This window comes from Haliotis cracherodii, unplaced genomic scaffold, assembly GCF_022045235.1.
Source record: "Haliotis cracherodii isolate W230 unplaced genomic scaffold, xgHalCrac1.p SCAF_14, whole genome shotgun sequence".
Classification (NCBI taxonomy): Eukaryota; Metazoa; Mollusca; class Gastropoda; order Lepetellida; family Haliotidae; genus Haliotis; species Haliotis cracherodii.
Genome location: NW_027266269.1, coordinates 24,631,672 through 24,699,471, shown reverse-complemented (window position 1 = coordinate 24,699,471; position 67,800 = coordinate 24,631,672). Strand labels below are relative to the sequence as shown.

The 67,800-nt window shown below is 43.0% G+C and overlaps 3 protein-coding genes across 3 annotated transcripts; 1 reads left to right on the top strand and 2 right to left on the bottom strand.

Moving 5' to 3' along the window:
- Nucleotides 1-10,317: 10,317 nt before the first annotated feature.
- Nucleotides 10,318-26,157, bottom strand: LOC139461141 (uncharacterized). The gene is made up of 7 exons (XM_071242687.1): nucleotides 25,996-26,157; nucleotides 24,646-24,742; nucleotides 21,637-21,706; nucleotides 19,859-19,952; nucleotides 19,658-19,687; nucleotides 12,799-12,924; nucleotides 10,318-10,735 (listed from the first exon to the last, which is right to left on the bottom strand). The coding sequence occupies exons 1-7, from the start codon at nucleotides 26,057-26,059 to the stop codon at nucleotides 10,554-10,556; spliced, it is 663 nt and encodes a 220-aa protein (XP_071098788.1). The 5' UTR covers nucleotides 26,060-26,157; the 3' UTR covers nucleotides 10,318-10,553.
- Nucleotides 26,158-38,645: 12,488 nt separating this feature from the next.
- LOC139460321 (uncharacterized) lies at nucleotides 38,646-41,384 on the bottom strand. The gene has a single exon (XM_071241813.1). The coding sequence runs from the start codon at nucleotides 41,382-41,384 to the stop codon at nucleotides 38,646-38,648; it is 2,739 nt and encodes a 912-aa protein (XP_071097914.1).
- A 7,216-nt stretch (nucleotides 41,385-48,600) lies between these two features.
- LOC139460320 (uncharacterized) lies at nucleotides 48,601-62,761 on the top strand. Its single transcript, XM_071241812.1, has 8 exons — nucleotides 48,601-48,628; nucleotides 49,824-50,003; nucleotides 51,220-51,426; nucleotides 53,564-53,714; nucleotides 59,471-59,598; nucleotides 61,647-61,709; nucleotides 61,740-61,833; nucleotides 62,671-62,761. Exons 1-8 carry the CDS (start codon nucleotides 48,601-48,603, stop codon nucleotides 62,759-62,761), a joined length of 942 nt encoding a protein of 313 aa, XP_071097913.1.
- The last annotated feature ends 5,039 nt before the right edge of the window (nucleotides 62,762-67,800 follow it).

Sequence of the window (67,800 nt, the reverse complement as noted above, 5' to 3'; positions counted from 1 at the left end):
TTTTCAAAAAAATTAGTCCGCGGGTCTATAATCATGATAATCCGAAAAATATGAAACGCCTGGCCTTAGATTCCCAATCAAAGTTAATTTACTAAAATCTCAGGTCTCTGATGTCTCTTGATTTTACATAAACTTAATGAAATTTTGCTGTTAAACGAAAAAGGAACGTGCACATAATCTTGGAAGTACACACAGTGGGAAGTCAAGCCCATGAAAGCATGACAAATTACTCGTAAAATGGATCAGTGATGTACGAAAAGAGTTCATGTCGGCAATAATATTAGGTTGCACTTTGCAATAATAGAGCCCTGTGAAACTATCATAAAATGTTTGACACCAAAGGTAGTGTATTCACCGTGGCCTTCCCTTGTGAGGCCTGCCAGACTAGAGAGGTTTGCTTGGGTTCATGTGGGGATCGGGTGGTCAGACTCGGTTGATGTATGTCATCGATCTCAATTTTCGTGGATCGATGCTCATGATGTCAATCACTGAACTGTCTGGTCCAGACTTGATTATTTACAGACAGCCGTCATATAGCTGGAATGTTGCTGAGTGCGGTGTTAACAACAAACAAATCGTGGGCTGGTTGAACAATAGCAACACTTTAAGAAAATACCGTTCTATGAAAACAGAACTGAGGAATTGTCAGTTTTATGTTAAGCTATGCACAGTAAATGTGATCTGTGTCTTTAAAGCACCTGCTTGTGCAATGGTCCTTTTTCAGTTTTAAGAGCTATAAGAGTTACTTCCCTTGGGATATTCTTCCATTTGCAGAGTGGGATGGTCTGTACTTCAGGCAGACGATATAAACCAAGATACTTCGACAGGTATTAATAGCCCAGAAATGCCTTTGAGCTTAAACAAGCAGTGTATCTTATTGCTCACAAATATTTTGTACATTGCAGGGGTAGAAACTAACATTTTTCGTCCACTTGTCCTTATAATGATAAGTTGCAAAAGCCTTATAAATGGCAAATTTCTACTAGTCCTTATAATACCTAACCATTGGGCAGTTTGACGAGGACTATAGGACTAGTGCCAATTTCTAACGCTGTATTGAGGGTTAAGTTCAAATATCAACATATTCCCCATCACTGGAACACAGAATGGTAGACTTGTCTTCTCCTACTTAAGCCACACCCACCACATCCCTGTGTCCTCCCAGACGCCCATCACATTCCTGTCTCGAGTCTCATGACACTACTGGCTATATCCCCAGAGCTGGTAAATAAGCTCGAGGTGTAGACAAGTATGCTGTAGCCTGAAGTCATTCCAACATTTTGGTGGGTATAAATTAGGGTTGGTCATGACTGCGTTAAAATTTGTCACCGTCTCCACCACATGAACCACTGATAATAACTCCAGATTGGAATAGGTCCAAGCAATATTTGCTGGTCGGAAGATACGACTAATGGATCAGGTGGTCTGGTTGGTAAAAACTAACAGTTTCAGTCCACTTTTCCTTGTAATAACATTGCAAAACCCTTAAGAATGGCAAATTTCTACTAGTCCTTATGATACCCTAACTATTGGGTAGTTTGGCAAGGACCAGTGCCAATTTTTAATGCTCGCTGGTTGTGCGTCATCATACCTGACTATGTTGCTCATACTTTCAATCGACCCATGAAGATTCCGGGGTAGAATAGGCTTTCAGCAACCCATACTTGACGTAAGAGGCGACTAACGGGATCAGGTGGTCAGACTCGCTGGCTTGCGTTAAACAACAAACAATCATACTGTCAATCACTGGATTGTCTGGTTCAGACAATTATTACAGCTGCCATTGCAGAGAAGGAATATTGCTGAATCTTGAGTCGACAAACAACAACACCCACTATGTTGGTATGGTTTATTTCATGCTATGTACAATTACACCCAGCCTCTCCACTGGTATTTACAAAAATAAAAACATTATTCCGAAAACATATCAACTATTCACATGTATCACATTGTTTAAGGCAGCTCTGAAAACATTGCAAGTTCTACTCTCTACCATGTCTACACCGACTCCACAACCTGGGGAACAACATATTGTACAGGATCATGTCCATGCAACCGCTGTAATATACTAAACTGGCACTGTAACCACTGCACACTCCAAGGAACTGCAGGTATTTGTTCTTCATTTCCGTGGCTCATTACTTGCAAAAATAATCTGGAATGACCCCCCACCCCTCTCCCAATTCATAATAAATCACCTGTCCCTTATTTACAATAAACAGCGAGCTTGCGTAACTTTGTTTAGGAGCAGATTGTTTCAGTTTCAAGGTTTTTTAAAGGGTCATTTGTTGAATTACCTTCAGTAGAATGGGGAGTGTGTGTGTCAATTTCACAAAACCTTTTTTTCTGCTTAAAAAAATAAAAGAATTGGCTCTTAGGCAAAGGCTTTTAAAATTTTTGTGCGGGCGGGTTGTGTTTTTTGTACTTGTTATGTAACCAAATTTTGTTTACAATAATTTCGGCGAAATCATGTTGTTCTTAAGTATTGTAGCATTTCACAGCAGGAGTCATGTGTTCGAGTCGCGGAAAATTTAAAGATTAAATATTTTTTTTGAAGAATGGAACTAAAACGGGATGACTTTATGATGATGCGGGCAGTGCCCGAGAACCAAAACTATTATTTTCTTTAGCCTAAGGTTAAATAACCACCTGTAACCCAGCAGTCAACATTTTGCCTGATGTATTCTTGACAAAATTCAGCACAGAAAATCCTAAAAGAAGTCCAGAAACTTTGTTTGGCCTGACAGGGATCAACTCAGGCTGTTCTATATCTTTACAACACGTACAACATTGTTACAGTTAATGTAGACTAACATCTAGTCTCTAAAATGTACATATCGTACATAAAAAAAACCCAGTTGTTCAGTTATCTTAATAAAAATATAATAAAAAGGAGCCCGGTGACTCTCTTCGCAGTGATCTAGACTTGCCAAACATTATAGACTTGCATGGGCTGTATTTGATATATATTTGAATCAGGGTCTGTAGGACTGACTACAGTTAATGGAACATGACTCCAACTGATATACAACATGGGGCGGAATACCAAGCAGTGTTGCAGTCAGTCCTAGTTGTTCAAAGGCCGGCACACAATACACTGAATACAAAGGCAAATTGTGAGAACCTGTTTGTGGACACTGATATAAATCCTGAACCAATGTTTGAAAATTGAAGTGCCAGGCTGCCACCAGGACCCACAGACTTCAGAAGCTGCAGGCCCTGACTGAACTCTCAGTCAAGAAGCTGCAGCTTATTGTGACAAATGGATCAACATGTAAATTTACTGGAGGCCATTAGGGCAACAGTTGAAGCTATGGATCTAACACAAGATCTACCGGTCACGGCAGGGTTATTTCAAACACTGGCCTGTAGGAATGTGACTACAGCATGCAGGGATGCCTCAAGATATGAATGAGTTGCTGATATGTTCTTAATTTCCTGTACATTACGAAATCCAAGTCCAAGTTTTCGAATAAATAGTAAACGTATCACATAGGTATAACATAAAAATAACAGGTAAAGTTCCGCCCGTAACCCCTGCCTGGAAACTTTAAAAAATCATAAATAATTAAAAAAATTACCGATTTATACCACGTGGACCATGAATGATAGAAACTGTGAACTGAGGCTCGATTCCTGCTCGTCCAAATGGAATCGGCCAGCCTTGGTGTGTAAGCCCTGCCTGGATACTTCTAAAAACCACAACACCTCGGCAGAAGTAATAAAAAAATCATCGATTTATACCTTGTGGACCATGAATGACTGAAACCGTGAACCGAGGCTTGATTCCTGCTCGTCCAAATTGGATCGGCCAGCCTTGGTGTGTTGCACGTGCTGGGGCCGCGCCAACTTATACCACGTGGCCATGAACACAATGCTGTTTTCGCAAGACACAAACTGTGAACCAAGACTCGCGCCCAGCTTGTCTGAATTGAATTGGCCAACTTTGGTGTTGCGTGTGCTGAGGCCGTTACGAAGAATAACGACCTGCCAAAACAATGAAGATCATGCATCCTCGCGGTATAAATAGGATTATGGTTAACGTTCCAGATAGGTTGTCCTAACCTAGGTAAAATTTGATGCAAGGCTTACGGGCAGAAATCTTTCCATGTAACATAAGAGGAACATAAGGGAAACATAGGCGGAACAAATTTCCGTGTGGTGGATCTTGCATCTTCGACAAAATCATTGTGGTCATATCAAATAAACATATAAAATCAAAAGATTACATTAATTCTCTTTGCACACAATGAAACCCAACTACAACTGAGTAAGAACAATAAAACTTCTAACCTTGTTCCATCCACGGTGATCCAGGGTATTATGTATACATGCAAACTACTAAATACCCTGGCCTGTTACATCTTTTAGTTATGTCTGATTCAAATGTCTCTGAACTAGGGCTGGGACAGGTAACTCAGGTACTCTGGTTGGGTGGGTCCTGAGTAGGACCTGGCTACCCACAGGACTACCTGGACCCGTGGATAGTCACGTGATATATTGTTTAATGACAAAAACTCACTATAGCTCAGTGGCTACACTACAAGTCACCTCTGTTTACAATTCTTTCTGATGAAGCACATTTCTTCTGACTTGTATAGTTTCAGTAAAGATGAAGCTTCAGTCAACTTCAGTGTATGCATGATCTGACTGTTTGATACATGTATCTAAACAGTTTTTGCTAGTGCTGCGGTAAAAAAATTCCCAATGAGACATCTTGTTCCCCACTATTGAGACCTTCAGTGGGTACCTGGGTAGGGTCGGGTACCCGGGTAGTAAATTTGGACTCGTCCCAGCCCTACTCAGAAAAAACATTAATTCAAGTTGCTTGAGTTTGAGACCTCACTGCACAAATGAAGGCATGGCAGGGAATGGGTCCAGGGTGTTTATCCTACCATGGCAATATTATACCCTACATCACCGAGGATGACACTGCTCCACTACAAGCGTAACTGTCACTACTTTTACTAACTACTGTCAGAGCCCCAGATATTGATGCACATAAGGCTTAATAAAATAAAAGACTTGGTTCTCAGGCAATGGCTTTTGAAAATATTGTAAGAGCAGGCAGTGTTTTTTGCTGTTGTTCAAACTAGTATGTAACCAAATAAACAGTTGTGTACAATCAACATGGGAAATGGCCTCCCTACAGAAATGTATTCATTGATGAGTAGCATACTGGAATACAGTATTTGAGTACTGTTGGATTTGGAATATTTAAGGACTTTTTTGGTTGTTTTTAGTGAGTGAGATTTACATCTCTTTTAGCAATATTCCAGCAATATCAGGGCGAAGGACACCAGAAATTGGCTTCACACTTTGTACCCATGACGGGAATCGAACCCGGGTCCTCCAGGTGACAATCAACCGTCCAAACCATTAGGCTACCAGACTGCCCTTGTTTTTTTGTTTTTTTTGTTGTTTTTTTTAAATGGGAAATAAAAATGAAACTGCAGCGAATCTTATGATGATGCGGGCGGTGCCTGAGGATCTAGACTATTTTTTTTTAATGTACTCAAATAGTTTTTGTCAGTATACTTCTTGTTTTACCCAATCCAGACTTCAGCTACTGGAGCAGTTTCAGCAGTTTCAACTAAAATCATTCAAAGTTATTAAAATGGGGTTGAAATATCAATTTCATATTTGCAAATATATATTTTATCACGAGATATAAAATAAAAACCTAAATTCAGGCAAGCATGTGGATGCCAGACACAGTCTATACCATAAAGTGAAGGGTACTAGTCGAACTAGCTCTTCATCTTGCCATCATTTTCAGTAGCCTTTTGTGCCATCGTATGGACTGAGCTTACTAGACCAGAAAAGAAGAGTACTTGACTCTGGCTTCGGAATTGTGGCTAGAGTCGCAAGTGTACACATATCCATCACTGAGGGGAATACAGGAAGTTACACTGAAATCATTCATTGAATACAGAAGACTTTTAGGGCTTTTTTTTATATATATTTTTTCTTAAAATTTCAAGATACTAACTTGATACTACAAGATACTAACTTGAAATTTCAAGATGATATCTTGAAATTTCAACTTATTATCTTGAAATTTCAACTAAGTATCTCGAAATTTCAAGTAAAAATCTTAAAGTTTCAACTTATAATCTTGAACTTTCGACTTAAAATGTTGAATCTTGAAATTTCTAGAAGAAAAGAAAAAACTCAAATGGTCCTAGAAGGAGAATTGAGTTTCTGGAATTATGAGGGCTGGTGGTTTTAATTTTGCATTCTAGCAATATTCCAGCAATATTCCAGCAGACCACACCAGAAATGGCCTCATTGTACCCATGTGGACAATCGACCCCGGGGAAATAGATCTACCACTTGGCTGCCACGGCCCGGAAATTATGAGACATAATTGTTGAAATGTTACACACTGTCTTGCTGGACGTTTGAACTTGGAACACTTTTTAAAACAGAAAAAGGATGAGTGGATTGCCAGCCACATGAAGGCCGTAACACTTCAACTATTTTGTTTCTGTGTCAGCATGTCTGGAGCTCTGTAAAAATATATTTAGCATGAAGGATATGTCAATGAACAGTAAAACCATGGAATGTATCAAATATACACAGATTTACATCACACGTGTGACATTATCACAGCAGTCACAAGCTAACCTAGTATTTGTTTATTGCATCCTACACAAATCATTTCATTATCTGTTGTCAAGGGTGGTTCTTCCCTATCTCATTGTAAGTAACTACAAAATAGCACCAGCAAGAGTGACGAGGCTAACTAGCCATGTTATCAGTTGTTAGTAACAGTCATTAGCAAAGAATCAGTGCCTTATCTCCCAACTGTTCATCTTCCCCAGGCAAGTGAGTTAACTGACTATTAAAGTCCAGTTTCCTTCCTTGCCGAACTAGGCTGGTATTATGGAGTTACATTTTGGCTGGACTAACGAGTCTATGCATAGTCCAATCACCATCGCGCACCGAAATCGAAAACCGGTTCGTAAACTGTCGTTCAGATTTCGGTCAATTACTGGATTGGTCCATACGAGAGGTTTAGAATGGACATAACTTGAAATAACCACTGGTGGAATTGCAGCCTAAAGTACTCACGGAAATGAAAAAACCCTGTTTTTTCGACCTCAGATCTTAAATAAATGCAGTTAATATACAAAATATGAAAATATTCAAACAACTAAATTAGTACTAATTGGGACGTGGCACAAATACAGCGTATCAAATGTTTTTTTGCCTTTTTACACGTAAAAGTGTGTAAAAATGTGAATAAAACAGACTATTGTGAAACAAGGCATAACCAGGTGTAAGTTGATCAAGGTGACCTATGACACCTTGACGACAGGTGAGAACAGGTGCATAATGCCTATAGTCTGTTTCTGCTATGTCAATTTGGACTTAGTTTTATTTTTGAATGTTGAAAGTGCCGACAAATTACCTCCAGTAAAGTACATTTTGTATTGTTCACTGAGATCAAACTAGCAAATCCAGACTAGTACTTTTCGAGTTGTTTTGTTATTTCGTATTTACAGCTACGTAACACTTTGTGTTTATTTTTAAATTGAGAAAAACAGTTTTTTTTCATTTCTGTGAGTACATTAGTTCGGCAAGGACTGGACTTTTAAAGTCAGTTAACTCTCTTGTCTTGGAAAGATGCCCACTGTTACACTGTTGTGAACATTCTTGTACAACGCCCAAGCTCCTTTCCAGCGTGTGACACCTTCGTTACACTCTCAGTAACATCGCTGCTACCAGTGTGGGAGTGGCCATTACAAGGATCTTGAAATTTGCCCTCTAACCCCAAATGTACGTTTGTACTTTTGTTTATGTCTTTGGGAATGCCACCATGTTTCATTTTGAAAAAGTTTACGACTGACCATGTTTTCCAGATGAATTTACGTTTTTGTTTGCTTAATCAGATTGGTTTGAGATTGCAGACTAACGGAAAATCAATCACTGGATTGTCTGGTCCAGACTAAATTACTTACAGACCGCGTCATATAGCTGTAATATTGCTGAGTGCGGCGTTAAACGACAAACCAAACCAAACCAAAGCCGTTCGTCTGCAATCTCGAACCAATCTGATGAAATAAACAAAAAGGTAAAATTCATCTGGAACATAATGTCAGATGTAAAAAAAATTAACTGTTATAGCATTCCCAAGACTTAACAAAAGTATAACGTTAGTACTTTCAGGGTTAGAGGGCAAATTTCAAGATTCTTGTATAGTCTATGCCCAGACTGGTGGCAGCGATGTTACCGAGAGTGTAACGAAGGTGTCACGCGCTGGGAAGGAGCTTGTTTACTACCAAGCACAAAAAAAATTATTTAAAAAAAAATTGTTTTGAAACAGGCTATTCCTCATCTTGTATGGTACAGTATATAACTGTCACTGATGCATAAAACAATAAATGAATGTGACATATTAGCCTGATCGCGTATCCGTGACATAACATATAAACATGTGAAAAGATGCCTTTTCTATACGTTTAAACCAAAGATGAGTATTATATTAACATCAAAAGGAATAAATCCAACATCAGCATCACGTTTGTTTCATATTGATGTTAGTTGGTGTTAAAGACCTTGCATAAACTCATTAACATATATGATGAAAATCTGAATCTAGTCTAAATCTGAAATAAAAGGCTTGGCGACCATTGCATACAAATTGTACCATATAAGGATTTACAGGAGCTTTACTCAGACTAGGCCATTTTATAAGCTGACAGATACCAACGGCAAGGATGTCTGTTCATTAATTGAGCACTAACTTTTTCTTAGGTAATTCTAAAAGCTAAGAAATCATACAACTTTATGAATAGTAGGAGTGACTATTGGTCTGGAAATCACTATTGCGATAACTATTTTTATTGAAAGAAACTATTGCGATAACTATTGATATTGCAAGCAACTATTGTGATAAATATCGATAGTTTTCAGTGTATCATTTTAGATGAATTTTAGAGTTGAATTAAACCTTGGAACTGAAGTGTCCTTTGAATGTGATAACCATAACAACAAATAAAAAGTAAAGTTTGAGATATGACTGATTTGTTTTTTCTTTACCCTGATAATTTAAGAAAAAGAAACTTCCATATTACCATGTGTAAATTACTTGACTGTCAACCTCCCCCAAGACCGGTTGCTAAGCATCAAGGGCAGTTAACTATAATCCTCACTCCACTGCATTCGCGAGCGTGTTTCGGTGAATCTATTGCATGATATGGTAAATACAATCAAAACTATTGATATTCCTAACTGAAATTGATACTATTGATCAGAAACTGATTTAACAATTTATTGAATTTAAGTGGTTACCAATAGCAATATATCAATATTTTTGTTTTATCGTGACACCCCTAATGGATAGCAACTTCTGGTTTAATGCATACAGCAACGTTTTGATGTAGATTCTTACTGTTAATCTATTTATCATAAACTATCATGCCTATCATCAGTTGGTTGTTGTCACTCCAGCTTGATAACGGTAAAGAGTGAGTGAGTGAATATGGTTTTACGCTGCTTTTAGCAATATTCCAGCAATATCACGGCGGGGGACACCGGAAATGGTCTTCACACATTGTGTCCATGTCGGGAATCGAACCCGGGTCTTCGGCGTGACAATCGAAACCACTAGGCTACCCGACCGCCCTCCATGCACAATGAAGATATAGCACATTTCAGCCAAGTTAAAGAGGCATGTGGATTGCTATTTTTTTGTAATGAAGAATCATAATAATAGTTTTTAATTTTTTTTAAGTTTATACCCTATTAGCAGGCCATTTATCAAAGGGGTGGCGTGGCCTGACGTTTTTGATGCACTAATGTACTGAAAATAATAACCGTTATGGTTTTGGATGACCCACCCTGAAAAGACAAAATGCACAAAGTATTTTCTTTTTTAATATAAAAATGTCCATTTTTTCATGAACCTCATCCAATAACATGTATATATTATTTTTTAGGATGCTCATCTTGAAGTTTGTCAGCCCCATACCCGTGCTCGTGGGTTTCACCGAAGTGGTAAACGTCTGAGACCTGCATCACTTTGGGCTTTCCTCCCACATTAAGCTGACACGCCGTGATATAACTGGAATACTGTTAAAAGCGGCGTAAAACCCAACTCACTCACTCACTCATCTTGAAACTCATATTTTTTGCTGACCCTCCCGATTCCCTCTGACCCCCTCCCTGAATAAGAATGACCCGTGCCAAACAACCCTAGATCTGCCACTGCATATCATGAACACTAAATTGATATACTACTCAAAAGAAGTTAAGGATCACCTGATACTTTCATATTACAATAGTTAATCTCTCATGCCATGACAGATTAACATTACCAATACAAAATAATCTGGTGATCCTTAACTTCTTTTGAGTAGTATATTTAAGTAAAGATTTAACGTCACTAATCATTAAACCTAGGAATACCAGGAGTGACAATGCCGTGCCATGATCCTGTAACTGGAACCATTGCCACTCCTCTTGTTCGCTGGAAGTGTTCATCATCCTCGTGGACCCTCCCTTGAAGATGCAAGCGATATGGAGCAAGACCTTTGTGGCTTGTGTCAGCAACCGCAGCCATCGTTCTCTTGATGTTTTGACACTGGTTTCTCTGTGAGTTTGACGGCATCGGTGCTGAAGAGGTCTGGGTTTGGAGCAGGCTCAGCGTTGCCGAGTCCGGAGTTGGGGTAAGTCTCGTACACCCGAATCAGCTGCTTGGCCACCTGGAGGAACGCCTCCTCGATGCCTGGAACAAGGGCGGGTAATTAAAGGTCACGAGAACTACGGTAATGGATCCAGGGGTTGGTGTAGGTTTACCAAAAAGTGAGACTTGGAGACATAGATGATGACTGTAAACCGACATGAGGCATACAATGTCATGTGAGTGAGTGAGTGTGTTGGGTTTAACGCCGCTTTAAACAGTATTCCAGTTATATCACGGCGTGTCAGCTTCATGTGATGCAGGTGTCAGACGTTTACCATTTTAGTGAAACCCACGAGCACAGGTATGGTGCTGACAAACCTAGAAACATAATCTGGGCGAACCAGGATTTGAACCCACAATCATAGATTTCTGACACGACCAAGGGACGCAAATCTGCACAGCGAATCGCGGCGCTTTAGACGACTGGGCCACCCCTGCCCTCCAATGTCTTGTGAGAAATTATGTTTCTCACACGACACTGTATGCAACAGAGGCAAGAGCGTCCACTAGTCTTTTTATCAAAGTCTTGTTTCCACCCTTGCCACATCAAGCCCACTTTCCTGTGCTAAATATGATGGAACATATCGATAGTCTAATAAGAGAACAAATTGTTTGATAGGCATTACTGTAAAAAGCGACGTTTCGGTATAGATCCTTGTACCGTTGTCAAGCAAGATTCGGATCTAAACAGAAACGTTGCTTTTTACAGTATTAAAGAAGTTGTTATCCATAAAATTGAGTCTACCTTGCAATCAGAGAACGTTTCACAAAACAACATCCACGACTGGTACACCTTCGAATGAAAGTGATTTGCCGCTGCCTGTCTTTGTTGACACGAATATGTCTTTTTCAACTTTTAACACCCCACAATGATTGCCTATGTTTTTGTGTCAGGGATGAAATCGCGAATGTTTTCGTTATCTAATTGACTAGGTCGTCGCCTATCTTTATAAAGCTATACGAGATAAGGACAGTGATATGATTGGACGTCTATTGTTATGGCGTGGCCGGGGAATGCCGGCTCTTCCGCTCTCTGGGCGGACGCTCTACGACTTGACCACGGAGGCAGTCCTGAATAAGAAGGCTGTGTTTTGAACACTGTTGTAGAATATTGGCTGGTCCGTATTTAGAGTATTTAACCTAACTGGAGACATATTTCCAAAATCAAAAATTGTTTTATTAATATGTCCAAATGATGTAAGAGGGTAACAGTGCATCTTATCCCGCAAGACAAACTTGTTAACTAATCTCTTTACTGGACACACGTATTCAGTGTTTGGAGCTAAGAATGAAAGTCAATGCGTCCTTTCAGAGCACTGATGTTGAAAGTTACAGATGTCGGGGGTGGGTCACCACATTCTAATCCTATAGGAACAAACATAGAGGACTCCACCCCACCTAATCACTAACTTTGTTAACTTTATACAGTCCTGGTGAGCTAGAAGACAAATATTTACATGGACTTATCTAGGCCTGATCATTGGCTGATATTCATCCCCTCTCAGCAAATGTCAGTAAAAATCCCACCGTAATTCCCTACTCATGTTGATCATGTTGATACAGCTATAACTGATGTCATGGCTTCGTTGAGGGGACTCTCAGGACCAACCAAAAAGTAGTGTTGGATGCATATTGTAAAAACTGAATTTAAGACAAGAGTTTGCCACTAACGTGGCTATATCCCCCGCCCCTGTTGCAGAATTTATGACGTAATTAAATCTAAACAAACCCTTATCTTTTTTAACCGAGGTGGAACTTGTCATTGAAATTGTAAAAAAAAGAAGAGTTTTGAACCTAAGTCCATCTTGTTGCCATTGAAACTTAAAAAATATAAATTTATAAAATTTCTAAATACCCGGTAGCAAAAGGCACCAGTTCAGCATGTACTTGACAGACCTGCAAAGTTTCATGAAAAAATATTGAACGGTTTCTGAGTTATGCTCCAAAAACGAAACGTGACGGACGGAAATAAGGATTTTCTCCTAATTTGCCTGCCAAGGGAGGTTTGCAATCCTAGGTAAAACCCTTATCATGCTCATTTGGACATGTATTTATCATATTTTCATTCCAGAATCTCTCATCACAATAAGAAATGAAAATCTTACCAATGTTTTTTAGAGCCGATGTTTCAGCGAAGAGGGCATCAATGGAGTCGGCATACTCCTGGGCATCCGCCACGCTGACCTTCCTGCCACTGTCAAGGTCGGCCTTGTTTCCAATCAGACACATCACTGAAACAGTCATGGTTTCTCATCTGATTGCGTCATACATCATAGTGAGAGAGTGAGTAGGGTTTAACGCCGCTTTTAACAGTATTCCAGTTATATCATGGCGTGTCAGCTTAATGTGGGAGGAAAGCCCCAAGTGATGCAGGTCTCAGACGTTTATCACTTCGGTGAAACCCACGAGCACGGGTATGGTGCTGACAAACCTAGAAACATAATCGGGGCGAACCAGGATTCCAACCTACAATCATAGGTTTCTGGCGTGCCCAAGGGACGCAACTCTGCACAGAGAATCGTGGCGCCTTAGACGACTGGGCCACTCGTGCCCCAAAACAAATCATAACATTAGGCTTAAAAAAATATAAGAGTTGGTTCTCAGGCAATGACTTTTGAAAAATATAGTGCTTGTTCAAGCTAGTATGTAACCAAATAAACAGTTCCATCAACCTGGGATAGGGCCAAGCTACATAAACAAGCATACAAACTCCCATTGCCGCAATTATCATACCACGAGATGTGCAGTAGAGGGAGGCAACTGCATGCTATATTGGATCGCATTGTTTTAAGTATTAGGATTTTTATGGGTTTTTTAAAAATGGAAATAAAAACAAAACATGTTATTAGCTTCCAAAACAATCATATTTATGGGCGTGGCTTAAAGGTATCGGCACGGCAGTGCAGCAGTACGAGACAAAGGTTTTCATTGGCTGATGTGCGATTCTTAGCAGCTATACATGTTCTTTTTCGGCTATTTCTGTTAATCCCACAAAAATATCAATATTGTGTACACTGAAATGTTGAATTTGTGAAACATTACCTTTGTTCTTGATATTGTGAGTGATTAAAATAACAATAAACAATCTGTAACCATGGTAACTAGAAATTTATTATTTACCCTGTTCATTACCATAAACTGTCACTTCTTACTTGTCCAGTGTGTGTATGCTTGAGTTTGCAGAGCTCCAGATAACTTTTTGAGCAATTGAGTTTTTACTCTAGGGTTTCTATTTTGATTGGGTTATTACATTTTTCATTGGGTAAGCAATATTTTTTCACTCATCTATTCATCACTTTGTTATGTTTTTCCCCAAATTAGTGAACATTTTAAGATTTAAAAAAAAAGATGAAATAATGTTTTAGATATATATAATTGTTCTAAATATATAGGCTTGGCTCCGAAAGTATATTAGCTCGTAATTGTGTTTCGGAAATTAGCTCCTTTGTACGCATGCTGAAAAAGCTTCATTGGGTATTTATGCATGCTGTTTTTATACATTTGAGTTTTTCATTTAATGTATGCGTTTCCCTACGCAAGTTAATTGAAAGTAATTGGGTTTTGAATATTTTTCGGGGGGTATTTTACGCAAATACGCAGCTTATCTGTAGCTCTGTGTTTGAGTGTGTGTTTGAGTGTGTGTGTGTCTGTGCTTGTGTCTGCGTTTTGTGTGTCTGTTGTTGTGTGTTGTGTGTGTTTGTGTGTTGTGCGTTGTGCGTGCGTGTGTACATGCATACGTGATCGTGCGTCATATCAAACACTGTAAGGGGATGGCGGATGCTTGTAACACATAGATTACGATTTGCGACAAAAAAATACAACAGATGCATTTTTCATTGACCTCTCAAATTTACATAATTCACAGTCCAACTAAATGTGAAACAGCACTGTGATAATCGTTAACAGGTTTCTGGTTGTTAAGACATTGTCTCTTTGCCCTCTCATGGGAATGGTCTAGGTTTTGAAACTTCTTCTTTCTGAGTGGCATCAACTAACTGATTGGGATGGCAGTATTATCCAATTCAACCTGCTGTATCTCAATAAATATTTGTACAGATTTAGGTACCAGCCCTCGAGATGATTTCTTGGCGTCAACCTACTGCTAAGTGAGACACCTTGTGCTTTGTGACAAAGTCTTTGGTGATAATGCTGATCTGGCATCCTCTTTGGAAACATTTCCAAAGAATGGAAGTTTGACGTCTGGTCTTAACCATAAACTTGAATTCAGAATAAAAAGTGCCGACCCCTCTCAGAATTGAAAAAAACCCTGTAACTCAACCTGCGCATTTGCCACAGTGAAATACTTTTTCTTGTCCCCACAGTGGGCGAAATGTTTCGGGAGATGATTTCGTCTGTCGATTTTTATTGTCTGTTTTACGTTATGTCCGTTTGATAAATTTAATTTTGGTAATGCATTTGTGATTAAGTATGTCCTAAAGTATTAAAATCTGCAAAGTTGCAACGTTGACATTTCTTGCCCTTTAAGCATTCCCCCTGACCAACTTCTAGACCAATATGTAATTAATTAATAGAAGCACTACCCCCAAGACTTCTGCTACTCCTACAGTCACATGAGAGTCCCGAGACTCTGGCTACTCCTACACAGTCACATGAAAGTCCCGAGACTCCAGCTACTCCCACACAGTCACATGAAAGTCCCGAGACTCCAGCTACTCCTACACAGTCACATGAAAGTCGCAAGACTCCAGCTACTCCCACACGTCACATGAAAGTCCCGAGACTCCAGCTACTCCTACACAGTCACATGAAAGTCCTGAGACTCCAGCTACTCCCACACAGTCACATGAAAGTCCCGAGACTCCAGCTACTCCCACAGTCACATGAAAGTCCCGAGACTCCAGCTAATCCTACAGTCACGTGAAAGTCCTGAGACTCCGGCTACTCCTACAGTCACATGAAAGTCCCGAGACTCCAGCTACTCCAACACAGTCACATGAAAGTCCCGAGACGCCAGCTACTCCTACACAGTCACATGAAAGTCCCGAGACTCCAGCTACTCCTACACAGTCACATGAAAGTCCCAAGACTCCAGCTACTCCTACACAGTCACATGAAAGTCCTGAGACTCCAGCTACTCCCACACAGTCACATGAAAGTCTCGAGACTCCAGCTACTCCAACACAGTCACATAAAAGTCTCGAGACTCCAGCTACTCCTACAGTCACATGAAAGTCTCGAGACTCCAGCTACTCCCACACAGTCACATGAAAGTCCTGAGACTCCAGCTACTCCCACACAGCCACATGAAAGTCCCGAGACTCCAGCTACTCCTACACAGTCACATGAAAGTCCCAAGACTCCAGCTACTCCCACACAGTCACATGAAAGTCCCGAGACTCCAGCTACTCCTACAGTCACATGAAAGTCCCGAGACTCTGGCTACTCCCACACAGTCACATGAAAGTCCCGAGACTCCAGCTACTCCTACACAGTCACATGAAAGTCCTGAGACTCCAGCTACTCCTACACAGTCACATGAAAGTCCCAAGACTCTGGCTACTCCTACACAGTCACATGAAAGTCCCAAGACTCCAGCTACTCCTACACAGTCACATGAAAGTCCCGAGACTCCAGCGACTCCTACACAGTCACATGAAAGTCTCGAGACTCCAGCTACTCCCACACAGTCACATGAAAGTCTCGAGACTCCAGCTACTCCCACACAGTCACATGAAAGTCCCGAGACTCCAGCTACTCCTACACAGTCACATGAAAGTCCCAAGACTCCAGCTACTCCCACACAGTCACATGAAAGTCCCGAGACTCTGGCTACTCCCACACAGTCACATGAAAGTCCCGAGACTCCAGCTAATCCTACAGTCACATGAAAGTCTCGAGACTCCAGCTAATCCTACAGTCACATGAAAGTCTCGAGACTCCGGCTACTCCAACACAGTCACATGAAAGTCCTGAGACACCAGCTACTCCTACACAGTCACATGAAAAGTCCCGAGACTCCAGCTACTCCTACACAGTCACATGAAAGTCCTGAGACACCAACTACTCCTACACAGTCACATGAAAGTCCCGAGACTCCAGCTACTCCTACACAGTCACATGAAAGTCACGAGACTCCAGCTACTCCTACAGTCACGTGAAAGTTCCAAGACTCCAGCTACTCCTACACAGTCACATGAAAGTCCTGAGACTCCAGCTACTCCCACACAGTCACATGAAAGTCTCGAGACTCCAGCTACTCCAACACAGTCACATGAAAGTCTCGAGACTCCAGCTACTCCTACAGTCACATGAAAGTCTCGAGACTCCAGCTACTCCCACACAGTCACATGAAAGTCCTGAGACTCCAGCTACTCCCACACAGCCACATGAAAGTCCCGAGACTCCAGCTACTCCTACACAGTCACATGAAAGTCCCAAGACTCCAGCTACTCCCACACAGTCACATGAAAGTCCCGAGACTCCAGCTACTCCTACAGTCACATGAAAGTCCCGAGACTCTGGCTACTCCCACACAGTCACATGAAAGTCCCGAGACTCCAGCTACTCCTACACAGTCACATGAAAGTCCTGAGACTCCAGCTACTCCTACACAGTCACATGAAAGTCCCAAGACTCCAGCTACTCCTACACAGTCACATGAAAGTCCCAAGACTCCAGCTACTCCTACACAGTCACATGAAAGTCCCGAGACTCCAGCGACTCCTACACAGTCACATGAAAGTCTCGAGACTCCAGCTACTCCCACACAGTCACATGAAAGTCTCGAGACTCCAGCTACTCCCACACAGTCACATGAAAGTCCCGAGACTCCAGCTACTCCTACACAGTCACATGAAAGTCCCGAGACTCCAGCTACTCCCACACAGTCACATGAAAGTCCCGAGACTCTGGCTACTCCCACACAGTCACATGAAAGTCCCGAGACTCCAGCTAATCCTACAGTCACATGAAAGTCTCGAGACTCCAGCTAATCCTACAGTCACATGAAAGTCTCGAGACTCCGGCTACTCCAACACAGTCACATGAAAGTCCTGAGACACCAGCTACTCCTACACAGTCACATGAAAAGTCCCGAGACTCCAGCTACTCCTACACAGTCACATGAAAGTCCTGAGACACCAACTACTCCTACACAGTCACATGAAAGTCCCGAGACTCCAGCTACTCCTACACAGTCACATGAAAGTCACGAGACTCCAGCTACTCCTACAGTCACATGAAAGTCCCAAGACTCCAGCTACTCCTACACAGTCACATGAAAGTCCCGATACTCCAGCTACTCCTACACAGTCACATGAAAGTCCCAAGACTCCAGCTACTCCTACACAGTCACATGAAAAGTCCCAAGACTCCAGCTACTCCTACACAGTCACATGAAAAGTCCCGAGACTCCAGCTACTCCTACAGTCACATGAAAAGTCCCGAGACTCCAGCTACTCCTACACAGTCACATGAAAGTCCCAAGACTCCAGCTACTCCTACACAGTCACATGAAAAGTCCCGAGACTCCAGCTACTCCTACACAGTCACATGAAAGTCCCAAGACTCCAGCTACTCCTACACAGTCACATGAAAGTCCCGAGACTCCAGCTACTCCTACACAGTCACATGAAAGTCCCAAGACTCCAGCTACTCCTACACAGTCACATGAAAAGTCCCGAGACTCCAGCTACTCCTACACAGTCACATGAAAGTCCCAAGACTCCAGCTACTCCTACACAGTCACATGAAAGTCTCGAGACTCCGGCTACTCCTACAGTCACATGAAAGTCCTGAGACTCCAGCTACTCCTACAGTCACATGAAAGTCCCGACCTCCGCCTACTCCTACAGTCACATGAAAGTCCTGAGACTCCAGCTACTCCCACAGTCACATGAAAGTCCCAAGACTCTGGCTACTCCCACACAGTCACACGAAAGCCCCGAGACTCTAGCTACTCCTACAGTCACATGAAAGTCCCAAGACTCTGGCTACTCCTACAGTCACATGAAAGTCCCGAGACTCTGGCTACTCCTACAGTCACATGAAAGCCCCGAGACTCTAGCTACTCCTACAGTCACATGAAAGTCCCGAGACTCCAGCTACTCCTACAGTCACATGAAAGTCCCGAGACTCTAGCTACTCCTACAGTCACATAAAAGTCCCGAGACTCTGGCTACTCCCACACAGTCACATGAAAGTCTCGAGACTCTGGCTACTCCTACACAGTCACACGAAAGCCCCGAGACTCTAGCTACTCCTACAGTCACATGAAAGCCCCGAGACTCTGGCTACTCCTACACAGTCACATGAAAGTCCCGAGACTCTGGCTACTCCCACACAGTCACATGAAAGTCTCGAGACTCTGGCTACTCCCACACAGTCACATGAAAGTCCCGAGACTCCAGCTACTCCTACAGTCACATGAAAGTCTCGAGACTCCAGCTACTCCCACACAGTCACATGAAAGTCCCAAGACTCTGGCTACTCCTACACAGTCACATGAAAGTCCCAAGACTCCAGCTACTCCTACACAGTCACATGAAAGTCTCGAGACTCTGGCTACTCCCACACAGTCACATGAAAGTCCCGAGACTCTGGCTACTCCCACACAGTCACATGAAAGTCTCGAGACTCTGGCTACTCCCACACAGTCACATGAAAGTCTCGAGACTCTGGCTACTCCCACACAGTCACATGAAAGTCTCAAGACTCCAGCTACTCCAACACAGTCACATGAAAGTCTTGAGACTCTGACTACTCCCACACAGTCACATGAAAGTCCCGAGACTCTGGCTACTCCCACACAGTCACATGAAAGTCTTGAGACTCCAGCTACTCCTACACAGTCACATGAAAGTCTCGAGACTCCAGCTACTCCCACACAGTCACATGAAAGTCTTGAGACTCTGGCTACTCCCACACAGTCACATGAAAGTCCCAGGACTCCAGCTACTCCTCCAGTCACATTAAAACACAGGAAGAAAGTTTCAGTGTACCTACCTATAGGCGTGTCTACATTTTTCTTCAGTTCTGAAAAAAACAACACAAGAGAAATTAGACCTTTCCATTGACCATGATGACATTCTACCGTTTTCATCAATACTTAATAATCTTTTCCTTTTAGTTTTCAGATCACACACACAGCTAATAATGATCTATGAGCTGCATATTTAATAATAGCTTCAACAAGCTCTGTCTGACCTTTGACCCAGTCCTTGATGTCATAGAAACTGTCGGAGGAAGTGATGTCGTAAACCAACATGGCGGCATTGGCCTTCCGGTAGTACATCGGGGCCTGAAACATTGAATATCCTTGAAGTCACATTCATACACCTAAACAACTGACAGTGAACACAAGTGAAGTCACTTTCTTACACCTAAACAACTCAAAGTGAACACAAGTGAAGTCACTTTCTTACACCTAAACAACTCAAAGTGAACACAAGTGAAGTCACTTTCTTACACCTAAACAACTCACAGTGAATACAAGTGAAGTCACTTTCTTACACCTAAACAACTCACAGTGAACACCAGTGAAGTCACTTTCTTACACCTAAACTCACAGTGAATACCAGTGAAGTCACTTTCTTACACCTAAACAACTCACAGTGAATACCAGTGAAGTCCCTTTCTTACACCTAAACAACTCACAGTGAACACCAGTGAAGTCACTTTCTTACACCTAAACAACTCACAGTGAACACCAGTGAAGTCACTTTCTTACACCTAAACAACTCACAGTGAACACCAGTGAAGTCACTTTCTTACACCTAAACATCTCACAGTGAACACAAGTGAAGTCACTTTCTTACACCTAAACAACTCACAGTGAATACAAGTGAAGTCACTTTCTTACACCTAAACAACTCACAGTGAACACCAGTGAAGTCACTTTCTTACACCTAAACAACTCACAGTGAATACAAGTGAAGTCACTTTCTTACACCTAAACAACTCACAGTGAACACCAGTGAAGTCACTTTCTTACACCTAAACATCTTACACTGAACATCAGTGAAGTCACTTTCTTACACCTAAACATCTTACACTGAACATCAGTGAAGTCACTTTCTTACACCTAAACAACTCACAGTGAACACCAGTGAAGTCACTTTCTTACACCTAAACATCTTACACTGAACATCAGTGAAGTCACTTTCTTACACCTAAACAACTCACAGTGAACACCAGTGAAGTCACTTTCTTACACCTAAACATCTCACAGTGAACACAAGTGAAGTCACTTTCTTACACCTAAACAACTCACAGTGAACACAAGTGAAGTCACTTTCTTACACCTAAACAACTCACAGTGAACACCAGTGAAGTCACTTTCTTACACCTAAACAACTCACAGTGAACACCAGTGAAGTCACTTTCTTACACCTAAACAACTCACAGTGAACACCAGTGAAGTCACTTTCTTACACCTAAACATCTCACAGTGAACACCAGTGAAGACACATTCTCACAGCTAAACATCTCACAGTGAACATCAGTTAATTCACATTCTCACATGTATCTGATGAAAGTATTCACTATCAACCTGAATCTCTCCTGCCCTGCTGAAAGTACTCACCATTGACCTGAATCTCTCTTGCCATGCTGAAAGTACTCACCATTGACCTGAATCTCTCCTGTCCTACTGAAAGTACTCACCATTGACCTGAATCTCTCTTGCCATGCTGAAAGTACTCACCATTGACCTGCATCTCTCTTGCCCTGCAGAAAGTACTCACCATTGACCTGAATCTCTCCTGTCCTACTGAATGTACTCACCAGTGACCTGAATCTCTCCTGCCCGGCTGAAAGTACTCACCATTGACCTGAATCTCTCCTGCCCGGCTGAAAGTACTCACCATTGACCTAAATCTCTCCTGTCCTACTGAAAGTACTCACCATTGACTTGAATCTCTCTTGCCCTGCTGAAAGTACTCACCATTGACCTGAATCTCTCTTGCCCTGCTGAAAGTACTCACCATTGACCTGAATCTCTCTTGCCCTGCTGTATCCCACACTTGCAGTTTAACTCGGTAGTTGTCCACCGTCCTGCAAGAGACAAAGACACAATTCATCCAACTTGTTCAGTCATAGACAACCACCAGCCTTTGAATAAATGTGGGAAAATAACAATGAATACAGCACTAGTCAAGTGACCGTGTACAAGGCTAGTCTCTGTGACCGTGTACAAGGTTTGTCTCTGTGACCACGTACAAGATGAGTCTCTGTGACCACACACGTACAAAACACTGACCACATATAAGGTGATCATGTACAAGACAAGTCTCTGTGACCACGTACGTACAAAACACTGACCATGCACAAGGTGTGTGTCGTTGACCACGTACAAGACAAGTCTCTATGGCCACGTACAGGTCTCTGTGGCCACATACAAGTCTCTGTGATCACGTACAAGACGAGTCTCTATGGCCACGTACAAGACCAGTCTCTATGGCCACGTACAAGACTCTGTGATCATGTACAAGACAAGTCTCTGTGACCACGTACACGACAAGTCTCTGTGACCACATACAAGTCTCTGTGGCCACATACAAGACAAGTCTCTATGGCCACGTACAAGACTCTGTGATCATGTACAAGACAAGTCTCTGTGACCACGTACACGACAAGTCTCTGTTACCACATACAAGTCTCTATGGCCACATACAAGTCTCTGTGACCACTTACAAGACGAGTCTCTGAGACCACGTACAAGACGAGTCTCTGTGACCACGTACAAGACGAGTCTCTGTGGCCACATACAAGTCTTTATGATCATGTACAAGACAAGTCTCTGTGGCCACATACAAGTCTCTGTGATCATGTACAAGACAAGTCTCTGTGACCATGTACAAGACGAGTCTCTGTGGCCACATACAAGTCTCTATAGCCACGTACAAGTCTCTGTGACCACGTACACGACAAGTCTCTAAGGCCACGTACAAGACTCTGTGGCCACATACAAGTCTCCGTGATCACGTACACGACAAGTCTCTATGGCCACGTACCAGACTCTGTGATCATGTACAAGACAAGTCTCTGTGACCACGTACAAGACAAGTCTCTGTGACCACATACAAGTCTCTGTGGCCACATACAAGACGAGTCTCTATGGCCACGTACAAGACTCTGTGACCACGTACACGACAAGTCTCTGTGACCACATACAAGTCTCTGTGGCCACATACAAGACGAGTCTCTGTGGCCACGTACAAGTCTCTGTGGCCACATACAAGTCTCTATGGCCACGTACAAGTCTAGTCTCTGTGGCCACATACAAGTCTCTATGGCCACGTACAAGTCTCTGTGGCCACATACAAGACTCTATGGCCACGTACAAGACTAGTCTCTGTGGCCACATACAAGTCTCTATGGCCACGTACAAGTCTCTGTGGCCACATACAAGTCTCTATGGCCACGTACAAGACTAGTCTCTGTGGCCACATACAAGTCTCTATGGCCACGTACAAGACTAGTCTCTGTGGCCACATACAAGTCTCTATGGCCACATACAAGACTCTGTGATCATGTACAAGACTAGTCTCTGTGACCACGTACAAGACGAGTCTCTATGGCCATGTACAAGACGAGTCTCTATGGCCACGTACAAGACTAGTCTCTGTGACCACGTACAAGACGAGTCTCTATGGCCATGTACAAGACGAGTCTCTGTGACCACGTACACGACTCTGTGATCATGTACAAGGTGAGTCTCTATGGCCACGTACACGACAAGTCTCTATGGCCACGTACACGACAAGTCTCTATGGCCACGTACACGACAAGTCTCTATGGCCACGTACACGACAAGTCTCTGTGACCACGTACATGACTCTGTGACCACGTACAAGACGAGTCTCTATGGCCACGTACATGTCTCCGTGATCACGTACAAGACGAGTCTCTGTGACCACGTACCAGACTCTGTGATCACGTTCAAGATGAGTCTCTGTGACCACGTACAAGACTCTGTGACCAAGACTAATCTCTGTGACCACGCACAAGACTCTGTGACCAAGACTAATCTCTTTGACCAAGTACAAGACCCTCTGATCACATACAAGACGAGTCTCAATGACCATGTACAAGGTGAGTCTCTGTGGCCACATACAAGATGAGTCACAGCGATGATGTACAAGACTAGCTACATGATACTGCATTCCACGTGAATCGACAGTCCAGGGCATGATATGGCGTCACCATGGGTTGAACATGGCGGAGGAAGAGCAACAGTGGTTGTTTTGCTAAATGCCCTATGATGAGCAACAAGTGATTATGGAACCCATGTCAAATCATTTTGGAACCCATGTCAAGTCATTATGGAACCCATGTCAAGTCATTATGGAACCCATGTCAAGTCATTATGGAACCCATGTCAAGTCATTATGGAACCCATGTCAAGTCATTATGGAATCCATGTCAAGTCATTATGGAACCCATGTCAAGTCATTATGGAATCCATGTTCTTATGGAACTAGGCAGATTGCTCATTCTTGTGCCCAGCAACTTACTACAAAAGTCCAGCTTCCACAAATGCCGAATAATGCTGGAAATTTGTGGCAGAACCAGTGGCAGAACCAGTGGTACAACCAGTGGCTATAGTTCCTTCTATGTGCCTCCTATTGACCAATCACATTCCACCTCTCATATCACTGGCATTACTTCAAACAAAATTGCGACGCCCAGCTAAGACGACGTGATCGATAATCAAAATCTATACTGCAATAAAACAGATATTACCTTGCATCAAATCATTTGAGCACCTTGATTAGAAACATGAAAAGATTTGGAAAATATCTGTCGATGGTATATCTGTCATTTGAAGGTACACATGCTTTGCAAAGCCTACAGTTGACGGAAATCTGCATGTTGAGATTCATGTTGTTTACATCCTGGATGCCGAGACTTGCCGAGCGTCTGGGTGTCCCAACGTTTAAAACGAACTCAATCACTTCTCACTGTACCTTCCAGTTACCATGGTTACTTACATCTTGTATGTGAAGAAGGAAGCACCGATTGTGGGACTGACAGCCTTGCTGAACATTCCCCCGACATAGCGGATCACAACACTTGTCTTTCCCACACCTGAAACACACAATAGAATACACTGGAATATCTATTCCAAACAGGGCTCTGACTAATCTGGACCACTTAATTTACTGGACAAAATTGTGGCCTTGAGTCTCAGCCAAATACTTCCGAGTCTTCAAGCCCTGACATATATTTTGGCATTATTATTGTGTCTTTGTTTGTTTGCTGTTTAACGCCGCACTCAGCAATAGCCCAGCTATGTAACGTCAGTCTGTAAATAATCAAGTCTGGACCAGACAATCCAGTGATTGACATACAGGAGCATCAATCCACGTAATTGGGATCGATGACATGTATCAACCAATCCTGTTAGTCCTCTTACAACAAGCAAAGACACCTTCTACTGCAAGCATGGGTTGCTGAAGACCTATTCTAAAACGGAGAGGTGAAACGAAGTTTGACATCATGTGAGTATTGGAGAGATTGTTACAAAGATTTTAAAAATAGTTTATGACTGGTAGCCATTTAGTGATGTAGAAGTGTACTCATTGACTTTTCTAACGGAACAATTCATAGCACCCCCAGTTGTGACAAACTGAAAAACTGATTAAAAATAATGAACAGATCTGGGAATATGGTAATCACAGCTTCAAATACAGGAGGGAAGATCTGAGACAGTGAGAGCTAATTCTTCTGGATTTGGAAGGAAATGATCTTGATGTGTCGATCAGCTGATAACATATATTATTTACAGGGGGCAGTCGGGTAGCCTAGTGGTAAAAGCATTTGCTTGTTATGCCAAAGACCCGGGTTCAATACCCGACATCTGTACAATGCGTGAAGCCCATTTCTGGCGTCCCCCGCTGTGATATTGCTGGAATATTGCTAAATGCAGGGTAAAACCATACTCACTCTCTCTCTCTCTCTATTATTTACAAAATGATGTCATCTACATCTGTCACACTGAACACAATCTAGTATACACAGATGACACTTTAGCCAACTTCAGTTGTCAGCAGTGAGTATCGGACAGTAAAACAATGCAGTCAGAGTGGGTCTATTTATAGGTGCTAACCTGCCCCAGGCTCCAGGCTCAGGTAGTATGTGCACTCAATTGCCTCAAAATATGTTAGGGCGTGTCGAATCAGGTAACATCATAAATGGTGTTCAAATTTTATAAAACAGTTTCCGTTATTACCATCTGCTTGAGAGTTGTATGACAAGGCAGGTGCAAAATGTTTGTCTTGACGTTTGAACACCTCGGAAGTGAAATGGACCAGTTAACACTTCGTCGCCCATTTTCTTACCTTGCGAGCCTAAAACAACCACCTTCGCCTCTAAAGATCGCATGCTCTCCTCTGGAGTTGCCATTGACTGGGTCAAGGTTTCTGATTAGACTTCACGTGTTAAAATAGGTGTTATCGTGCTTGTTCTTTATCATCAAAACTGTAAACATTGGCCACCGGAAGTTACGGAAGTTACAGCTGAACTCTGACCTTTGAACTCAATATCGCAGAGAGTAGACTGGTTTTCGTTATACGTTTCGCACAAAGACAGACACCAGTTTAGATTCGCCGTGCATTTACACCGGTTCAACTTGTTGGTTTGCACTGCAAGCTTAGCGCTTTGTGATTCATTCGTTTCAGTTGACAGAAACCCAGTCAAGATACAACTCTCAGAATGAATTTCAAGCGTTTCTGAATTAACCATATCTGGACCAACTTGAGCCACAATTTCTTAACTTCTCTTATTTAAATCTGCCAACTGTATTCATACAATAACACCTTTAATGCATGAATTGCATTTGTCATAGTTATTTTCGGTTTGTTATTTAAGAGCATCATGAAGATTTTATCGAAATAAAAACATTGTCCCAGAAAATGCTTGGAAAAAATAATTATGCTTCAGACTTTTGAAGAGAAAAGAAACTGTCTGCAAAAAAATAATACGTAGTTACAAGATGCCTTTGAAAATATATGATAGTTTTAATTAAAATATATATATGATTTTGCAGCTGTAGCTGCACATTTTCTAGTCTCCATACAACATCCCAGTCTTATTGAAATGCCACAAGCATCTGATATAAATCTTAGACCTGTAATTGCAGAACAGCCTGGGCGCCATACAGACTCGGTTAAACTCTGTGAATCCTGTTATCTGCAGTCAAACCTGTTACCAAGGATACAATAGATTTTCCAAAAAGACTTTTTGTATTTCTCAATTATTTTCCGGAATCTAAACTAGGAAATAGCAAACTTGTTATTTGTCATGTGTAAAACCTTTATGCTAATATTCCGCCTGATTTAGACCTTAAAGCCACCTCCTACTGGTTAGGCCAGCATGAAGAAAGGATATCTAAATCATTTGTTGCTGAGTTATTATATTTATACTTCAAAACAATACGTTTTACTTTGATGAAAACCATTACAAAAAGATCAAATGTACTGCGACAGGTGCGAAAATAAATAAAACTTGCGACATTGTCTTTGTATTTAAGAAAAAAAAACATGCAGGGTTTTGAGTTTAACGTATGGTTAAGAGTTTGGAGATTTCTGGATGATGTTATTGTCTCCATTTAACAATACGATCAGCGAATCTATAAAGAGGGCTTTCTTTATACCAACATCAATCACAACTATTGAAATATAAACCAAGAAGCCAGCCATTCACAGGGACCATTGCCAACATACACAATACGATTTCTATGTCGTTGGAAATAATATTAAGAAAACCCTTATCATGATCAGGAGGTACCCAGTCTTAAACCACTGAAATTTAGCGCAACATTTCTTTGTACATACGTTCCTTCTTTACATGCTTTACATATGTTTACACTGCTAAATATGTTATAGATGCTGTGGTAAAGAGGAGTGAGTGAGTGAGTGAGGAATACTGTTTTACGCCGCTTTTCGCAATATTGCAGCATTATCACGGCTTCACACGTTGTACCCGAACTCGGGTCTTCGGCGTGACGAGCGAGCGTTTTAACCACGAGACTACCTCATCGCCCCTTTTGGTAAAGAATGCAGTCAAGAATTATATGAGAAACGCCATCACAATCAGGGAAATGCATTTGTCTGTAGTATTTTTACTACCCACGTTGTGTAATGGTAAATTAATTAACATTTCCTAGGCACAGGGGGCGTTCGGGTCGCCTAGTGGGTAAAGCGTTCGCTCGTCACGCCGAAGACCTGGGTTCGATTCCCGACATGGGTAACATGTGTGAAGCCCATTTCTGGTGTCCCCCGCCGTGATATTGCTGGAATATTGCGTGATGGTCGTAGATTATAGACGCCTCAATGCAGTTACCAAACCTATATTTGTACCTCTAGTACCTTTGCCAATATTTTAGAGTGTTTGACTGTGCTAGTGGCTTTTGGCAAATACCACTCCATCCAGATGCAAAACACAAGTCGGCCTTGTTTGTACCCGATGGTGTTTTTGGATTGAATCGCCTCCCTTTTGGCCTAAAATATCCTCCTATGGCATTTAGGCAAATAATTTCAGAGGCAATAAAGAAATGAATTAGCGTTACATACTAATATACTCATAACGCTACCCCCCGCGAACCTGTCCACTTCTGATGGAGGCTAAGTTATTTATTTACACAAAATAACGAGTTGTGATTTTTTTGCGATAGTTGTCGAGGTGGCCGTGGAAGGTGACGTGTTGTCCCGTGTGCTGGATACCGGTTCCACAATCTTGTAGGTGAAGTGAGGTGAAATTGGGTTTAACGTCGCGTCCAAGATTATTGCACTTATATAGCGACGTGCATGTACGTGTGTGTGTTTGTGTGGCTGCTTGTACTAGTCCGGACTGATGCCGATTTATAGTGCTAGCTCACTGAGATACCATGCCGCAGTTTAACATGAATACTCCACTCAGACACAGTATACTGACTCCGAGCCGACCAGTCCTTGTTTTAGCCCCTTAATGCCGAGCGCCAGACAGGGTAACAACAAGTACCATCTTTGAACGTCGGACCTTCCGCTCTCCGGGCGGACGCTCTACCACAAGACCACGGAGGCGGTCCACAATCTTGTAATGGTGCTTGGTGCTACATGGTAAAACAGCTGAAGATGATTCTCCTGTTTGCAGTCGACCGATGGCGTTGTTGCGTTGGGCTTCCGTCAGTCGTGGCATGTTTTCGCTGCTCACTTGCTGAAAGATGTTGTGCTCTCTGGTGGTTGTATTTTTTTGCGATTTTTCAATCTTTTCACCAATCTCTGCAGTACCCCATTCTTTCCACACAAATTAATTCCAATGACCAATTCATTTTTGGCATTAATTTTGTATGGATGTGGCAACACTGTGAGATATTTACGATTTTGCAACTTTTGCGTTTCTTTTATCGTAAAAAATCTCACAGTGTGGTTCAAACAATTAGAATGATTACCACTGCGTAAGTAGCATACTTTGATTAAAGTTGTTGTTTAACGCCGCACTTAGCAATATTCCAGCTATATGATATATAATCGAGTCTGGACCAGACAATCCAGTGACTGACATCATGAGCATCGATCCACGCAATTGGGATCGATGACGTGCATCAACCAACTCAGTGAGCCTGACCACCCGATCCCGTTATTCGTTATTATTGTGATTAAAGATGAGACTCTCAATTTTAATCACCAGACATAATAATAGTGAGTGAGTGCGTATGGTTTATGGTTAGCAATATTCCAGCAATATCACGGCGGGGGACACCAGAAATGGGCTTCACACATTGTACCCATGTCGGGAATCGAACCCGGGCCTTCGGCGTGACGAGCGAACGCTTTAACCACTAGGCAACCCGACCGCCCCGGCATAATGATGATGATGATGATGATGATGATGATAATAATAATGATGATGATGATGATGATGATGATAATAATAATAATAATAGCCATTGCACATCTCAGTTCAATAAACACAAATACCCCTACGAAAAAAACGAGCATGGTGTTATCCGCTTTTTAGCAATATTCATCGCGAGATAACGGCAAGATAGCAGAGACGGCCATTATTGACCTTTGTCACCTCACGTTGAACAGCATGTAGTCCGATATTTTCTTTATAGTTTTATCATTTATCACATTCAGTTATTATTCGTTTTTTTCGCTCCTCACGCCGAAGACCAGGGTTCGATTCCCGACATGGGTACAATGTGTGAAGCCCATTTCTGGTGTCCCCCGCCGTGATATTGCTGGAATATTGCTAAAAGCGGCGTAAAACCATACTCACTCATTATAATTCGTTTTTACCTGATGCAAAGAAAACACTCCAGTTCCTTAATTTCTAAAAAAATAGCAACTTTCGGTAAAATTGATTATAAACAAAAACAATCTGCATCGTAACATTTTCGATTGGATGAAAGTTCTACAATCATGGCAACGGCGGTAAACAAACAACTCCACATGCATCGTGACCCCGTAATACTATTGCAATCCTTTATAGATATGTAAATTAATTTTCTAGAATTATTTAAACAGATGTATAAATCTTTGTAAAAATATCACATTTTTAGAGAATTACATATAAACTGTCTGACATTGATATGCTGTTTACCACCGTGACACGTTTGGGGCGTGGCCTAACTCGCGATTTGTTTAGTTGAACAAAGTCAACAAACACTGCAAATAATGAAGAATATTGGGTGATACGAAAAATCTGAACTGATATACATTCTAGGTAAACCTGTCAATAACAAAGTAATGCATATTACGAACAATAATACAAATACTGAAGAAAAGTCCGAAATTGATTCAACTTCCAAGAAATTACATACTTTACTATTTGTGTCACATGTTTACTATTTATTGATCTGGATAGCAGTCTCCACTCTTGTGTTTCCTATCTTTGTAGAAGGGCCTTTGTGATTGTGTACCCAAAAAAATAAAAATAAATCTGTAGGATTAGATCTATTTCATCATGTTTATTGCAAACAATGAGAAGAACATTACGATAAAAGATTTCATCAAGTTTATAATGTGACTTCACTGAAGAAGATGCCAGTGAAATTGGTTAAACCTAAGTTAATTTTGTTGTTTTGATAGGAAAATGATAATGAATTAACTTTTTGATACTAAACGTAACGTGTATCTTTGCAACCAATACAAAATTAATCTAGGTACAAATCATGTACCGGTTTGGGTATAAAATCACAATAAATTCTAGGTACAAAAATCACTACATTTCAAACGGAACGCGGAAAGATTGGATACATTTTTTTTTTCGTCATTTAAATTCCTTCACATTTTTTAAACGATTATTTTTTACGTAATCGAACATATAGACATGTTTTGTCCCAAAAGTGGGATTTTTTTCTGTAAAATATGGACACCTCAGAAATGAGGGCTTTTAAAGTTATGACTCTATCTAACTTGTCAGATGGTTTGACGTTGGTCTATTAAAGAAACAGTGACAATTTCAAGCACTTAACGAAAGAGTATTCAAGGAATGACAAATATGTTTTTTTATATATTTTAAATACGACCTTTTGGACAATTCTTGTTTCATGAAGGCAAGGGCACTTTCAAACACGACAGCTGAGGACCGTGTGACACACCAGCTGAGGACCGTGTGACACACCAACTGAGGACCGTGTGACACACCAACTGAGGACCGTGTGACACACCAACTGAGGACCTGGTGACACACCAACTGAGGACCTGGTGATACATCAACTGAGGACCGTGTGACACACCAACTGAGGACCGTGTGACACACCAACTGAGGACCGTGTGACACACCAACTGAGGACCGTGTGATACACCGGCTGAGGACCGTGTGACACACCAACTGAGGACCGAGTGATACACCGACTGAGGACCGAGTGACACACCAACTGAGGACCGTGTGACACACCAACTGAGGACAGTGTGATACACCAACAGAGGAACGTGTGACACACCAACTGAGGACCTGGTGACACACCAACTGAGGACCGTGTGATACGCCAACTGAGGACCGAGTGACACGCCAACTGAGGACCGTGTGACACACCAACTGAGTACCGTGTGACACACCTACTGAGGACCGTGTGACACACCAACTGAGGACCGTGTGACACACCAACTGAGGACCGTGTGACACACCAACTGAGGACCGTGTGACACACCAACTGAGGACTGTGTGACACACCAAATGAGGACCGTGTGACACACCAATTGAGGACCGTGTGACACTGTGATTGCATACACTTGCCTGTCAGAAACTAACTTATTGATCAGCGACAGTTGATTGCCCCCCTCTGCTTCGCACCGGGGTATGGATGTGCCAGGTGTAGACTCCATGTGCTCTTGCTGAAGCAATACATTTAAAAAAGCCGATCTGACGTATCGATTCGTCAAGATGATCCCCAGTGGGTGTGAGGAACAGATCAGTTGCGTGATGGCGATGTATCTGCTCACAGTTTTCTTTATCTGGCTCATCCCGTATTATTACTGCACTGTAGGGGAAGCATGGTATTCAGAGAACATTTTGAGGCCATATATGATGAACACACAATGCCATTTAGAAAGTGGTGAAATGTAACAAATGTTATATATCTGGGATAACCCTTTCTGAGTAAAGTACAGATTCTCGTACTTTTTGTTGTTGCGTCCCATCCGGGATTCGAACCAAACTGCCAGATTGAGGGGCCTAATCGCCAGCACACAAAGTAGGCGATCTGACCCACCCAAATGAAACACACACACACACACACACACACACACACACACACACACACACACACACACACACACACACACACACACACACACACACACACACACACACACACACACACACACACACACACACACACACACACACAGTCCTAGACTGTTCCTGACCCTGCTATGTGAAGGTCCTATACTCTTCCTCACCACCCTCTGTGAAGGTCCTATACTCTTCCTCACCACCCCTGTGTGTAGGTCCTATACTCTTCCTCACCCCCCTGTGTGAAGGTCCTATACTCTTCCTCACCACCCCTGTGTGAAGGTCCTATACTCTTCCTATCTACCCTGTGTGCAGGTCCTATATTGTTCCTCACCACCCTGTGTGAAGGTCCTATACTGTTCCTCACCACCCCTGTGTGTAGGTCCTATACTTTTCCTCACCCCCCCTGTGTGAAGGTCCTATACTGTTCCTCACCCCCCTGTGTGAAGGTCCTATACTGTTCCTCACCACCCTGTGTGAAGGTTCTATACTGTTCCTCAGCCCCCTGAGTGAAGGTCCTATATTGTTCCTCACCCCCCTGTGTGAAGGTCCTATACTCTTCCTCACCACCCTGTGTGAAGGTCCTATACTGTTCCTCGACACCCTGTGTGAAGATCCTATACTGTTCCTCAGACCCCTGAGTGAAGGTTCTATACTGTTCCTCACCACCCTGTGTGTAGATCCTATACTGTTCCTCAGCCCCCTCAGTGAAGATCCTATACTGTTCCTCAGACCCCTGTGTGAACTCCTATACTGTTCCTCACCCCCCTGTGTGAAGGTCCTATACTGTTCCTCACCCCCTGTGTGAAGGTCCTATACTGTTCCTCACCACCCCTGTGTGTAGGTCCTATACTTTTCCTCACCCCCCTGAGTGAAGATCCTATACTGTTCCTCAGACCCCTGTGTGAACTCCTATACTGTTCCTCACCCCCCTGTGTGAAGGTCCTATACTGTTCCTATCTACCCTGTGTGAATGTCCTATACTGTTCCTATCTACCCTGTGTGCAGGTCCTATATTGTTCCTCACCACCCTGTGTGTAGATCCTATACTGTTCCTCACCACCCTGTGTGTAGATCCTATACTGTTCATCACCACCCTGTGTGAAGGTTCTATACTGTTCCTCAGCCCCCCGATTGAAGATCCTATACTGTTTCTCAGACCCCTGTGTGAACTCCTATACTGTTCCTCACCCCCCCTGTGTGAAGGTCCTATACTGTTCCTCACCCCCCCCTGTGTGAAGGTCCTATACTGTTCCTCACCACCCCTGTGTGAAGGTCCTATACTGTTCCTATCTACCCTGTGTGCAGGTCCTATACTGTTCCTCACCACCCCTGTGTGAAGGTCCTATACTGTTCCTCACCACCCCTGTGTGAAGGTCCTATACTGTTCCTCACCACCCTGTGTGAAGGTCCTATACTGTTCCTCACCCCCTGTGTGAAGGTCCTATACTGTTCCTCACCCCCTGTGTGAAGGTACTATATTGTTCCTCACCCCCCTGTGTGAAGGTCCTATACTGTTCCTCACCCCCCTGTGTGAAGGTCCTATACTGTTCCTCACCCCCTGTGTGAAGGTACTATATTGTTCCTCACCCCCCTGTGTGAAGGTACTATACTGTTCCTTACCACCCTGTGTGAAGGTCCTATACTCTTCCTCACTGCCCTGTGTATAGATCCTATACTCTTCCTCACCACCCTCCGTGAAGGTCCTATACTCTTCCTCACCACCCTGTGTGAAGGTCCTATACTCTTCCTCACCCCCCCTGTGTGAAGGTCCTATACTCTTCCTCACCACCCTCTGTGAAGGTCCGATACTGTTCCTCACCACCCTGTGTGAAGATCCTATACTGTTTCTCACCCCCCTCTGTGAAGGTCCTATACTGTTCCTCACCACCCTGTGTGAAGGTCCTATATTCTTCCTCACCACCCTGTGTGAAGGTCCTATACTGTTCCTCAACTCCCTGTGTGAAGGTCCTATACTGTTTCTCATCACCCTGTGTGAAGGTCCTATACTGTTCCTCACCACCCCTGTGTGAAGATCCTATACTGTTCCTCACCACCCTGTGTGAAGGTCCTATACTGTTCCTCACCACCCTGTGTGAAGGTCCTACACTGTTCCTCACCCCCCTGTGTGAAGGTCCTATACTGTTCCTCAACTCGATGTGTGAAGGTCCTATACTCTTCCTCAACCCCCTGTGTGAAGGTCCTATACTCTTCCTCACCACCCTGTGTGAAGGTCCTATACTGTTCCAATCTACCCTGTGTGCAGGTCCTATATTGTTTCTCATCACCCCTGTGTGTAGGTCCTCTATTGTTTCTCACCACCCCTGTGTGAAGGTCCTATACTCTTCCTCTCCACCCCTGTGTGTAGGTCCTATATTGTTCCTCTCCACCCCTGTGTGAAGGTCCTATACTCTTCCTCACCACCCCTGTGTGTAGGTCCTATATTGTTCCTCTCCACCCCTGTGTGTAGGTCCTATACTCTTCCTCACCACCCCTGTGTGTAGGTCCTATACTCTTCCTCACCCCCCTGTGTGTAGGTCCTATATTGTTCCTCACCACCCTGTGTGAAGGTCTTATACTGTTCCTCACCACCCCTGTGTGAAGGTCCTATACTGTTCCTCACCACCCCTGTGTGAAGGTCCTATACTCTTCCTCACCACCCTGTGTGAAGGTCCTACACAGTTCCTCACCACGCTGTGTGAAGGTCCTATACCGTTCCTCACCCCCCCCCCCCCCCCCTGTGTGAAGGTCCCATACCGTACCTCACCCCCCTGTGTGTAGGTACTATACTGTTCCTCACCACCCTGTGTGAAGGTCCTATACTGTTCCTCACCCCCCTGTGTGAAGGTCCTATACTGTTCCTCAACCCCCTGTGTGAAGGTCATATACTCTTCCTCAACCCCCTGTGTGAAGGTCCTATACTCTTCCTCACCACCCTGTGTGAAGGTCCTATACTGTTCCAATGTACCCTGTGTGCAGGTCCTATATTGTTTCTCATCACCCCTGTGTGTAGGTCCTCTATTGTTTCTCACCACCCCTGTGTGAAGGTCCTATACTCTTCCTCACCACCCCTGTGTGTAGGTCCTATATTGTTCCTCTCCACCTCTGTGTGAAGGTCCTATACTCTTCCTCACCACCCCTGTGTGTAGGTCCTATACTCTTCCTCACCACCCCTGTGTGTAGGTCCTATATTGTTCCTCTCCACCCCTGTGTGTAGGTCCTATACTCTTCCTCACCATCCCTGTGTGTAGGTCCTATACTGTTCCTCACCCCCCTGTGTGTAGGTCCTATATTGTTCCTCACCACCCTGTGTGAAGGTCCTATACTGTTCCTCACCACCCTGTGTGAAGGTCCTATACTGTTCCTCACCACCTAGTGTGAAGGTCCTATACTGTTCCTCACCCCCCTGTGTGAAGGTCTTATACTGTTCCTAACCCCCCTCTGTGAAGGTCCTATACTGTTCCTCACCACCCTGTGTGAATGTCCTTTACTGTTCCTCACCCTCCCTTATGAATGTCCTTTACTGTTCCTCACCCTCCTGTGTGAAGGTCCTATACTGTCCCTCACCACCCTGAGTGAAGGTCCTATACTCTTCCTCACCACAATTTCAGTTTCCATACAGATGATCACCACCTTAAGAAATATTTGTTAAAGTTTGCATACCTCAACATTGAACCCGTTCAACTCGAGATTGCACGAGGCCTGGGTCTGGGTGTACTCTACGGCCTTATGTGAAACAGCTTTGGTGAGAGCTATTGGTGTTGCTGGGAGCACGACATTCTACCACGTCAGGTGCTCCATCTGACACCGTGTCCGTGTCCCATACACAGCGTTACTTCATTCAGTTTCCACTCAGTGTTGAGTGAAACAACGTCATCATGAATAATACCTTCAGCATCTTCCTTATCCTCCTGACAGGTGAGTGAACGCCGTGTTGTTGGTCATCCAGCACATCCCTGAGTCCGTCACATGAAACGTTGTGCTACGTTTCGGAATATAGGAGTATCCCCCATTTGTTTTTTTTGTTGTTTAACGCCACACTCAGCAATGTTATATGACAGCTATATGACAACGGTCTGTAAATAATCGAGTCTTGACCAGACAATCCAGTGATTGACATCATGAGCATCGATCCACGTGATTGGGATACGATGACATGCATCAACCAAGTCAGCGAGTATGACCACCTTTTCACGGCAAGCATATCGCCTTTTACGGCAAGCATAGTCGTCTTTAACGGCAAGCATGGATTGCTGAAGACCTTATTCTACCCCGGACCGTAACGTGTCCCGCCACATGGTAGACGAGCTCATCAAACACAACGGTTCAAACAGAAGGATCTTATGATTGACCAAACTAAACCTCCGGGCAAACGAAAGCATACTCTTATAAGATGAATTTGACCAAAAAATTACAAAGGTTATTGAAACGTCACTTGGCTGAAAACAGTGGCCGAAACATTGCAAAGTTAAGATCCCCGTATGAAATGCATCACCATCGAATAACCTTTTCTTGTTTGTTTCATTTTAGCCACCAGCAACCATGAATGTATACTTTCTTTTGCCCGGCAGTGTACTGAATTATCTGCTGTATTGTATGGGGTTACTTTCCATGAATATGTGTTCAAATATAACTGGACTGAACATATAAGAAGCACTAAATAACGTTAGTTTAAATTATTATTTTTTAGTCCTCTTATTATTTGTCTTTTTGTCTTATTTGGTTAATGATTCTGCCATTTTTTGATTTCACACATGTAGGAAGTCCGGGTTAGAATAGGTCTTCAGCAACCCATGCTTGCCGTAAAAGGCGACTGTGCTTGTCTTAAGAGGCGACTATGCTTGCCGTAAAAGGCGATCGTGCTTGTCGTAAGAGGCGACTATGCTTGCCGTAAAAGGCGACTGTGCTTGTCGTGAAAGGCGACCGTGCTTGTCGTAAGAGGCGACTATGCTTGCCGTAAAAGGCGATCGTGCTTGTCGTAAAAGGCAACCGTGCTCGTCGTAAGAGGCGACTACCGGGATCGGTATCAGACTTGTATGTTGAACATAACTTTGCAAATGGATCGTTTATGCACAGCAAACCCATAGAGTGTGTGATCTAACTACAAACGACCATTTTACGGGAAACAATGAAATCATGTGACTGGTTATGATGTCAGTTTGTTGTTGAACGCAGCACTCAACATTATTCCAGCTATAAGGCAGGGGCATGTAAATAATCGAGTCTGGATCAGACAATCCAGTGATTGATATCATGAGCAACGAGCCACCAATTTGGGATAATTTGACACGCAATCAACCAAGTCAACGAGTCTGACCACCCGATCCCGTTAGTTGCCTCTTACGACAAGCATTTTTAGCATTTACGGCAAATGAAGATCTGTTCTACCCCGGATCTTCACGGATCGCTTTTCGTGTATGACCTGAGAACAAGTTATTCAAGTCAAGGCCACAAGGTCACAATAATGCTGACGGGACTACATCTGTACTCACTCACTATAACTCACCCAATGAGTAAATCAATCATCTTGATAAAATAGACCGCCATTTTAAAATTCATCTTCACTCACTCACTCCTGATGAAAACAAGTTAAATATTTCTACAAATCCGATATTGAGCATGTGTCAGTTTAAAATAACAGTGTTAGTTTTGGCGTCTTGAGTATAAACTGAAAAAAAAAATCCTTTTCATTAAAGCTGCCATGACAGATTCAAGTACAGTGAACTACGGTTATAACGAACTCAAAGGGACCACTAAATTTGGTTCGTTATAACCGTAGTTCGTTATAAGCATATATACTGCATATATACAACAAATGGCCGGGACTAAAAATAAGTTCGTTATATCGGTCAATTCGTTATAAACGTGTTCGTTATAACCGTAGTTTACTGTAATTGAAGTTACACTTTGTATTTACAGCTGTACGCAAAACTGTAACTGTAAACTGTAACAGCTGTGGCAACATCCAGCTCGTGGTTTATAGTACTGTTTCTTTTTTACGGAAAATTGATTTGAAAATACGCACTTTAAATCACTTTGAAAATCGTGAAAATACTAGAATGTCCCAATGAGTAAAGTGAAATAATAAAACGTATTTAGATCCAGGTGTTGATTAATGTGCTCCAACTAAACTATCATACGTTTTTTTTCTGCACACAGTGTACGGAACGTCAGCGGGAAGTCGCAGCAAGCGGTCAGGTGAGTTGACCTTTTGGTGAAAAGTGAATACATTATATATACAGTTATATATTTTAATCAGTCGAGTTGTCTATGAAGCACACAGGTGGGAAGACGGTGGTGGTGTATGTGTATGGGGGTGGTGATGGGGGTAGGTGGATAGGTGGGTAGGTGTTGGTGGTGATGGGGGTAGGTGGATAGGTGGGTAGGTGTTGGTGGTGGGGGTAGGTGGATAGGTGGGCAGGTGTTGGTGGTGGGGGTAGGTGGATAGGTGGGTAGGTGTTGGTGGTGGGGGTAGGTGGATAGGTGGGTAGGTGTTGGTGGTGGGGGTAGGTGGATAGGTGGGTAGGTGTTGGTGGTGGTAGGTAGGTGGATAGGTGGGTAGGTGTTGGTGGTGGGGATAGGTGGGTAGGTGTTGGTGGTTGGGGTAGGTGGATAGGTGGGTAGATGTTGGTGGTGGGGGTAGGTGGATAGGCGGGTAGGTGTTGGTGGTGGGGGTAGGTGGATAGGTGGGTAGGTGTTGGTGGTGGGGGTAGGTGGATAGGTGGGTAGGTGTTGGTGGTGGGGGTAGGTAGATAGGTGGGTAGGTGTTGGTGGTGGGGGTAGGTGGATAGGTGGGTAGGTGTTGGTGGTGGGGGTAGGTAGATAGGTGGGTAGGTGTTGGTGGTTGGGGTAGGTGGGTAGGTGTTGGTGGTGGGGGTAGGTGGATAGGTGGGCAGGTGTTGGTGGTGGTAGGTAGGTGGATGGGTGGGTAGGTGTTGGTGGTGGGGGTAGGTGGATGGGTGGGTAGGTGTTGGTGGTGGGGGTAGGTGGATAGGTTGGCAGGTGTTGGTGGTGGGGGTAGGTGGATAAGTGGGTAGGTGTTGGTGGTGGGGGTAGGTGGATAGGTGGGTAGGTGTTGGTGGTGGGGGTAGGTGGATGGGTGGGTAGGTGTTGGTGGTTGGGGTAGGTGGATAGGTGGGCAGGTGTTGGTGGTGGTAGGTAGGTGGATGGGTGGGTAGGTGTTGGTGGTGGGGGTAGGTGGATGGGTGGGTAGGTGGTGGTGGTGGGGGTAGGTGGATAGGTGGGCAGGTGTTGGTGGTGGGGGTAGGTGGATAGGTGGGTAGGTGTTGGTGGTGGGGGTAGGTGGATAGGTGGGCAGGTGTTGGTGGTGGTAGGTAGGTGGATGGGTGGGTAGGTGTTGGTGGTGGGGGTAGGTGGATGGGTGGGTAGGTGGTGGTGGTGGGGGTAGGTGGATAGGTGGGTAGGTGTTGGTGGTGGGGGTAGGTGGGTAGGTGTTGGTGGTGGGGGTAGGTAGATAGGTGGGTAGGTGTTGGTGATGGGGGTAGGTGGATAGGTGGGTAGGTGTTGGTGATGGGGGTAGGTGGATAGGTGGGTAGGTGTTGGTGGTGGGGGTAGATGGGTAGGTGGGTAGGTGTTGGTGGTGGGGGTAGGTAGATAGGTGGGGGTAGGTGTTGGTGGTGGGGGTAGGTGGATAGGTGGGTAGGTGTTGGTGATGGGGGTAGGTGGATAGGTGGGTAGGTGTTGGTGGTGGGGGTAGATGGGTAGGTGGGTAGGTGTTGGTGGTTGGGGTAGGTGGATAGGTGGGTAGGTGTTGGTGGTTGGGGTAGGTGGATAGGTGGGTAGGTGTTGGTGGTGGGGGTAGATGGGTAGGTGGGTAGGTGTTGGTGGTTGGGGTAGGTGGATAGGTGGGTAGGTGTTGGTAGTGGGGGTAGGTGGATAGGTGGGTAGGTGTTGGTGGTGGTAGGTAGGTGGATAGGTGGGTAGGTGTTGGTGGTGGGGGTAGGTGGATAGGTGGGTAGGTGTTGGTGATGGGGGTAGGTGGATAGGTGGGTAGGTGTTGGTGGTGGTAGGTAGGTAGATAGGTGGGTAGGTGGGGGTGGTGGGGGTAGGTGGATGGGTGGGTAGGTGGTGGTGGTGGGGGTAGGTGGATAGGTGGGTAGGTGTTGGTGGTGGGGGTAGGTGGGTAGGTGTTGGTGGTGGGGGTAGGTAGATAGGTGGGTAGGTGTTGGTGATGGGGGTAGGTGGATAGGTGGGTAGGTGTTGGTGATGGGGGTAGGTGGATAGGTGGGTAGGTGTTGGTGGTGGGGGTAGATGGGTAGGTGGGTAGGTGTTGGTGGTGGGGGTAGGTAGATAGGTGGGGGTAGGTGTTGGTGGTGGGGGTAGGTGGATAGGTGGGTAGGTGTTGGTGATGGGGGTAGGTGGATAGGTGGGTAGGTGTTGGTGGTGGGGGTAGATGGGTAGGTGGGTAGGTGTTGGTGGTTGGGGTAGGTGGATAGGTGGGTAGGTGTTGGTGGTTGGGGTAGGTGGATAGGTGGGTAGGTGTTGGTGGTGGGGGTAGGTGGATAGGTGGGTAGGTGTTGGTAGTGGGGGTAGGTGGATAGGTGGGTAGGTGTTGGTAGTGGGGGTAGGTGGATAGGTGGGTAGGTGGGGGTGGTGGGGGTAGGTGGATAGGTGGGTAGGTGTTGGTGGTGGGGGTAGGTGGATAGGTGGGTAGGTGGGGGTGGTGGGGGTAGGTGGATAGGTGGGTAGGTGTTGGTGGTGGGGGTAGGTGGATAGGTGGGTAGGTGTTGGTGGTGGGGTAGATTTGATGGTGGTAGGTAGGTAAGCGGGTAGGTGGTGGTGGGGGGGGGGGGGGCGGAGGCTTTTGGGTATGCGGGTCGTTGTTGTTGTTGTTGGTGGTGGTGGGCTGGGGGGTAGGTGGTGGTAGTGGTGGGGGGGGGGGGGGGTAGGTGGGTAGGTCGGTAGGTGTTGGTGACAGGGGTAGTTGGGTAGGCGGGTAGGTGGTGGTTGGGGAAGGTATTGGGGGTCGGTTGATTACCAATGACATATTACCAACATCATGACATCTAAAATTGAACCCTCGGTGGCACAGTGAGTTACAGTGAGTGAGTGAGTGAGTGAGTGAGTGAGTGAGTGAGTGAGTGAGTGAGGGGGACACCAGAAATATCAGTGCGGGGGACACCAGAAATGGGCTTCACACATTGTACCCATGTGGGGAATCGAGTGGGTTACAAAACGTTACACGCCATGTGAGGATGCGGGTTCGATTCCCGTTGTCTACAATGAAAAAGTTTTATTTCTTGTCTTCGGTGTTAGAACATTGGACGTTTGAAACACTAAGTCCAAATTCCATCTACAACTCAAATCATCAGGTCTTACCTGAAAAAGGTAAAACTTGGAAAAAGTAAGACCTCCCAAGAGGTAATTACGAGATAGAAAGATGCCTACAATACAATAGGCAAAAGTGGCAGTAGGGTTATAATATCTGTTCAGATATGGTTATCAAAGCATATTTAAAGGTTCTTTGCATGTTGGTTATGGTTAAAATAAGTTAGACCTTTTGAACCCTGGTGTCTAATTGATGAAATGGTCAGTTTCAGTCTCGAGACCTAACCGTTTCAACGTTTGGAAACCAGGACCAGGTGTTATAACCTGTGCATATTGAACACACAATGCCATTTAGAAAGTGTTCAATTGTAACACATGTTATATTTGGGATACCACTTTCTTAGTAAAGTACAGATTCTAGTACTTTTTTAGGGTTGAGTCCCATCCGGGATTCGAACCCACATTGCCAGAGTGAGGCACATAATCGCATAATAAAATAAATGATACTTTTTTATGAGAAAGTCAGCTTTTAATCAAGAGATAGTCAAATTATCACTCAATAATTTCCATGATGTCAATCACTGGATTGTCAGGTCCAGACTCGATTATTTACAACCGCCGTCATATAGCTGGAATATTGCTGAGTGCGGCTTTAAACAACAAACAAACAAACACACGTTGCACAATTCCATCTGTGTGTTCCTGCTAGAGAGATATCCCATGTCTGAAGAGCGCCAGTGGTCGTCTCAATAACGTCATATATTTCTCTACATCCAGGTCATGGAGTCTTTCGGTCGCAACACATTCATAATGTACTGAATATTATATACATCGCGTTTTCTGTCAACAGTACAACTATATTGAGGGTAGAAAAATAAATGTTTACGAGTTGTGACTTTTTGAAATCATTCTGAGGCTTTATTAAACATTTATTTCAAGAGTTCAACTGTAGGTCCCTGTCTACATTTCTTGGTATATTTGGTTGTAGCAATTTAGATTTAAATCAAGGTATACACATAAACTGGGGAGCGGAACATAGTATACTGTTTTTTATGTAATTGAAAATTGAAAAAAAATGTTAAATTTGTTGTTAATTTAACCATCCCTCATTCCTGCAACAGTCTGGATAATTTGGGTATATTAGTTCAATGGAGGCTGGGGTAAGCAATCCAACCACGTGACCCCTACTACGTGTTTTTGCTCCCACATGACCCCTACTATGTTTGAAATGTAAATTTGATGTAAATTTGTGCCGAGAAAAGCAAGATCCCATCAGCAGTTGTGTATTAGGCAATTTTTTAAAATTTTGTAATATATTTTTTATTCAAATTATATTTTTAAAATTCATAACATGTAGAAGTAATCTTTGAGCGATGTTTAAGAGCCATAACAGTTAATGTTTGTATATAACATCACCGACCCGAGCTATTTTCAATTTATTAAAAATAAAACGTATAAAGTCAACTGAGATTTCTTTTGCTCGTCAGTTTATAATCACTTGCTAAATTCGACTCAAGATGAGGACACCTGGCAACAGATTTGAGTTAACATGTTCACATGAAAGTACATCGTAAATGTAACATATATACTGGCAAATAGTGTCACTAAGTCTATGTGTCGCTTCGCTCTCTGTGCTTTGATCTGTTCACGCTGTGTACATATGTCGTATTCATTGATTCATGAACAACACCTGGATGAGCTGGGGATCAGCTGACTCGTGCGCGGCATCCTGGATGGGATAGGTGGACACTTAATATGAAGCTTTCTGAAGGAACGATGTTGATTTTATCATATGTTTGATTTTCAAAAAAAAAATAAAAAAAATATTAATTTTTTTAAAACCCCTTTTTTTATTGTCCCCAGAGTTGTAGATAACAGTATTGCGTCAAAAACATATTTCGGATTGCACGGAATGGCACAATATACTCTATAAAGAATTAAAGGGTGTGAAACAAACATTGTCCTGTTTCAAACCCAAACGATTGCAACACACAATCAGATTCAAACACAGTATGTATCCTCAGGGAGCTAAGAATCAAATGCTGAGAATAAATGGGACCATTTTTTGTTAAAGTTATTTTTGTCATCCTTTTTTTATAGCAATAACTTTCTCGATTGAATATATGTTTGTTAGTTGTTTTAAAAGTATATCTAATTTCGGTTTGGTTAAGTTAGCGATATTATCCAAAATATGAACTGTACTGTATGGTTTTAATTTTTAAAATATAGCTAATAGAAATTTATACGCTGATGGGTATATATCTTTTGGACATCGTATCTTTGAAAATTCAATGAATTTGTTTTTTTTCGGCACACATTTACAACCATTTACACGTGGTAGGGGTCGTGTGGTTGCAAATACATTCTTACATAAGTCTTCATTGAACCAATTTAGTTTTACACAAAATTACTCAACCACAAATTACTTTTATTTCTTTTGGGAGGAATGAGAGCTGGTTAAACAGACATAATTAATTTTAACAACAAAAAACCCCAAATAAAACAACAACAAAAAACAAACAACAACAAACAACAACAACAAACAAAACCAAACCAAACAAAACAAAACCAAAAACAAAACAAAAGCAATGAGTTATAATCTAATAATTACAGAGTGTGTACCATCCTATTTTCTGCGATTCTGATTGACTGGCTTGGAATCAAAATTGAATGTTAGTGACCAATAACACAAGAAATAACTTACGAACTAGTGTAGGAGGATCTGATCACTACCCAGGACCACATCACTCCCCTAAAGATCATACCCCCCTTGTACTTTTTGTATACTGTATTAATTACCTATCAAAACCTTTAAATAGGCTAAATATGTAGTTTCTAATACTTCATTTATACGTCAAAACTTGAAAGCTCTATTAAATTTCATGCGCGATAAAATAATCACTGAAAGATATTTATTCATAAATTGTTATAATAAAAAATCTTTGAAAGAATGGGCATTTTATAAAAAAAATCTTTGGCTCATAAATAATATCCAATCCATTTACTTATAATTTTTATGCATTTAATAAATACTAGTGTTGGATAAAACGTGTCAAATTATGACGGCCAGTCGTTCAGATTAACAATATGGTGACAGCTTGGTACACTCCATTCGTCACCGCTCGCCCCTTTCCGTAACCTGCTATTCGGCTTGTCCCGGAATAACACGAGTTGGTCACGAATGAGTATACTTCCGATCCTTTCTGTCAATGGTCACGCTTCCGAGCTATTTGTACAACTCTCCCAATGTTTCTAATGTTTAACACAACACCTTAAATCGTATAATCTTAAATCGTATAATCGTATAATCGTATAAGCTGTCAAATCAAGTGTAATACCAGTTACCCACTACTGCGTATTGTAAGACAAGTGGAAAGAGACCCAAATCTGTAATGTCAATATAGTGCGTGGATCAGTGAAGGCTATCCTATGCAAGTATATACAGTATACTACGTTTATAACCAACACGCCTATAACGAACTGACGGATATAACGAACCTACTTTTTTTGTCCCGACTATTTGCCGTCGTTATGCTGTATACGTGCTTAAAACAAACTACTGTTATAACGAACTAAAATTAGTGGTCCCTTTGAGTTCGTTATAACCGTAGTTTACTGTATTCCATTAGTAAATTAATTACAAACTCCCATTTGTCATAATGCTATTTATGAAATTAATAATAATTGACTGAATCATGTATCCCTTGTTTTACCATAATTCAAGAAGCTTGTCATTTTATAAATAAATTTGTAGACTTTTCATTTCTGTCTCCGCGTGTCAAAATAATAATAATAAATAAATTATTAAAAACCGAATTCGAAATATGTAATAAGTTTTCAGGAAAAATGAATCTGCTCAGCTCAGAATAATGTAATTACCTGTCAGGAGAGTGTAGGGCGTTACCCCACACGGTCAACACAAGGCACGGACAACACTGACATGTCCCTACGTGGACAATACCCCTCACATAATATTCAAATATATATAAATAACCAAAAATATTATCTATTTACAATATTTGTAGGGTTGTTTTACATCAGTCGTATTCATATAAGTCATAGCTATATTTACTTGCATTGCTCCTTCTCTACTGGGCCAATGTTCGTTGCTCAACGTTTAACGACAAAAAGAAGCAAGAATGAATATACGAGGGACCAGTTCAGAAGTTATATGTATGCAGAGCAATTGGGTTTTTACTCTAGGGTTTCTATTTTAATTGGGTTATAACCTTTTGCGTTGGGTAACCAATATTATTTCACTCATCCATTCATCACTCTATTGGGGTTTCCCAAAATTAGTAAACATTTTAAGATAAAAAAATGAAATAATGTTTTAGATGTATATAACTGTTCTAAATATATAGGCTTGGCCCAGAAAGTAAATTAGCTCATAAGTGTTTCGGAAATAAGCTCCGTTGGACGCATGCTGAAAAAGCTTTATTGGGTATATACGCGTGCTGTTTTTATGCATTTGAGTTTTTCCTTTAATGCACGCGTTTTTTGTACGCAAGATAATTGAAAGTAATTGGGTTATGAATATTTTGGGGGATTTTAGGCAAATATGCAGCGTATCTGTAGCTCTGATATTGTAGGTAATTGTTTCAGACGTAAATCCCACCCACTACTATGAATTTCTCTCCAAAAATCTTATTTATGAAAACGTTGAATTCCTTGTAATACACAAAAAAACGCTGCCACGAAGACATGGCGATGACAAAACCTATCTCGCCGAGAGATACGGAAACAGCATATGCCTGGCGAATCTTATTTCGTTTTAGTTCACATCACCATGGGGTCCGTGTTGACTGTATTTTCTGCCAGCTCTCCCAGATGGCGTTAACGATCACGTGATAAAATAGGCGTTTTCGCCCAGTTTAGTTTTTTATGAAACATTGAGAAATCAGGTAAATTGATTTTGGAATTAAGATTTTTCTCCGACATCGGACTTTTGAACTGGTCCCTAATATGTGCATGATGGTATGATGTCTATGACATGTGTTCTAAAATTGGGACACTTGGCATCTCAGACACGTCGAATCTCAGACACCTGGCATCTGACACCTGGCATCTGAGACACCTGACGTCTGAGATCAGCCACTTTGGACCTCAGACACATTGCACCTCAGATACCCTTATCTCAGCAATCTCGTATATCAGACATCTTGCATCTCAAACACCTGGCATCTCCGACATCTGGCACCTCAGACACCTAGGATCTCCGACACCTGGCACCTAAGACACCTTGAACCCCAGACACCTAGGATCTCAGACACCTGGCATCTCTGACACCTGGTATATCAGACATCTTGTCCCTCAGACATCTTTCATCACAGACACATGGCACCTCAGACATCTGGCATCTCTGACACCTTGAACATCAGACACCTGGCACCTCGGACACGTCGCATCTCAGACATCTGGCATCCCAGACACCTGGCATCCCAGACACCTGGCATCTGAGACACGTCGCATCTGAGACACATTGCATCTCAGATATCTGTTATCTCAGACACCTTGAACATCAGACACCTGACATCTGAGACACATGGCATCTCAGATACCTGTTATCTCAGAAATCTGTAATCACACACACATGGCATCCCAGACACCTGGCATCTGAAACACGTTGAATCTCAGACACCTCGCACCTCAGATACGTCGCATCTCAGACACATCGCATCTCAGACATCTGGCATTTCAGACACCTGGCATCTCAAACACATGGCATCTCAAACACGTCGCATCTCCGACACGTCGCATCTCAGACACATGACATCTCAGACACCTGGCATTTCAGACACCTGGCATCTCAAACACGTCGCATGTCAGACACGTCGCATCTCAGACACATGACATCTCAGACACGTTGCATCTCAGACGTCGCATCTCAGACACCTGGCATCCCAGACACCTGGCATCTCAGACACGTCGCATCTGAGACACATCGCCTCTCAGACACCCGGCACCTCAGAAACCTGGCATCTCCGACACCTTGAACCTCAGACACCTGGCACCTCAGACATCTGTCATCACAGACACCTGGCACCTCAGACATCTGTCATCTCAGACACGTCGCATCTCAGACACGTCGCATCTCAGACACCTCGCGTCTCAGACACCTGACATCCCAGACACATCGCATCTCAGACACCCGGCACCTCAGAAACCTGGCATCTCAGACATCTGGCATTTCAGACACCTAGCATCTCAGACACATGGCATCTCAAACACGTCGCATCTCAGACACATGGCATCTCAAACACGTCGCATCTCAGACACATGGCATCTCAAACACGTCGCATCTCAGACACATGGCATCTCAAACACGTCGCATCTCAGACACATGACATCTCAAACACGTCGCATCTCAGACACATGGCATCTCAAACACGTCGCATCTCAGACACATGGCATCTCAAACACGTCGCATCTCAGACACGTCGCATCTCAGACACATGACATCTCAGACACGTTGCATATCAGACACTTCGCATCTCAGACACATGACATCTCAAACACGTTGCATCTGAGACACGTTGCACCTCAGATACGTCGCATCTCAGACACATCGCATCTCAGACACATGGCATATCAGACACTTTGCATCTCAGACACATGACATCTCAGACACGTTGCATATCAGACACTTCGCATCTCAGACACATGACATCTCAAACACGTTGCATCCCAGACACCTTGCACCTCAGATACGTCGCATCTCAGACACATCGCATCTCAGACACCTGGCACCTCAGACATCTGTCATCACAGACACCTGGCACCTCAGACATATGTCATCTCAGACACCTGGCACCTCAGACATCTGTCATCACAGACACCTGGCACCTCAGACACCTCGCATCTCAGACACGTCGCATCTCAAACACGTCGCATCTCAGACACATGACATCTCAGGCACGTTGCATCTCAGACACATGGCATCTCAGACACATGACATCTCAGGCATGTTGCATCTCAGACACGTCGCGTCTCAGACACCTGGCATCCCAGGCATCTTGCATCACATACATCTTGCATCTCAGACACCTGGCATCTCGGACACATGTCATCTCAGACACCTTGAATGAGAGACATGTCGCTTCTCAGACACGTCATATCTCAGTCATGTTGCATCTCAGACACATGGCATCTCAAACACGTCGCTTCTCAGACAAATGGCATCTCAGACACCTCCGATCTCAGTCACGTCGCATCTCAGACACCTCGCATCTCAGACACCTCGCATCTAAAAGCAATAATAACAAATACTCATCTCGCATCAACGATTTATATAAAACCTGTTAACAAAGGACAGTACATCAATAAGTATGGTATCACGTGTATCGTCATGAAACATATATATAGTGTCATGAGATATAAAATGCTATGGTCGATGCATTGTATCATCATACGTGTATAGTGTCACCGGATATACAATAAACTGGAGTACAGTTTTAATTCGTTATAACCGTAGTTCGTTATAAGCGTATATACAACGTATACAGCAAATGGCCGGGACCAAAAATATGTTTCGTTATATCCGTCAGTTCGTTATAATCATGTTCGTTATAAACATAGTGTACTGTATGTGTTTTATCATGGGGTATATAAAGTGTCATGACAAAATCATAAAAGAGATTGTTCTCATGGTATACACAAGAAGTCTATCGATCAGTGACCATGCTGATGTTGTTTATCCAAAATATGTCGCTCCTTCTTTAAGAGAAGGTGACCCAGTCGTATAAGGCGCCGTGATTCGCTGTGCAGAGTTGCGTCCCTTGGGCACGCCAGAAACCAATGATTGTGGGTTCGAATCCCGGTTCGCCCCGATTATGTTTCTTGAATTGTCAGCACCATACCCATGCTCGTGGGTTTCACTGAAGTGGTAAACGTCTAAGACCTGCATCACTTCGGGCTTCCCTCCCACATTAAGTTGACACGATGTGATATAATAATACTGTTAAAAGCGGCGTTAAATCCAACTTACTCACTCACTCATTCACTCATTCAGAGAAAATAAAGGTTTGCAAGGAAGCGCAAAGCACAGATGTTAAAAAGACTCAGTACAAATTAAATTATAATTCTGGAAACTACAAATGTGAGCATATCGTCCTGCTTGGGATACCTCAATGATTTAGTAATGACGTCATATCTACAGAGTCACACTGCGTCAGAGCCACTGACCCTAACGGAGACGGAGTCCTCTCGCAATCGGACGACGCTGACTGCACGCTCTACTACGAGTGTTATGAGACCTACCATGAGGTCAAAAGGTGCCCCTGCCCCAAGGTGTGGCAACAGTCCACGGAGTCCTGCATTGACTACACTTGCATGCCCGGTGAGTTGGGGATAGTGTTTTTTATGTTGTTTATCGCCGCACTCTGCAATATTCCAGCTCCTTGAGGGCGGTCTGTAAGTAGGGGTGGGGGAGGTGCGGGGGTGCGGGGGTGCGGTGGTGGGTATTACATGGTATTTTATTAATTATGTCTCGTCACTGTTGTTATTTAAACTAATGAATTCGTTGATATTGTTTGACCGTATTTTTATCAGTGTTTTATGTATCGTTAGGTTAATGCACGGATGTGTTAAACATGGGAATATTAATTTCTATATTTGGTTCCATAAAATATTGGTTCATAATAATTGTATTTTGGAAAATTAAAAACAAACTATATTATGGGCGCAATATATGACACATGGGCACATATGATTTTTATGAACCCCGATATGTTTTTCCTCGTAGGTAATCAAAATAATTCTAACGACACTCGTACCTAAAATCGAGTATTTCACTCGCTCTCGCTCGGGAAATGCCGACACTCGTGTCGTAAACATGGTATGACATGAACGCTCATATAATATCCTCTATTTATTACCTGGGAGGGCAAACTTATCGGGGCTCATAAAAATCATATGTGCCCTCTGGTCAAACACGTCACGAGATAACAATGTATTGTCTCCGTCATCCGGACGGCATTGTTGACGTCATTCGAATCTTATTGTGACGTGAGGTTGGAATGACATCACACCAGAAATGACGTCATAGCTGAAGTCGTTCGACACATTGTGGTTCCACTGCTGTTGCGACTTGCTGTCCTCATGGGTAAACACTGAAATTCAACTCTTTATGTAGACATCTTCAGGTAATAAATGGAACATTATATTCGTGTTCATGCCATCCTATGTTTACGACACGCGTGCCCAAATTCCGGTATCTCCCTCGCTCTCGCCCGGAATTTAGACACTCGTGTAGTAAACATGGTATGACATGAGCAGAAGTATAATATCCCCTATATAACGTGTCATCTCTTAATGATACATTCGATACATGTGTCTGGGGATGATATTGTTCAAGGGTTGTGTAAAAATATATAGGGTCATAGTTAATTAATGAGGTGTTGAATTAAAAGTTATCTGTTTATTCGGATGAAGCTGAAAAAAATACCTCGCCTCCTTACCAGATTCCTCCCCAAATCACACCCCCCCCCCCCTCCCACCCTTCCCCTAGGTAATCAAATTGACGATCCCTTATACCTTTGCTGTATTTCTTACAGATTCTTCCGATATCACCTGCACTATCGCTGTGACTGGGTTCGACCTCGCGCTGTACGACACGAGCGGGAAGCATCTACTGAACGTCGAGCCTCAGGTCTCAGCAACAGTGTTTGATCCGTTCATGGATCGACTTGTATTTGCCGGCGAGTCAACCGTGAAAGATAGTAACTCAAACGGAACAGAAGTGGACCTTATAGCCAACCTAGGTAGGGGCATGGTGTTGTATAGCCGACCTAGGTAGGGGCATGATGTTGTATAGCGGACCTAGGTAGGGGCATGATGTTGTATAGCCGACCTTGGTAGGGGCATGATGTTGTATAGCCGACCTAGGTAGGGGCATGATGTTGTATAGCGGACCTAGAAGGGGCGTGATGTTGTATAGCGGACCTAGGTGGGGGCGTGATGTTGTAAAGCGGACCTTGGTAGGGGCGTGATGTTGTATAGCCGACCTTGGTAGGGGCGAGATGTTGTAAAGCGGACCTAGGTAGGGGCATGATGTTGTATAGCCGACCTTGGTAGGGGCGTGATGTTGTATAGCCGACCTTGGTAGGGGCGAGATGTTGTATAGCGGACCTAGAAGGGGCGTGATGTTGTATAGCGGACCTAGGTAGGGGTGTGATGTTGTATAGCGGACCTAGGTAGATGGGAGATGTTGTATAGCGGACCTAGTTAGATGGGAGATGTTGTATAGCCGACCTTGGTAGGGGAGAGGTGTTGAAAAGCGGACCTAGTTAGATGGGAGATGTTGTATAGCGGACCTAGTTAGATGGGAGATGTTGTATAGCCGACCTAGGTAGGGGAGAGGTGTTGAAAAGCGGACCTAGTTAGATGGGAGATGTTGTATAGCCGACCTAGGTAAGGACGAGATGTTGTATAGCCGACCTAGGTAGGTGCGAGATGTTGTACAACCAACCTCGGTAGGGGAGAGGTGTTGTTTAGCCGACCTAGCTAGGGGCTTGATGTTGTATAGCCAACCTAGGTAGGGGCGTGATGTTGTATAGCCGACCTAGGTAGGGGCATGATGTTGAATAGCCGACCTTGGTAGGGGCGTGATGTTGTATAGCCAACCTAGGTAGGGGCATGATGTTGTATAGCCGACCTAGGTAGGGGCATGATGTTGTATAGCAGACCTAGGTAGGGGCATGATGTTGTATAGCCGACCTAGGTAGGGGCATGGTGTTGTATAGCCGACCTTGGTAGGGGCGTGATGTTGTATAGCCGACCTTGGTAGGGGCATGATGTTGTATAGCCAACCTAGGTAGGGGCGAGATGTTGTATAGCCGACCTTGGTAGGGGCGTGATGTTGTATAGCAGACCTAGGTAAGGGCATGATTTTGTATAGCCGACCTAGGCAGGGGCGTGATGTTGTATAGCCGACCTAGGTAAGGGCGTGCTGTTGTACAGCCGACCTAGGTAGGTGCGTGATGTTGTATAGCCTATCTAAGTAGGGGGTAGATGTTGTATAGCCGACCTAGGTAGGGGTGTGATGTTGTATAGCCGACCTAGGTAGGGGTGTGATGTTGTATAGCCGATCTAAGTAGGGGGTAGATGTTGTATAGCTGATCTATGTGGGGGCGTGGTGTTGTACAGCCGACCTATTTCTTTTACTAATTGTTCTATGTAATTAGATCCAATAGGGAAATTAATTGCGCTGTACATAAAAATATATAAAAAACATATAAGAAACCTTATCATTTACAAGGACATCACTTGGCAAATATTTGGTTTGAAGTTGTCACCTCGGATTTTGATTGGTCTTTGAAGATATAGGATCATTCTCTAGCGATATTATGAGGGTAACGCTATTTCTCAGGGCATTATCATGTGCAGAAGCTCCAGGAGGGCAGTTAAAAGACCGAGGGCTTCTGCAAATGATAATGCCCTGAAAAATAGCGGGACCGTTATTATAGCTAAAATGGATGGAATTTGTTACCAAATAAAATGAACCACCAATATCAGTTTTCAAACATTTGCTGCAATCAACACGAATGACACTGACCCACTTTTACAAATATGGAAACGTCATAGAACAAACCAGATGATGTCACTATTGAACGTTACGTCACCTATCCCTATCCTATGACTTCACCTAACAACGGGCGTGATAATGGCCCGTCGTCAAGTAATATGAGTGCATTATCAAGTGACAGTGGCCCGCTTATTTCTGATAACATGTGGGCGGTTTAATGATAATTCTATCCATTTTAGCTATAATTTTTGATAACATACGGACGGTTTAATGGTAATTCTATCCATTTTAGCTTTTATGACTCTTACAATCGACCTTTGATAAAGATCCACCATTAAAGCATTTTTATTCAACACTGATTGCTTAATGTCCAGGTATTGATGTCGACTATATGGCGATGGGCGAGGACCTGTTTCTTGTGTCTGGCAATAAAGTGTATCAGCTGGATGGAGTGAATGCAACCACCAAGTTGAAAGTTACTGCACCCGCCCCCATCCGCGATATACGTTACAATCCAAACGACAAGTAAGTCCAGTGAGAGTGAGTAAGTTTGTTGCTAACAGTGCGCTAACTTTCAGACGCTTGCAAGCGAGACAATTGCTGGCTGAGGTCGCTTCGTTCTCAAACCAAATGGCGGCTTACTTTGACAGCGGAACAAGAAATTCTTGATTCAAAGGCAGCTAACACTCAATCATCCTCAGCCTGCTCTACATCTTCAAAGTAGTCATAAATTCCATCAGTTCGTCATCGAGGCTCTTCAATTACGTTCTTCATTACGTCAAGGCAACCAAGCGCTAGTTGCGCCGCCATTTTGGAAGAGTGCGCAAGCGCTTCGAACTGCTGCAGACACCGGGATGAGCGATTAATTTGCTTTCTCTTAGCGGTTCGTGGCTTGCAACGCGCCCCAGCTGTGTGACTGCGGTCTTTTAATAATCGAGCCTGGGCCTGACAATCCAGTGATTAACATCATGAGCAACGGCATATGCAAATGGGATACGATGACATGCATCAACCAAGTCACCTAGTCTGGCCAACCGATCCCGTTTGTCGGCTCTTACAAAAATGGGTTTCTGAAGACCATCTCTAACCCAGATCTTCAAGTGAGTGAGTGAGTTTGGTTTTACGCCGCTTTTAGCAATATTCCGCAATATCACGGCGGGGGACACCAGAAAAGGGCTTCACACATTGTACCCATGTCGGGAATCGAACCCGGGTCTTCGGCGTGACGAGCAAACGCTTTAACCACTAGGCTACCCGACCGCCACCCAGATCTTCAAGGCTTAGGGGGGGGTAAGGTGAGGTGAGGTGAGCCGACCAGTCCTTGTTTTAGCCCGTAAATGCCGAACGCCAGACAGGGTAACAACAAGTACCATCTTTTAACGTCATTTTGTATGACGGGGTCGGGGATCGAACCCCGGACCTTCCGCTCTCCGGGCGGACGCTCCACCATTAGACCACGGAGGCGTTCTAGGGGGGTAAGTGAATGAGTTAGGCGTAATCCTCTCTTTCCTCAACTATAGCAGCTTTATGTGAGAGGAAAACTCGAAGTGATGCTCGGCGTTTCACCAAGGTATTATATACCATATATACGATATGAGGATGGTTTATGTGGTATAAATCACGTTGGTGAAACCCATGAGCATGGTGCTGATTAACTAAATTGAATGATTTTGGTAAATCAGAAGCCTAAATCAGCGGATCCAAACGTGGGTAAGGGAAGCAACCGAAGAGATCGTTTTGAGGCTCTTTAGACCACTGGGCCACCCCAGGCAGAATAGTGGTTGATATCATGAACAACGTCCCACGCAGTCGGGACATGAACCATTTTCTCGCCTCGCACGACAAGCATGTGTTACTGTCGACCTATTCTAGCGTTGAATTCCCACTGGGTATGCGTTAAATATGTTCCCATCAGATTGACTGAATATTATTAAAGTTCAATGGGCTAAAAGCATCGCAATAGACTAAATATGCCGGATTAGAAGACATAAAAGTAAAAAAGAATACACTGACTTCCTTTTTATTTTAATCCTATCATTTTCCGTCACTGGTTGATGAAAAAGAGTAAATAAAGTTTGAAATTCGTTATTATACTATAACAAATGGACAAATAATTGTTGAAGGACTGAAATATTTTGGCGTTATGTAAACTGCCTCAGTGAAAATTACAGTCATTGCACACATTGACTGAGTTTACACATTGATTGATACAGTGCTGATAAAGTGCTGATATAGTGCTGTTACAGTGCTGATACACTACTGACACAGTGCTGATACAGTTCTGATACAGGGCTGATACACTACTGATACAGTGCTGATACAGTGCTGATACAGTGCTGATACAGTACTGATACAGTACTGATACAGTGCTGATACAGTGCTGATACGGTGCTGATACAGTGCTGATACAGTGCTGATACAGTACTGATACAGTACTGATACAGTGCTGATACAGTGCTGATACGGTGCTGATACAGTGCTGATACGGTGCTGATACAGTGTTGATACAGTGTTGATACAGTACTTATACAGTACTGATACAGTGCTGATACAGTGCTGATACAGTACTGATACAGTACTGATACAGTACTGATACAGTGCTGATACAGTGCTGATACAGTAATGATACAGTAGTGATACAGTGCTGATACAGTGCTGTTACAGTGCTGATACAGTAGTGATACAGTGTTGATACGGTAGTGATACAGTGCTGATACAGTGCTGATACAGTGCTGATACAGTGCTGATACAGTGCTGTTACAGTGCTGATACGGTAGTGATACAGTGCTGATACAGTGCTGATACAGTGCTGATACAGTGCTGACACAGTGCTGACACAGTGCTGATACAGTGCTGATACAGTACTGATACACTACTGACACAGTGCTGATACAGTGCTGATACAGTACTGATACACTACTGACACAGTGCTGATACAGTGCTGATACAGTGCTGATACAGTGTTGATACAGTACTGATACAGTACTGATACAGTGCTGATACAGTACTGATACAGTACTGATACAGTGCTGATACAGTGCTGATACAGTGCTGATACAGTGTTGATACAGTACTGATACAGTGCTGATACAGTGCTGATACAGTGCTGATACAGTGTTCATACAGTGTTGATACAGTACTGATACAGTACTGATACAGTGCTGATACAGTGCTGATACAGTGCTGATACAGTACTGATACACTACTGACACAGTGCTGATACGGTGCTGATACAGTGCTGATACGGTGCTGATACAGTGTTGATACAGTGTTGATACGGTAGTGATACAGTGTTGATACAGTACTTATACAGTACTGACACAGTGCTGATACAGTGCTGATACAGTGCTGATACAGTGTTGATACAATACTGATACAGTACTGATACAGTGCTGATACAGTACTGATACATTACTGATACAGTGCTGATACAGTGCTGATACAGTGCTGATACAGTGTTTATACAGTGTTGATACAGTACTGATACAGTGCTGATACAGTGCTGATACAGTGCTGATACAGTGCTGATACAGTAGTGATACAGTGTTGATACGGTAGTGATACAGTGTTGATACAGTACTTATACAGTACTGACACAGTGCTGATACAGTGCTGATACAGTGCTGATACAGTGTTGATACAGTACTGATACAGTACTGATACAGTGCTGATACAGTACTGATACAGTACTGATACAGTGCTGATACAGTGCTGATACAGTGCTGATACAGTGTTTATACAGTGTTGATACAGTACTGATACAGTGCTGATACAGTGCTGATACAGTGCTGATACAGTGCTGATACAGTGCTGATACAGTGTTCATACAGTGTTGATACAGTACTGATACAGTGCTGATACAGTGCTGATACAGTGCTGATACAGTGCTGATACAGTGCTGATACAGTGCTGATACAGTGCTGATACAGTGTTGATACAGTACTGATACAGTACTGATACAGTGCTGATACAGTACTGATACAGTACTGATACAGTGCTGATACAGTGCTGATACAGTGCTGATACAGTGTTTATACAGTGTTGATACAGTACTGATACAGTACTGATACAGTGCTGATACAGTGCTGATACAGTGCTGATACAGTACTGATACACTACTGACACAGTGCTGATACAGTACTGATACAGTACTGATACAGTGCTGATACAGTGCTGATACAGTGTTCATACAGTGTTGATACAGTACTGATACAGTACTGATACAGTGCTGATACAGTGCTGATACAGTGCTGATACAGTGTTGATACACATATGATACGGTGCTGATACGGTGCTGATACATTGTTAATACAGTGTTGATACAGTACTGATACAGTGCTGATACAGTACTGATACAGTACTGATACAGTACTGATACAGTACTGACACAGTGCTGATACAGTACTGATACATTACTGATACAGTGCTGATACAGTGCTTATACAGTAATGATACAGTAGTGATACAGTGCTGATACAGTGCTGATACAGTAGTGATACAGTGCTGATACAGTGCTGATACAGTGCTGATACAGTAGTGATACAGTGCTGATACAGTAGTGATACAGTGCTGACACAGTGCTGATACAGTACTGATACAGTGCTGATACAGTAGTGATACAGTGCTGATACAGTGCTAATACAGTACTGATACGGTGCTGATACGGTAGTGATACAGTGCTGATATAGTGCTGATACAGTGCTGATACACTGCTGACACAGTGCTGACACAGTGCTGATACAGTACTGATACAGTAGTGATACAGTGCTGATACAGTGCTGTTACAGTGCTGATACAGTAGTGATACAGTGCTGATACAGTGCTGATACACTACTGATACAGTGCTGATACAGTACTGATACACTACTGACACAGTGCTGATGCAGTACTGATACAGTACTGATACAGTGCTGATACAGTGCTAATACAGTAATGATACAGTGCTGATACAGTGCTGATACAGTGTTGTTACAGTGCTGATACAGTGCTGATATAGTACTGATACAGTGCTGACACAGTGCTGATACAGTGCTGATACAGTGCTGACACAGTGCTGATACAGTGCTGTTACAGTGTTGTTACAGTGCTGATACAGTGCTGATATAGTACTGATACAGTGCTGATACAGTGCTGATACAGTGCTGATACAGTGTTGTTACAGTGCTGATACAGTGCTGATATAGTACTGATACAGTGCTGATACAGTGCTGATACAGTGCTGATACAGTGCTGCCTTGTCTGATACAGTGCTGATACAGTGCTAATACAGTAATGATACAGTGCTGACACAGTGCTGATACGGTGCTGATACGGTGCTGATACAGTGTTCATACAGTGTTGATACAGTACTGATACAGTGCTGATACAGTACTGATACAATGCTGATGCAGTACTGATACAGTGCTGATACAGTGCTGATACAGTGCGGATACGATGCTGATACAGTGCTGATACAGTGCTGATGCAGTACTGATACAATGCTGATGCATTACTGATACAGTGCTGATACGATGCTGATACACTACTGATACAGTGTTGATACAGTAGTGATACAGTGCTGATACAGTTTTAATACAGTGTTGATACAGTACTGATACAGTGCTGATACACTACTGACACAGTGCTGATACAGTGCTGATACAGTGCTGATACACTACTGACACAGTGCTGATACAGTGCTGATACAGTGTTGTTACAGTGCTGATACAGTGCTGATATAGTACTGATACAGTGCTGACACAGTGCTGATACAGTGCTGATACAGTGCTGACACAGTGCTGATACAGTGCTGTTACAGTGTTGTTACAGTGCTGATACAGTGCTGATATAGTACTGATACAGTGCTGATACAGTGCTGATACAGTGCTGATACAGTGTTGTTACAGTGCTGATACAGTGCTGATATAGTACTGATACAGTGCTGATACAGTGCTGATACAGTGCTGATACAGTGCTGCCTTGTCTGATACAGTGCTGATACAGTGCTGCCCCGTCTGATACAGTGCTGATACAGTGCTGATACAGTGCTGATACAGTGCTGATACAGTGCTGATACAGTGCTGATACGGTGCTGATACAGTGCTGCCCCGTCTGATGCAGTGCTGATACAGTGCTGATACAGTGCTGATACAGTGCTGATACAGTACTGATAGAGTGCTGATACAGTGCTGATACAGTGCTGATACAGTGCTGATACGGTGCTGATACAGTGCTGATACAGTGCTGATACAGTGCTGATACAGTGTTGCCTTGGCTGATACAGTTAACCTCAACTTTTGCAGACATCTGTACTACCTGGTAAGCAATGGCGAGGATGCCGTGTACAGCTTCAACCCAAGTGATGACCCGATAACTGTGTCCAGCATCGAAGTTAACGGGTCACCCGACCACCTCGCCTTAAACGTTAATGGTGAGTGAGTGAGTGGTTAGCGTGTTAACGCAGCCGCTTTGAACAGAATTTCAATCATATCAAGGTCTGCGATGGCGGTCTCAGATCATTTGAACAAACGGATTTTGAGCTGGCAATAATCTGGAGTGAGGGAGTGTCTGAGAGAGTTGGGTTTAACGCTGTTTTGAACAGTGTTCCGTAGCAACCTGATTTGGGAGGAAAGCCCCAAGTAGTGCAGATCTTTGACGTTTCCCATTTTGGTGAAACCCTTGTGTATGGTGCTGACAGACCTAGAAACAGAATCAGAGCCAACACAGTCATAGGTTTCTGACGCCTTAGATGGCTCGGCCCTTCGTGTCTTAATCTGGCGAAAATGCTAGACATTCGTAATTTAGCTCCAGATTTTTAATCAATATTCACTGGACAGACGTTTGTCCTGAGTTGCATTTTATAGCAGCTTCATTCATTACCTTCTCACAGAGAGAGAAATATAATTGGGGTTGTATTGAAATATAAAATGCACAATTACGGAAATATTGTTTTGATAATTATAGAATGTGTGTGCCTGGGATTTTGAATGGAGCCTACATACTTTTAGTCGGGTACAGGTAAAACTATTACAAAAATGTCAATTTTGTGGCAGAAAAAAATTGTTTTTCCAACTCAATGAAGCAACATTATTTTTTAAATCTCAGCACTTACTGAAATCCAACAGTACTTGATTCTAATCCTCCACAGTTAATGTATGGTTATATCATGGCACATATTCTTATGAGCAAACAACAAAACATATAACTTCATCATTTAATGACAAAAAAATCAAAACTTATTGATTGTTATTTGGCTTACAAACATATTTTTTCCATCAACATTTCTTTTCAAGCAACACAGTCATATTGTAGGTCTTGTTTATTTTCTTTGTCCAAAACAACATGCGGTCACCTTCTTTCAGGGAAGCAATTCCAGCACAGTCCTCTTGTAGGTCTTGTTTGTCTTCTTTGTCCAATACAGCATGCGGTCACCTTGTTTCAGGGAAGCAATTCCAGCACAGTCCTCTTGTAGGTCTTGTTTGGTATCTTTGTTCAACACAACATGCGGCCACCTTGTTTCAGGGAAGCAATTCCAGCACAGTCCTCTTGTAGGTCTTGTTTGTCTTCTTTGTCCAATACAACATGCAGTCACCTTGTTTCAGGGAAGCAATTCCAGCACAGTCCTCTTGTAGGTCTTGTTTGGTATCTTTGTCCAATACAACATGCAGTCACCTTGTTTCAGGGAAGCAATTCCAGCACAGTCCTCTTGTAGGTCTTGTTTGTCTTCTTTGTCCAATACAACATGCAGTCACCTTCTTTCAGGGAAGCAATTCCAGCACAGTCCTCTTGTAGGTCTTGTTTGTCTTCTTTGTCCAATACAACATGCAGTCACCTTGTTTCAGGGAAGCGATTCCAGCACAGTCCTCTTGTAGGTCTTGTTTGTCTTCTTTGTCCAATACAACATGCAGTCACCTTGTTTCAGGGAAGCAATTCCAGCACAGTCCTCTTGTAGGTCTTGTTTGTCTTCTTTGTCCAATACAACATACAGTCACCTTGTTTCAGGGAAGCAATGTCAGCACAGCCACCTTATAGGTCTTGTTTGTCTTCTTTGTCCAATACAACATGCGGTCACCTTGTTTCTAGGAAGCGATGCCAGCACATTCGTGTTTTAGGTGTCTACCAAGATTTCAAAGAGCGCAAGACGACTCTTGCTTAGTTGTTTCCAAATTCGACGCATCAGTGTCAAAAATTATGTCCGGGGCAATTCCCTATTTAGACTTCTCCCATATGTTCCCAGGTTTTTTTAGATGAACAAGTGACTTGCCTTTGCATGTGTTTGTGACGGGTACCACCGGTCGGGCAGGATACACTCACGTTTTCACGAACACTTGTGTCATGACTATTTGATAGTGATTCATAAACACATGCTCATGATATAGTCGGAATCGTACAATCGACTCTGCTTTATGCATACATTTCTAGGGTTTGGTCGCTATAGTTCTACTTTTTTTGGTATAACATGTGCTCCCTTTGTTTCAGAGAATGAACTGATTTACAACACAATCTCTGGCCTCTACAGGCATGAGATCGGCCACGAGGAAGGTCACGACGAGGAAGAGGGCCACGAGGAAGGTCACGACGAGGAAGAGGGCCTGATCATGGCCGGTTTTCCCTATGTAACAGCCCTTTGTGTCTACAACAACAAAATCTATGACATCAGAGCCGGGTAAGGTGCTGCTGTACTTGTTATACGGGATCCGTGAAGATCCGGGGTAGAATAGGTCTTCAGCAACCCATACTTGCCGTAAAAGGCGCCTAAGCTTGTCGTAAGAGGCGACTAATGGGATCGGGTGTTCAGGCTCGCTGATTTTGTTGATGCATGTCATCGTATCCCAATTGCGTGGTTTGATGCTCATGATGTCAATCACTGGATTGTCTGGTCCAAACTCGATTATTTACAGACCTACTAGTCCTGCTAGAGGTGATAGTATCGAAGAAAATATATTGTCACGGAAAATTCTTGAGAAAGATTATTATGTCTCAGACTGTTAAAAAAAGAAAGAAATAGTCTGCCACACAAATGTCTTTGTTGCAACGTGTTTTTCTTTTAAAAACCCCATTCAGGCTCACAGCAGTAATTAGAAAAATATCTGGTATTACAGTTGCAGCTGAAATAGCATCCTATCTCCAAACAAAATTCCAGCCTCCCCGGCCCGGTTCTTTATTGAGTGAGTGAGTGAGTGAGTTTGGTTTTACGCCGCTTTTAGCAATATTCCAGCAATATCACGGCGGTGTTCTTTATTGGATGTGGTAGTTCGCTTGTAAAAGGGTTTGCGACACCAGTATACAACGGATTCGAATTAAAACTCAACACCAAACCATACTGGAATACTTATAAAAGTGGCGTTAAACCAAACTCTCTCACTAACCCAGTATTTGCAGTCAACTCTGATGCTCATCAAAGACAGATCAGAATAAACTCGCATTATTATTATTATTATTATTATTATTATTATTATTATTATTATTATTATTATTATTATTGTTGTTGTTATTGTTGCAGCATGGTCGAAATAAGACAGTTGGACGGATCGTTGGAAAAGTCATTTGGAGTCAGGTCCGCATTCAGCATCGAACTTTATGGAAAGTGTTAAAAGATTTCCGTAGGCAAAATCGGCAAAGCGAGAAGAATGGACCGTTCACAATGAGCTGTAAACATCGTTTTTCCTGCATTTGAATAAACGTCCACCTCGTTCAGAAAGTTTATCCATTCAAAATACATGTATCTGTGCCAATATTGTTGATACCGTGGATACCGAGCGTCCGCCCGGAGAGCGGAAGGTCGGGGGTTTGTCTGCACATAGATGGTTTGAAACATGACACCTCAAAAGTTACGTCTTAATGTACAGTAAAGAACGTTTATAACGAACAGGCTTATAACGAACTGACCTATATAACGAACTTATTTTTTAGTCCCGACCATGTGTTGTATAAATGCTGTATATGCCTATAACGAACTACGGTTATTACGAACTAAAATTAGTGGTCCCTTTGAGTTCGTTATAACCGTAGTTTACTGTAGATGTCCACATAAAGACGTTGTTTAAAGATGCATGGAGGGGATCAAAAGGGGTTATCTCAAAACTTTAGTCACAGAATTACACACACTGTTGTCTCAGTCTACAGCACAGTGACTTGGCTGTGTCTTCCCGTGACCAATAGACCACCATTTCCATACTAAGAAACGTCTGGGGTGCCATTTTTCAAACATCCTACTTTCTACGGAAATGTATGATTTATCTGTGACATTTGTGTGACTCCGCTGGGAAGTTAATTCCTTCTCCAAAAGGTGCCGTGGAATGAGTACCTTCACAATAAAGTTCCTATTTGGATAGATTAGTCCCGATTTTAGGTTCCGTCCCTCCAGCACTTCCTGATAATGTCGGTCAGGGTTAGGGTTTTGGTTAGGGTCATCGTTAGGGTTAGGGTTAGGTTTAGGGTTAGGGTTAGGATTAGGGTTAGGGTTAGGGTTAGGTTTAGGTTTAGGGTTAGGGTTAGGGTTAGGGTTAGGGTTAGGGTCATCGTTAGGGTTAGGCTTAGGTTTAGGGTTAGGGTTAGGTTTAGGGGCTAGGGTTAGGGTTAGGGTTAGGCTTAGGTTTAGGTTTAGGGTTAGGGTTAGGGTTAGGGTCATCGTTAGGGTTAGGCTTAGGTTTAGGGTTAGGGTTAGGTTTAGGGGCTAGGGTTAGGGTTAGGGTTAGGGTTGATGTGAGTACTTCATGATAATGTCTGTAGTCTGATAACTTTTTCGCGGCAAGGCTGGTCTGACAAGTGGCACACCATAAGCTGAAGTGCCTTGTTTGATGAACGTCCTCTGGGCAAGAGGAGTATAGCAGCTTCCCATTCAGTTGAGTCACAAATAGCTGATCATGAAAGAGGAGATTTAACCATATCTGAGTCGGCCAGTTGAGAGCTACCTGCATCCCTGTTTTTTTGTCCTTGTCTGAAGACATATTCGCCACTCTACGGATATGAGTTGGCCAGTTGGGAGCTACCTGCATCCCTGTTTTTTTGTCCTTGTCTGAAGACATATTCGCCACTCTACGGATATGAGTTGGCCAGTTGAGAGCTACCTGCATCCCTGTTTTTTTGTCCTTGTCTGAAGACATATTCGCCACTCTACGAATATGAGTCGGCCAGTAGGGGGCTACGGGCATCCCGTCAGCCTTGACCTTGACCTTGCCAGGAGACATATTCGGCACCCCAGGGATATGAGCTGTTGATAACCAGATACCCTGAGACATGCAAGACCAAATTACAGCTCTCTGAATGACTAGTGCTCATAGTGCTTGATGCATGGCATTTGTCGAAAAAATGAATTGTCTGAGAAAATACTCAACAATAATAATTACGTTTGGGGTGGTTAGAAATTAAATTGTCTGCCACAAAGATATATTGTTGCAAGAGGCAAGAGAGAGATAATGCCCTGAAAAAGAGCGTTACCGTTATTATAGCTAAAATGGATAGAATTTGTTATCAAATAAAAAGAAACAACAATATCGATTTTGAAACATTTACTGCAATCAACACGAGTGTCACTGACCCCCTTTTACAAATATAGAAACGTCATAGAACAAACCAGATGAGGTCACTATTGAACGTTACGTCACCTTTCCCTATCCTATGACGTCACCTAACAACGGGCGTGATAATGGCCCGCCGTCAAGTAATATGAGGGCATTATCAAGTTACAGATCCACTCATTTCTGATAACATGCGGGCGTTTTTATGATAAGTCTATCCATTTTAGCTATAATTTCTGGTTTTGCAGCTGTAGCAGAAAACAATATCCACTCTCCATACAAATATGGGAAACCAGGGCCACGCGATGAAATCTAATCTTACCTCTCGGGGTCTGGATGATCGACAGCAATCGTGTTTTTACAACCTGGTGTTTACGATAGTGTTGATGTCATAGGTCATAGGTCATAGGTCACATGTTGGAGGTCATAGGTCACTACGTCACCAGGATTACTGTCATTCACGAAGCATGTGGCCTCCCTGTAATGCAAAATGAATGTGTCAACAGAACAAACCAAGTGCTACAAGCAAGGCGGATGTCTGTACTCCATCAGAACATTACAATATCTCTCAGTGTCATCATCATTGCGTTTAGGTTTTGCTGAGTAGAAGCCCGGTTCACAACACCGACGCCGTCTGAAAATCAAGGCAAGAGGCGTGAAGAACCGCAACAGTCAGACTGTAACGAACCAGAACCAGAACCATGAAATTTGTGGAACCCAGGCGAGCGAAACAAACACGCGAGAGAGCCTGCACGTTTGCTGTTTCAATGGTGACCACCCGATCCGTCGAATTTCTGAAATTAAAATGTTTCAATTTGTTGAAAAAAAGTGTCTGGGTTTTTCTTACTTACTTACTTACTTACTTACTTTGGAGATTTAACGTGCGCTTTCCGACTGATGCGTATTTCGCACACGGGCCCGGCCAGGCCGTTTAATGTGTTTCAAAGGGGCGAAAGTGGTCTGTGCAACCCAAGAGGGGGGTTTAGGGGTTGCTTATATAGAATTTTGGAATTTTGAGATTTGGAATAGATGCCGATGGGGTTGGGGAGGATAACTAAGGGAGCTGGGTATGGTGGATGTTTGTTTGTTTATGTGATTTTGATTTGGTAGGTTATTGTGTTTTTAGGTGCGTTTTATTAGTTCCGTTTTTATTAAGAATGCGCCTAAGGCCTTGAAGTTTTCTAGTTTATTTTGTGGGTTTAGTATTGCTTCTAGAATGAGAGTCTTGTTTAGATTGAGGGTGGTTTGTAATGCGGTTCGATGTGTGAGGTAGTGTGTGCAGTGGATGAGTGCGTGTTCTGGGGTTTCTAGTTGTTTGCAATGTGGGCAGTTACCTGTAGTGTGTTTTTTAATTTTTTTTAGGTGGTTATTTAGGTTGGTGTGTCCTGTTTGGAGTTTAGTGATTACTCTGTCGATTGTTTTGGATGGATGGAGAATTTTTGGTTTGGTTAGTGGTTTGCTGAGCACTTTTTTGATTTGGCTTTTTGTTTTTAGATATAGGTTATGCCATTTTTGTGTGATTTTTTGCTTGTTTACGCTTTTAATTTCTGATTTTGAGCTGGGTAAGTTTAAGCTTATTTCTGGGATTTTGAGGGATAGTTTAGCTGCTTTATCGGCGTTTTCATTACCGTATATTCCTACGTGGGCGGGTATCCACAAGAAGGTTATTTGTTTGCCTGCCTTAGTTAGGTCGTTGGAGCTTTTAAGTATTTGATTTATTAATTTAGGTCGGTTTTTGGTATTTTTGTTTTGGAGGGCTTGCAGCCCACTTAGGGAGTCGGTAACTATTAGGATTTTTTTGTGGTTTTTGGATTCTTGATTATGGAGGGCTGAGGTCATGCCCATTAGTTCTGCCGTGAATATTGATTGGTTGTTTGGGAGTCGGATGGATTGTGTGGTTTTAGTTGGTTGTGTGGTATGGACTCCGAAACCTGTGTGTTTGGAGGTCGGATCTGAGGATCCGTCCGTGTAAATGTGACACCAATTTGGCCAATTTTCGTGTATGTATGCTAGTGTGGTAGTTTTAGCTATGTTTGGGTCGGTTTGTTTATTTATTTGGCTAGCTAGTGTTGTGTCTTTTTTGGGTATTTTAAGTTTAGGGGTGAATATATTTGATTGTTTGCAGTTTTGTTTAAGATTTTTAATTTGGTGTTCATTTAGGTAGTTTGTTATTCTTTGGGATATTGGGATAAGTAAGGGGTGTTTACGAGCTAGAGCTTGGTTTTTGGACCGGTCGAATATATGTACCACTCAGCCATGACTACTCACTGGGCGCATCTACTTTCACTAATTAAGGGGTGAAAGGATGGTAGCAACTAAGAGGCTTACAGTAATAAGATGAGGAGATTAAGCGCATATGATTTAAAATGAAAACACAAAATATGTTTGTATTATATTTGTGAGTCAAACGTGTCATGTTGAGCTCGGAGATTACTTATGACAACATTATTTCAAAAGTTGCGACCTTACAAGGAGCTAATAAAATAAATTGATGTTTTTGAGAATGATTGTCAACGTACCAACAACTGCCTTGAGGGATGGCATCACAAGGTAAACTAGCTCACCTCATGCAACCCCAACATATTCAGCTTCATCACACTCATCGAGAGAGAACAGTCAGTTACTGAGGTAAAGATTGCACAACTTGCCTTCTACATTACAGTGTAATGCTTTGTTTGTTTGTTGTTTAACGCCGCACTCATCAATATTCCATCTATATGACGGCGGTCTGTAAATGATCGAATCGGGACCAGACAATCCAGTGATTGACATCATGTGCATCGATCCACGCAATTGGGACACGATGACATGCATCAACCAAGGCACCGGACCTGGCCACCCGATCCCGTTAGTTGCCTCTTACGACAAGCAAAGTCGTCTTTTACGGTAAGCTTAGGTTGCTGAAGATCTATTCTACCTCGAATCTTCACGGGTCCATATTTGATTATGAACCTTCACTGAGTGAGGGCCAAAACTGTATAAACGTCTTGGCTTGCAAAAGTTCGTCCGATTGTGTTCAATTTCAATATAATATGAAAATAGTGTATATCATACCATGATAATAATGTATCTAATTATAATAAACTTTGGAAACATGTTTATTTTTCATTCGT

What these genes read in the sequence shown, in the direction of transcription:
- LOC139461141 (XM_071242687.1), bottom strand. Translation starts at nt 26,059, where the DNA reads ATGGCAACTCCAGAGGAGAGCATGCGATCTTTAGAGGCGAAGGTGGTT. An exon ending in AAGAGAGATTCAGGTCAATG is followed by an intron (nt 19,953 to 21,636) that starts GTGAGTACTTTC and finishes TCAATGTTTCAG; the next exon opens with GCCCCGATGTACTACCGGAA. An exon ending in ATCGGCTCTAAAAAACATTG is followed by an intron (nt 10,736 to 12,798) that starts GTAAGATTTTCA and finishes CCCTTGTTCCAG; the next exon opens with GCATCGAGGAGGCGTTCCTC.
- LOC139460321 (XM_071241813.1), bottom strand. Translation starts at nt 41,384, where the DNA reads ATGTCATTGGTAATCAACCGACCCCCAATACCTTCCCCAACCACCACC.
- LOC139460320 (XM_071241812.1), top strand. Translation starts at nt 48,601, where the DNA reads ATGGCATCTCAGACACATGACATCTCAG. An exon ending in TGAGATCGGCCACGAGGAAG is followed by an intron (nt 61,710 to 61,739) that starts GTCACGACGAGG and finishes GCCACGAGGAAG; the next exon opens with GTCACGACGAGGAAGAGGGC. An exon ending in ATCTATGACATCAGAGCCGG is followed by an intron (nt 61,834 to 62,670) that starts GTAAGGTGCTGC and finishes TTATTGTTGCAG; the next exon opens with CATGGTCGAAATAAGACAGT.